Source organism: Pinus tabuliformis, chromosome 7 (genome assembly GCF_031772625.1).
Source record: "Pinus tabuliformis cultivar Carrire ecotype Pingquan chromosome 7, CPIR1, whole genome shotgun sequence".
NCBI lineage: Eukaryota > Viridiplantae > Streptophyta > Pinopsida > Pinales > Pinaceae > Pinus > Pinus tabuliformis.
Window position 1 is genome coordinate 976725549 of NC_142293.1, and position 72089 is coordinate 976797637.

The 72089-nt window shown below is 36.8% G+C and overlaps 1 protein-coding gene and 1 pseudogene across 1 annotated transcript; one reads left to right on the plus strand and one right to left on the minus strand.

The window, feature by feature from the left end:
• The first annotated feature begins 4328 nt into the window (after nt 1-4328).
• On the plus strand, nt 4329-8592 carry LOC149250874 (uncharacterized). Its single transcript, XM_089453775.1, has 3 exons — nt 4329-5297; nt 5418-6006; nt 6413-8592. The coding sequence occupies exons 1-3, from the start codon at nt 4329-4331 to the stop codon at nt 8590-8592; spliced, it is 3738 nt and encodes a 1245-aa protein (XP_089309901.1).
• Nucleotides 8593-24343: 15751 nt separating this feature from the next.
• On the minus strand, nt 24344-24854 carry LOC149250875 (large ribosomal subunit protein eL33y pseudogene; annotated as a pseudogene).
• Between the last annotated feature and the right edge of the window lie 47235 nt (nt 24855-72089).

Genomic DNA, 72089 nt, shown 5'->3' on the forward strand with positions numbered 1-72089 from the left:
TAAAAAAGATGTATCTCAAAAATAAACTACTACTTGAAAAGAGAAAGTACAAGAATCTTCAATTAAGTGTATTCAGTGTCATCTTAGAAAGCTAATAAGAACCATGTTCCAAGAAAATAAGGAAGCTTTAAGTGAATTACACATAATGAAAAATAAAACATAAATGAACATATGACAACGAAAGAAAGGAAAGTATGTTACCAAGAAGCATCAAGGCTGTTCTACGAGATAAATCAATGTAGAACAAGTCAACCCAATAACATTAAAATTAAAACACCAAAAATAGATGACAAAGCAATGCCAACACTCTGATTAGCTTCAATCTCATGCACCCAACAATAGGTGCAGCAAATTTTTAATCAAAATTTGGTAAAAAAATAATTTAAACGGGGTTTAAATACTTGATTAAGATATATAAAAAATTTATCAGTTTCAATTTAATTTATTCATTTACTAGTTTCAATTTCATTTTTCAATTTCAATTTCATTTAGTGAGATCAATTATGAGTTCGATTCTTGAGACTAATAACCAGGTACCACTTTTAGCCAGGTTCTCTTTTCCTCTGGTTCAACATGGAACTTTAAGGTGGTCTATGCAAGTTTTTACTGGGTTTACCTTCTATGGTTCCCAACCCAAATTCTGGTGGTGCTTCAACCAAGGGGGGTTTAATTTTTTTCAAACTAAGTGGAAATTTATTACTAAGGCTCTTAATACACATCAACACAATTATTGATAGTCTATCCATTATAAGTTTTGGAAAATTTTTCAACATATTTTTCTCTAGAATCAGATTTCTTGAAATCACTTCATAGCCCTAGTTTTTCAGGTGTCTGAATTCATAAAAAAATCAAAAATCCATTTTTAAATTAAAAAATAAAAATTTGTTGAATTGGCAAGGGAAAAAAAACCAAAACACTAAAATTCTATTAATATCCATTTAGTAAAATAGTTAATATAAACATAACCAAAAATAACGAAAATCATGGTAGAGATGTCATTTGGGCCAGAGACACTGGGCCAAGAATAGAAAAAAAAATCACTGGAATTCCCCTTAAACTTATAATCACGTGCCTCTCATGGAGACACAAATTGGAGAGAAATGTTAGAATGAATTCAATTCGAAAGTTGAAAGAAATAAATCATCGGGGAAAAGCATTACATTATGAAAAAATAAGAAAACGATAGTAATCTGTTTGACAGTAGTTTGTTTGGATTTGTGTTAGCTATGCTGTTGGCTATGCACTAGTTATTTTCACTCCATGGTGCCAAAGGGCCAGGCCAATCCTTTATCCAAACTACCTTTTCATGACTTAGATGGAAAAAATGGAAGTTACTCTTTCTTGATTTTCATTGCATTCAAATATCAAGCAGATAGGGCAGAGCAACAATTCAGTTCTCTTCATAAGGTTGTCATTATAAAGAGAATAAGGTATGAGAAGATTTCTTCCATACTTAGAGAGAACATGAAGGGGACCTGCCAACGTCGGGAGATCAGTTTCAAGTCATGACAGGCTAGGTTTTGGTCGATGAATGGACCAGTGAACTATTATTAGCCTTAGTAAGCTCCATGCACCAAAAATATTTTATTAATATCCATGTAGTAAAATAGTTGATATAAACATAACCAGAAATAATGGAAATCATGGCAGAGACGTCATTTGGGTCAAAGACACTGGGCCAAGAACAGTCAAATTACTCACTAGTATTCCCCAGGGGGGTTTAATGTTTTTCAAACAATAGAGAACAATCTAATCTGGTTACAGGATAAACAAAGAACAATCTAAACTGGTCCGAGAGACTTACCTGGTCTACATAAGGAGGGTGGACGAGGAGGCTAAGAAAGTTACCAGCGATGAGTGCAACCAACCAATTCCTCTAGCGCCAAGCTGCAAAAAAACTAAAAAATTCATTAAAAATTCCAATAAAACCTGTAAATAAAAAATTTTAATTACAAAAAACTTGAATTAACTTACTTCACAACGCCCGACAAGGCTTCGACTTAAACCAAGCTCAAAGTGCTCAGCAAGTCTTCAAATCAAATCAACATACCTCCTAGCGCTGGACAACACAATTAAAAATCAATAGACCTCACAATGCTTGACAACACAATGATAGATTAACAGTGTCGAAAACTCCGCGGCAGGGCCTGGCCCGTCGTATATATAAAACATTTTTTCTCGGTCGAATCAATTATCTGGCGGAATTATTGGTTTGGTCGAGTTAGTTTTTTGTCGATTTTTTTAACTCTGGTAAAATTTTCGTTTAACGACGGACGTTAGTCTAAAGGTAAAAAAGTTCAATCGAATGTTAGTAAAATAGTTCGACCAAAAAAAAAATGTTCAACCGAAAAATTGCAAATGTGAAATTTTCGGAGGCATTTATCACAAAAGTGTAATCCAACGTAACGTTTTCACCCATATAACCTAAATTTAAATATAACATAACTCATATATATAAAATTATAAAATAATATTTAACATACCTATATATAACTATGACCTAACACGTATTGAACATATAGATTACGAAAAAAACAAAAGAGAGACTACGGCTCTGCAGCGATTAGGGTTCTGAGAAAAGCTTCGACGGCGCAGACGGCACAACACTGGATCCATTCACAGACTGGACCAAATCACCTGTTGCGTAACAGCGTTGCAGGGTACTAGAGTAGCACAATGGAATCTCCTTAGGGGAGGGCGTCAGAGCCCTCCCCATTGCAGCACGGTCCTGAGCAGGCATTTGTCTTTGGATCGATTGACAAGGAGATACTGAACAAAGAGAACAGGCATCAGCATGGAAACAAGGAGACAGGAGGTCGGAAGGACAAAGCCAGCGTCACACAAGACAGAGAGGAAAAACCAGAAGAAGTTCTGAAGGTTTCCTCGACAACATGTAAGCCTATAGCTAAAGAACGGCCACGAATAGAGTTACCTGGACACAAGATTGACAAGCGAATCGAATTCATGAGGGATCATGCCCTTATTGGGAAGTTTATAGGGTTCTAGCCGACAGAAAGAGCCTTATACGGATGGATTGCGGCGAAGTGGAAGCCCAAAGGAGATGTTACTCTGCAGCTAGGGCCGAAAGGCTTTTTCACAGCAATTTTCTTCTGTCTTGAGGACAAATACAGAATTTTGGGAGCAGGGCCCTACTTCTTCAACTCAGCGGGTCTGTATTTGAGGGAGTGGATACCAAGATTCAACCCGGATAAGGAAGATCTCACTTGGGCGCCAGTTTGGATCAGAATGTACGCACTTCCAGATGAATATTGGGACGAGGACATTCTCAAAGATATAGGAAATGGACTGGGGGAGTACATCAGGGCTGCAGAAGAAACAAAAATGCGCAGATACACTTCTTATGCTCGCATCTGCGTCTTCATGCGCCTGAACGAAGCCTTGCCAGAATCGGTAAGTCTCTCTCACCGTGATGAAGAATGGATTCAACCTCTGGACTATGAGCATGTACCCTTTCGTTGCAGGAAATGCCATGCTCTTGGGCATCTATTCCGGGACTGTCCTCTGAATACCAAAGCCACTTCTCCTGACCCCTCTGAAACCCTAACCCAGGACGGCTTCACCAAAGCCCCTAGCCGAAGGCGCGCGCACAAGAAACCCTCAAATGGGAATAAACCCCAGCAAAATAATACCCATGGCCCAGCTACTAAGAACAGTTTCGAAATCCTTGCTCAGACCTCTGATGAGCAACCCCCGATCTCCGAGTCTAACCCTGCCCCTCCTTCCTCCTCCTCCCATCCCCCCCTACAGCCTCCCCCTCCAAATGCCAAACCCCCATCATCATCACAGATAACCCCACAGGAGGACTGAAAGAGTCGGCAGGGAAATACAAGGATATGGAAGTCGATGGAAAGCTAGACCCCCCTCCAAGCTCAGAGATTAATATGGAAGGAAGCAGTCAAGTGCAACAGATGGAAGAAGAACCAGAAAGCATAGATCTGAACGGCCTAGACATTCTAGAACTAGAACTAGCATGCAAAAAGAAAGCATATGACAGTATACCCGAAACCCAACTTAGCAAGCTGGAAGTGGTCATTTCGAGAGCCTATCAACAACATCAACTAGGTATACAGCCAGGAAGCCATTGGGATGGAAGCCTCCCCCCAAAAGACACCAAAAAGAGAGGAAGAAGAACGGATCTACAGAGAACGATCGAGATTGGGAAAATCCTGGTAGACTCAGGCAGGTATGCTAAATTGACGAAGTACTATAAACCCTCCGCTAATAGTTGAACCATGAAGCTAGTATCATGGAACCTAAGAGGGCTCAATAGCCCTAGGAAACTCAGAATGTTAAAAAACATGATTAAAATGGAAAAGCCGCAACTATGCTTTTTCCAGGAAACCAAATGTAATAGCTCTACTTTAGGCAGCATTCTCTCCAAAGCCTGGCCAGGATGTCGATCGGTAGCGGTAGATGCCTCTGGAGCTTCAGGAGGGCTTGCTATTGCATGGAACACACAAGCGTTAAATCTCTCAGATTTTCACGCTTCTCATCACCTCATCCAGGCAGCCTTCCACATTCTAGGCACGAACATTCATGGAAACCTATCAAATGTATATTTCCCGCAGGATACAGGAAGCAAAATTGCGCTTCTGGACACCATAGAAGCTTTGAACAACAACAGGAGGCACCCGCTCTGGATTATTGGAGGGGATTTTAACATGATTACCAAGCTAGAGGAGAAGATCGGGGGGAGAAATAGAATGGAACAAGAAAATGCCCATTTCAAGGACTTCATTCAGAACACCTCCCTCATAGATATGCCTTTTTGTAATGGCACTTTTACATGGAGCAATCGCAGAGCAGGAAAGCATCAAATTGCATCCAAACTGGATCGCTTCCTCATATCAGATAACGCGGTTCACCTTGGAGGAGACATTTCAGCTGCAATTCTTCCGCATACCGGTTCGGATCATTGGCCGATTGCCCTTCAATGGCAAAGACCAGGTGACTTGACCAGGAGACCCTTCCGCTTCGAAGAGTTCTGGCTCTCGCACCCCACGTTTAAAGACTTTGTCAAAACTACATGGACTTCCTTTATCCCACCAGAAGGGTCCAAGATGTATAAGTTCCAACAGAAGCTCAGGTTTCTAAAAAATCACCTAAAGCGCTGGAATAGGGAGACCTTTGGAGACATCTTTAAAGCGCAACAAGATCTAAACCGGGAATTGACGGACCTCCAACAAAAGATAACCACAGAGGGGCACACTGAGGTGACTCTGGAACAGGAACGACGCATCCACAGACAACTTGAGGAAAGGCGGAAGCAGGAGGAAGTATATTGGAAGCAAAAATCCAGAATCAGATGGTTGAAGGAAGGCGAGCGAAACACTAAATTCTTCCACAGAACCACTATTCAAAGAAGAATGCACAACAACATACCTTTCATTCAAAAGCAAGGGGGGGTAAAAGTAGAAAAGCATGAGGAAATTGAGGAGGAATTCCTTAATCACTTCAATCATGTCCTTCAAGAGCCTGAAGGAGACAGGCGACAGGCAATTGAAAGAATAACCAACAATGTGCCAAGGCTCATTACGGAGGAACATAATGAGCTTCTCCTTCGCCCAATTCAGCCTCAGGAGGTGGACGAGGCAATGTCCCAGCTTAAGGAAGGAAAAGCCCCTGGACCGGATGGATTCACCACTACGTTCTTTCACACCTTCTGGGAGATGATAAAACTGGAAGTCTGGCAAATTGTAGAAGAGTCGAGAGCTCTCCATTGGCTGCTACCCTCTCTCAACTCCACCTTCATTGCCCTCATCCCCAAAGAGGAGGATTCAATCACCCCTGACAAATACAGGTCGATTTCTCTTTGTAATGTCATTTACAAAGTCATATCCAAAGTTATCGCAAACCGGTTAAAGCCCCTGTTGCCTCTGCTCATATCTCCGGAACAGTCGGGGTACGTGGAAGGGAGACAGATCATGGATGGCATTCTCCTCACGCACGAGATAATACACTCCCTCAAGCAATCAAAGCAGGCAGGTATGCTTCTTAAGCTGGATCTCTCTAAGGCTTTTGATAAACTCAGCTAGACTTACATTCAACAAATGCTAATAGCCTTTGGTTTTTGTTCTATGTGGATTCGCTGGATCAAGAGTCTAACCACCTCCAAACAATTCTCCATCCTTGTGAATGGAATCCCCTCGCACCCCTTCAAACCATCTAGAGGAATCAGGCAAGGGGACCCCCTATCCCCCTTCCTCTTTGTTCTAATGGCTGAAGGACTTGGCCGCCCTCCACTCTCACCAGCTCAAAGGCCTCTCAGTTCACAACACCCCTTCTACCTCTCATCAGCAGTTTGTTGATGACACCATGCTATTTGGCTACCCCTCTGTCCAGGAAGCCTCCTGCTTCAAATCCCTGCTCAATGATTTCTCCGAAGCTTCAGGCACCAGTGTCAATTGTTCCAAATCGCAGATTTTTTTCTTTCACACGCCTCCATCTGTTAAGACAGCGGTTGCTCGTATCCTAGGATTTCCCACTGCCTCACTCCCCTCCAAATACCTCAGAGCCCCCCTCACTGCTTCAGCCATAAAGCATTCCTCCTGGCGAACTCTCATTGAGAAGCTTGAATCCCGTCTTAACCTTTGGACGCACAGAACTTTGAATCTGGCCAGTCGGGTAGTGCTCATTAAGTCTGTCCTTCAGGAAATGCCCCTTTATCTATTCTCAATCCTAGCAGCGCCGAAGTGGGTATTAAAAAGAATCAGGAATCTTCAACGTGGCTTCCTATGGGGCAGCTCGGCAACTAACCGTAAATGGGCTCTAGTTAAATGGACCACAGTCTGCATGCCCAAAGACAAAGGGGGCATTGGGCTGAGAGACCCAGAGCATAGCAACTCCATTATGAGCGCCAAAATATGGTGGCAGTGGATCACTAACCCAGAAAAACCTTGGGTAAAAATCTGGACAGCCAAATATGCCAATAACAGACCTCAGGAAGAGCTCATCAGGTTCACCCCCAATGAAAAAGGTTCGCTAATATGGAATGCGGCCAAACAACACTTCCAGTTAATTCAGCAGCACAGTTTCTGGGAAGTAAGGGACGGCAGAACGGCGAGATTCTGGACAGATGCATGGAGCCAGATGCCAAAGCTCACCCACGTTCTTCATCCACCTCCGGAATTCAATAGGCAGGAGCAGCAGCAAGAAAAGATCCGACATTTTTGGATGCAGGAAACGGAGCACGGATTCAGGAAATGGAAACAGGGTAATCAGCTAATCAATAACACAAACCTTCGGGAAACTGAGGAGTTGGAGAAGGAGCTATGGAAAAGAAGCATTAGACACGACGAAGGCAATGACATCCTAAGATGGGGATACCGACCAAAGGGTGCCTTTACCACTTCAGAGGCCTACAAGATCGTATGCAATATCACTACCCCTTCTGATCCAATCTGGAGAAAAATATGGGGTCTTGGATCCTGGCCCAAAGTCTCTTATTTCCTATGGTTGGTAGGCCACAAAAGAATCCTCACCTGGGACAAACTAAGGAGAAGAAACTTTCATGGTCCATCCATTTGTCTTAACTGCAATCAAAATGAGGAAACTCTCCAACACCTCCTGGACACCTGCCCCCTAGCCAATCAGCTATGGGAAAAGGCGAGCTTTAGATGTCAAAAAAGATGCAGAATAGAGAATGACATAACCAACTCCTTAAGACACTGGCCACAGAATCCTTATAAAAGCGAGCTTCTCAACTGTTTGTGGAACATGATCCCAGGGCTCATCCTCTGGAGCATCTGGAAGGAAAGGAACAAACGCATATTCAAAAACCAGCGCTCATCGATCGAAGACATATGGAATAGGCTCTGTGGGAACCTCAAAGAAATGCTGCTGCTCCGATCCTGGACACAGGAGGATCTTCCTTCTCTAAACAATGAGAAAGGCATTCTAGACAACTGGAAACTGCATCTACCTCAGGAACAACACAAGATCGGCCCCTCCAAAAGTAGCATCATAAACAAAGGCACATGGACCGCTCCCCCTAAGCATTCTTATAAGCTCAATTTCGATGGTGCCTCCAAAGGCAACCCTGGAATGGCTGGCTTTGGAGGAATTCTGAGGAACCATGAAGGCACTCCCTTGCAGATATACTTTGGAAACATAGGGTGGGATACCAACAACTCAGCTGAGCTAGAGGGACTCTGGCAAGGGCTCCTTCTCGCTTGGAATCTCAACCTTCAACCCCTGATCATGGAAGGAGACTCCCAGATCCTCATAAACATGGCCAAGCGCCTCCAGAATGGCTCTCAAGCAAGGAAAATCGCCGCCAGCTGGAGGCTCGAAGCAAGACTAGAGGCCATCGAACAAGCTCTCCGCAGCAACAGGGCCATTTCCTTCAATCATACAAAAAGGGAAGGCAACAAGGTCGCAGACCTCCTGGCCAACATAGGAGTAGAAAATGAGAATACCCTCCTCACAGGAAACACGACTATTATACCAAATAATGTCCAGGCTCAGGAATACGCTAGACTGGTCAAAAGCGATGCTGCTTCCCCGGATGCGGGTGACACGACGTGTGGAAGTGAGGAGCCACATGAAAGCCATGTGCTGCCTCAAGCTTAAGGCAGGCATTCAATGCGAGGATCGCCGCCAAGGAATATATGTATGGGTGATCATGGACGACAATTCAATGCTCTGTCCGGGTTATTGGTGCGACTGCAGCGAGCAGTTATGGCGAACAGGACTCGAGGAGGCGATGAAGAGTTTAAGAAAGGTGGCGGGTTGGATCGTCATGTGCTGGTTCACGCTCAGTATTTGGTATTTGGTGTTCAGGCTCTTGCCTGGTCTATGGTTTTCAGAGCATCAGCTCTTGCCATCCCTCTGTCTGTTGAGCGCTGTTTCAAGTCTGAAAGGCTGGTTGGGTGGCGTTTCAAGTCCTCCTACTCCGCTTTGTTCCATACCCCCGGTGCTTTTGCAAAGATGGTTAGGCCTCGACAGTGCCTGCTCAGCCGTCGAGGCTCTGCCCGGGGAGGGTCTTCACGTCCTCCAATCGAAAATCCCCAATCCCACTGCTGTCGATGCCTTTGCCATCGAATTGCTGAGGCCAACCCCCTCCAAGCAAGCCAATTCATGGACTCCAGAAGCCCAGATTCTGACCCGGCACCTCTGCCTGCTTTCGGTTCTGCCATTTTCTCCTTCAGCAGCTCTCTGGAAAAACCCCGTATCAATGCCCACGTCTCGGTTCTCTTCCTTGAAGAACCTCAGGATGATGGCGAGGAACATCTCAGCAAGGGGAAGCACCCGGGCGGGAGCTCAAAGGATGTCGAGGAGACGCCAGCGGCTGCTCCAGAGCACGCCTCCAACCTACCTCAGACTCAGGCGGCGTCATCACCCACGGGGGACAATGACGACATGGATTCCTTTCCTACTGCAGAGGAAAGGGAAAAATATGGCTGGTGCAGGGTGGTCGAGGAGAAGCCGGACGATTAGCCGTCCATCCGCTCAGCATCACATTCTCAGGCGCTGCTCAGGTCCTATTTTGATTTTCTGTGTTTGTCATGTTGGCTTACTGTATGTTCTTGCTATGTTTGTTCGGCCCGAAAGGGATCTTGCTGAAGGTTTTTTGATGCCCCTGCGAGGGATGAACACTTTTGGTCCAGAGCCCCTGCGCGGGATGTTAAGTATGATCTGGCTGCACTTCTGTGGTTTAAAGCCCCTGCGTGGGTTGTTTTGCTCAGTCGCGGTGCCCCTGCGTGGGCTGCTCTTTCTGATAACTCTCATTCCAAAGTGCCACAGTTGGCCTTTGGCAAAATGACTCTGTGATTGTAACTGTTTTTCTTGTTCCTGTATATAATAGAATAGAATAGTTTTAACGAGAAAAAAAAAACTATGACCTAACACATACACACACACACATATATATAACATAAAGTTATAACATATCTATATATATATATATATATATATATATATATATATATAGTTCTTTAACTATTTAACATAATGTCCTCTTCATAATAACATAATATGAGTGATGCTCAATAACTTTTTAAGACTCGTGCTTATCTATAAAATGTAATTTTCCTTAAAATTTCCCCTACTCATATTTGTAAAATTATTTTAATTTAATGATATGACAACTATATATCTCTTAGTTCTCACCCTTTTTAAATTTATTACTAGAGTAATGATTTTGTAACTTACACTTCCTATATTAACAACAAGTTTTATTTAATTATTTATTTAGCTATATTTAACTTACACTTATTGTATTTAACTATATAACATAACATAACATAACATAACATAACATAACAATACCATATATATATGTGTATATGTGTGTTCAAATTTCAACAATGCATCATTGATACATGCATTAAATCCATGATGAAAAGTGTATTTAAAGTGAATAAAATAATTTTAACTCTCTTTTAATTTGTACCATAGTGTTTCATTATGTAGTGTGTTGTACCAAAAACATTATCTTCATGTGCTTGCACCTAGTATATGTTATGTGTCAAAGTCAAACATTATAAAAACTTGTCTCATGGGGTATTTGGTTGTCACAAAATTTTATTAGTTTTACAAATAGGTTTATTTTATTTTTTTACATATATTTACATATTTATGTTCTTTTAATAAAATGCATTATTTAGAAATGGAAAAATTTGTGAAGTTATATTTGATCACCTCTTTCGATTGTGTTTACATGGAACTCAATACTTTGGTGAATAAATTATAAAAAAAAAGACTCTAAAGTTTAGGACTTCAGGCTAGATTATTCTACTTGAGTTTAAAAATGGTTTTCTTATCAACATTCTTTCCAAGTCAACATTTTTACTTGGATTAGTTTATATATGTATTATAGGCAATATGAAGAGACATCTCCTACACGCCCCCCAACCGCAGGTTATCAGAGTGTGGGGGGATTTGCTATACATGGTTGGACTCATTATAGATCATGTAGCCCAACCAAGGTGCATGTTCCACTCATAAGTCCTAACTCTGACACTAGTTAGATTATAAGAGGCAATGTTTTTGTCTCTGAGGATGATCCTGTTACAGATAGTGGACCTTCTTCACCAGTTGCAGGTACGTCTCTTGTATTTTTAAATCTCTTTAAACTTTATGTGTTTAAGTCTTAAAATTTTCTTTAATTTTTAAATCGTCTATAATTGACGTGCTTGAATTTAATGTATATGTTAGTATGCTTCTAGTTTGTTATATATGTTAACTTATGTTTATGATTTGTAGACCCTCAATAGGGCGAATCTAAGGATCACAATCCAACGTCGATCCCTCCATGGAATGACGTTATAACCAATATCATAGTTGAGGATGTTAGGGCCCCACAAACATGGATCACACAAAATATCTACTAGTTCACCTACTAGGTGTAGTTTGTATTTGATGCTAAATTACATCAATAGGTTGATCGAGACATATCAAAGGGCGAGCCCACAGACATTCCATACATAGGATTAGGATGTTGGAGGTTAGATTCCCGCATACTTGGGAGGTGGTGAAAGATGCCATTAAGGACATTGATGTTTGTGGGGAGTTGTTCGACATCTCTCTCGACTGTCATGCTAGACATGCTAGTCCAATTCTGCTCAAATATTATAAGAATGTTGATACAACCCATTTTTTTATGATCATTTCATTGGAGCTTCGTATCAGTCCCCCCACCATAACTAGGTTCAAATTTACTTTGCAAAGCATATATATGCAAAGTTCGTGCTACATATGAGGTTGGATTACACCAAGACCAGATTTGAGTTTTATGGACTTGGATTTTGATGTAGCTATGATCGTGTCAGGGCTTGTAGGGACCATACACATGTAGCACCACCTTTGAGGTTATTTCCACGACTGTATTGAAGCATGGTATTGTTGATGAAGCTAGAGTAGTCATCTCAACTCAGTGTTGGGACTAGGAATACCATTTTAGATAACATGCAGAGGATATTGGCCATTACACATGTCGCATTACATAAAGAGATGAGCAGACCACCTTTGTTGCCTCGTGACCCACTAGTTCCATTATATTATGATTCATATATTGAGAGTCTAGGGCATGACAAACTTTTTTCATAAGCACCTACGCATCATGATACCATCAGTAACACTTGGAGGGTGCACAACCCACATGTCACAGACCACGCACATATATACATCACTTTTGACTCTAATCATCAAATTATACATTATTTATACTAATAAGTTCTTATCATATTGTAACTATATTAATAATTTTATGCTACTATGCATACACAACCCAACTACATGGATGAGCTTTTAAGGTCATCTGAGGGGGCAGTTAATCAGCAAGAGAAACCTCCTCCAATGCATGCTTCTATGGCTCAATCTCTTCCACCTCCACCTCATAAGACTCATGTGGAGGTGAGTCACTATGTGCAGCCACATGGAGCAAAAATTGAGGGAATTTTTTATATTTCTAATATTTCAACATTTTTTTAAGTTACATGTATGCATACTAATTAATTTGTAGACTAGTTATAATGTATTTGCAATTGTGTACATAGGCCCAAATTTAGAGTGGTGCCAATGTCACAATTATGTGGATGCATGAGTGGGATGTTGGGTATGGAGGCATTGATGATGCGGTTCCATCGCTGAAAGCCCCAATCTTTGAGCCACAGGAAGGGGAGCACCAAAACCAGATTAATCAGAACCCCATCACACCTGACTTTCATTTGCACTCGAGTGAGCCACATGCAGGGGAGCGTCAAACCTAGATGGATCAAACCCCCATCCCACTTAACTTCCATTTGCACTTGAATGAGCCACAGGTTGGTGACTAATTAAATGAAAAGTTCAAAATCATTTATTTCCAGATTTCTTATTTTGTACAACTAATATTCTAATTAATTTGAATTTGAATGTGTTATATTGCAGTACCGGATTATGGATGCTTACTTTGTGTAGAGGAACTCATATAAGAGTTCTAGAAGTGATACTTTCTAGCGTGCATCATAGATAATTTGTATATTTTCAATATCATTTCATAGGGAACATTCACATGTGATACAAACTTTGTATATTTTCATACATTGACAGTTTATGGATGCATGGAAATTATTTTTTTATGGATGCTTATTATTTTATTTTATAGATGTTCATGTAATGTAATTTGTATATATTTTCATATGGACAGTTTATTGATACATTCATTATTTTAGTTTATGGACATTTATTAATATTGTTTATGGATGTTCATTAAATTTTAGTTTATGGATATATTAATTATTCTGCTAATTTAAAAAAAAAAATCTATAGTATAACTTTTATTAGAAAAGGTAACAATTTTGATTTCTTGTTTCATAGACTAAGAAAATAAGTACAATCTTAGACAATGGTGGAAGTCATTTTGATACTTAAAATGAACTAAAATATATCAGAGTTCAATTAAAAAACTCAAATAGAATTGAAATAAGTTTTAAAATCAATTTTAAAAGATATCTTCAACCAATAAACAACAAATAAGTTTTATTCAATTTCATTTTTTTTGGGTCGTCTACAAGAGCTTAGTCATAACATGATATAAGTCACATGTATTGGAATTTAATATAACAAAAAATAATGTATGATATGTTTCTAGATAATTTTATATAATTTTACGAACTTTCTTAAATTTACTTGACCATCCAAATATTTCATTCAATTCCTATCTTAAGGTCTTTAATTAAGAACATTCAAGAAGTGAAATTTTACAAAATAACAATTTTGATTTCTAGTTTCATAGACTAAGAAAATAAGTACAATAATATTATGATTCAATTCACTTTGATACTTAAAATGAACTAAAATATATCATGTACATCAATTTAATATTGAAGTTGTAAAAAGTGTGTTTTTGTGCAATCAATGTATCTTAATTTAAAGAATTAATGATATGTTTCTATAATTTTATATGTAATTTTATGAACTTTCTTAAATTTACTTGGCTATCTAAGTATTTCAATCATTTACTTATCTTAAGACCTTTAATTAAGACCTTCAAGAAGTAAAATTCTACAAAATTTAAATTTTTTGAATCTTTCTAGCTTCATAGACTAACAAAGTACAATCTCACTATGATGAGAGTCACTTTGATACTTAAAATGAATTAAAATATATCATGTATCAATTTAATATTGAGCATGGAAAGAATTACAAATGTGTTGTCATGTTTTTTTCCCATAAGGAAAAAGTCGTAATTTCTATTAATAATAGGAAATTACATTTTGTAGATGCTGGTCGCATATTTATATGAGGTCATCGACCTGTCTGTATATACAAACAAAATAAACTGTAAGATCTGGATCTCCACGCAGGGAGTCGTATAGTTGATCTGTCTATTTAATACCACAGTTTTTACAAAAAATTCTCTGTTCGATGAGTACCGCTATAGGCCGTGCATAAACTTAGAAAATATATAATAAAGTCCATATGTCTAATTGTCAAAATTGTCAAAAAATGGCACTGTTTTTTTGTCGGATCATTGACCCGTTCTGTTGAGGTCGTCAAAAGGCCTGTGATAATATTGATGGAAAGTTCCATCAATCTGCTCCTGTATCAGCCATTGTTCTAGATGGCTGTGCGCCGCTTCTTTGGAAAGTTGGTCCGCTTCTGTGTTCTGTTCCCTGTATATATGACGACAAGCAAAGGATTCAAAAGATGATATCAGTCTTTTAGCTTCGTCCAGTATATGTCTCAAAGAATATGCATGACATTGAGATGCAGAATTTATCCAATTGCAAACAATCTGTGAGTCTCCAAACAGTTGCAGGTGTCTGCAGTGCTTTTGATGTGCAAAATGTATGATATGTTTTGCGGTGCATAATTCAGTGAAGTTGTTGGTGCCGTTGTCATATTTGATCTGAATTTTGAAGCAGTGCGATTCATTTATGTGTAGTACAGCTCCTCCGCCACAGCCCGCATCCTGTGCGGAACCATCGAAGAAAGCCCAGGGCTTTGTCTTATCGATAGCAATGGGATTTAAGGAGCGAGGTGGGGGGTTGGGAGCAGCATCTGGTATAAGATTGTAATCTGCGATGATATGGTGCAGTATAGTAGGCCAGTGGGGAGCTTTATTGTTGAATATGATATGGTTCCGTGCAATCCAAATGGCTCTACATACTAAGAGAGGCATGTTGTTAGCTTTCCCTGTGTGTGCTCGTATCCAAGAGCACCAAGCCTCTTGTATGTTCTCTCCCTGCCATGTAGTGAGGAAAGTAATGTGTGATGTTAAATTGTGCCAGAATTCTCTGGTTACTGTGCAGTGAAGGAATAGGTGATCCGTGCTTTCTTCTTCGTTGCAGCAAAGGTGGCATCTGAAAGGCCCGTGAAAAGATCTTTTCAGTAGATTTTTGCCGGTGGGGATCTTGTCCCATATAATGTTCCACATTAATAAACGGCAGCGGGGGGCAGCTTGTAGCTTCCATAGATTTTTCCAGTGAGGGAGAATATTCGGGGGCATGTGAGGCTCCATTAATTTCAGGTATCCCATTTTGGGGGAATACAATGTGTGTTGTCATGTTAGCTTGTAGAAGGTGTCTTTTAATGCAATCATCATATGTTAAATTACAATGATTTTAAAAGATGTCAAGATGTTAACTACAAATAAGTTTTATTCAATTTTATTTCTTTTGGGGTTATCTACAAGAGCTTAATAGTCATAACATGATATATGTGTGTATGTGTGTGTGTGTTACACTTTTTATAATCCAATATGAAGCATGTGTGTAACTCTTTCCATGCTTTATATCAATCTTACACGTGGCATTTATTAATAACATAAAAATATTTCAATGTTGTTCATAACATAGATAGTTGAATTTCAATTAGAAGTAAAACGATATTATATCAACTTGGTTATTAGATATTAAAATGGATTTTCTAGAACCCATTATGATGTATATGTAGAAGATTTCTTCCATGCTCAACATGAATACTATACATGACATTAAATCTTTTTTTATCAAAAATTTTAAATTAAATCTAAATCTACATCTCTCTTGATTCTAAATTTTAATTAAATTTTAGATACATGGAGTATACATAAGGATTTTATCCCTAAAAGTAAAACCTCCTTGAAATTTGGAAAACTTTAGAAACTTAAGCACCTTAATGAAACTAAAGCTTATATAACATATATACACCATTATGAATTCACCCTATACTAGAGTGAAACATTTGTCTATTTAAAATTACAAATTTGTACCAGTATTCAGTTGTCACATTTCTAAATTACAAAATTCATATGTTGATCTCTTATACTAGATTAGATTACACTTGAATGCTATAGACTCAGCTTCAGAGCTTTCCATTTGCATCATCTACTCATCTGACCAATGGCTCATAGGAATGAAAGTATCCATAATATGTTCATGGTTTGACTATGTCATCTTCCATCTCCTTGGTTCAACTTTCTTTGTTTTGATTTCTATGAGATTGATCTGAGATGATATGACTAGATGACTGTATTGACAAGATATATATTCAAGAATAAAATCTCTATAAATGATGTGATCAACCTGTTTTCTAAGCTTTTCAAAAAAATGGAAGTCACCAATTTGGTATGTGAATTTTCCATATTCATATTGTCGCATCAGCATGATTTTCACATAAGTGCATTGCATCAAATAGTAGGCCATGTCCTCTTTGTTTCTTGAGGGGGGAAGTGGCAACAAAAACATCGCCTACAACCAAACAACAAAATATGTATTAGTTAAATACGTTCAAGATTTCAATTAATAAATGAAATTGTTAATGATACCCATGCCATATACCTTCCCTTATAAGATCAAAGGCTTGATCATGATCAACTGAAATTATGGCCTCTTTATTGTGTATCCCTTGCCACATCGTAATTGGATGGGTTCCCTTTGGATTAATAGGGGTGTATTTCCATCCTCTCACATACCCGTGTTTTCACAGTGATCAAGTATACATCCATCAACACCAATGAAAAACTCACAAAAATACGCGAGTTTTCTTGTCTCGATGGAAAATATTTCCCCCATGTCTTTGCTCCACAGTGAGTGTAATTCCCTTGTTCCTTCTACAGTATTACAATGCCAAGGAATGGATCTATTTACATCGCCAATTTCAAAATTTTATAAAAATCTACGCATAGGCCTAATAGATTTCTGAATTTCATGTTGTAAATGGAATCTGTACTAGTTGACCACATCTAGTGATGATTTGAGTCGATCTACATCATGACTCATTTTGTACCTCCTAAGGGCTCGCATCACACAAGTACCTACACCATCATGTTCATCCTTTCAATGTCATATTTCAAAATAGCTCTAAGTATGTTGAATTTTTCCTTCTTGTGTATTTGACGCAACCAATAAAAACTGCGTGTTGACTTAAACTACCCTGCACAACCATCTGACTATATCCAATTCTTTTTTGAATGATATGCCCTTTTTTTAATGATATTCTATTTTTTTTAATGATTCATAAATTAGGTTAAAGCAATGTTGCATGAACAATGTGGCATGCTCATGATCATCGTTGATGTAAAAGTGACACTCCTTAATCACATCATGTTACTCGTCATTCCTATCCCTACCATCAACATTAAATTGTGCATGTTCGTACAGAACATGTAAAAATATGGAAACTTGGTCTAAGTGATAGTACTCACTCTAGATCTTTGTCTGAGGATAAAATGTGTAATTCTCAGCAAAGTCTACCACTAATAAGATTCTGGTTAGTTGGAATAATTCGCGAGAATGCCTAAATTCAAAAGCTTGCATCTTGGTCCTGCGCGACTGTTTAATTTATTTATAGATATGGTTCTAAAACATTGCCATGAATTGTGAAATAGGGATCTCATCCTCAGTAGTGGATCCTCCTAGGCACCATAGTTGAAGAAGATGGTTGATTTCCCATGGAATACTCATATCACTTCCATGTGACAGTGACATATGACATCCAAAACTAGTTGGGATTAATAGGAAAGTTCTTAAGGAACAATGTCAAATCACCACATTCATTGCATCTTATCCCACCTATACATATTTTATTTTAAAACAACTCTTCTAGCTCCCTTATACATAATATTGATGAAACAAAATCACGCACTGTAGGGGGAGGAGGGTTGCTGACACAATTCTTCTAGTAAAATTCCCAGAAAGTTTCATAATGAAGTTGAAATTCGACATGATATCAACAACAACTCGAGTCACAAATTGTATTAGGGATAATAAACCATGGTTTCAATTTCTTAAACATCCTTATGGATATCTTCACATGGTGATTGCTTTCCTGAAATTCCTTAAGTAGTGCAACTTCTATCATTTCTACAATGTGCTTAGTGTGATATACATACTCGCCTTTAGCTATCAGATGTCGTATGAAAAGATTTCAATATGGAATAGCATGGGAATGACTCCCTAAAAACTCTACCACAAGTGATCTCATTTATGTTGTAATCTTGCCTTGGTAGGGTTACCTGGTGATAAGAGCCTAACAAGAAGATTCATCATTTTCAATTACTATAACACTGAATTTGGTATGCTTGTGCGATGTTTTTCTTGAGGCATGGAGCAATTTTGACATTGTTGCCAACCTTTGTTGTCTTTATGTACTCAGTACAACAATAGCAGTTGTAATTTCACTATAAGCAACTTGAACATCAGGTTTTATTGATTTTCCAAACATATTGAATTCCTTTGATATATTTTCAGTTACATTCATACGTGTCTTCCTGCTTTTAGCATATTGGACACCCAAGTGCTTTGATCAATGTAAACTTTGAAACGGGAACTATAAACTCAAAACGGGAACTTTGGCCAAAAAACCCCCAAAAAACATCAAAAACAGTGCTAAAAACTAAAAGTGTGTATACTGGAACGATGATTTTATTTTTTAAGGGTCAATTTTGAACATGTTTTAAAAATGGCAGTGACTACAAAATTTACTACGAAATTTTCGTGCAAAATATAGCTTCAAAACGAGAAAGGGTCAATTTTCAAACTTTTTAAAAAATGCTAGTAAAACCAAATTTTTATGTGCCAAACAAAGTTGTTTATGAGGAAAAAAACGCATTCATGTTTTTGGTAGAATATCATTTTTCTTTCCTAAGTATAAATTCAACATGTTTTCAACCATTACATGCCATGGTTATTACACCTAAACATAGATGGACAAATTTACCATATCACATCAAGCACATTTTCTGATTATCCTTATTTTAATTTTGAGCATGACAAATTCATAGGAGGCCAGGATTTCGCTAAAAAGAGGAATTTGAGTTAGATTAAAGTGAATCTCCTCTAATGACCCTCACTAAACTAATCACCCTCTCCATAAAATATGTTCACAAAAAGTTCACAAGGAACCCTAGAAGCAAGTTTCATTTGTTCTAAAGCAACTCAGTTACACCTCAAGAACCTTGTTACTCCCTCATAAATGTGTTCCCGAGAAATGAAGGTAGCATAACTTCATTTGCTATCAATAAATCCCAGACCTAGATGCCAGAGGATTTCTCTCAAGAATGAAATAATTGGAAAAAACAAGCAAGTTCCCAGAAGATAACTCTAGTGTCAATCAGAATCCTAATAATGCATCATCAGTGAAATCATACCCCACATGTAGGGAGAATACGATGAGCTACCTACAACCACTCGATTTACTTTGATTAGAGTATCTAACGCCATAATAATAATCTATTCTAATTTCTTTCCAAACCTTTAAAGGAAGGTCACTATCACTGTCATCTTATGAACCACTATAATAACTTTGATGGCATTTTAAATATAGTTACATGGTATTTTGTGTTTGTCTTATTTTGTTGCAGGTAACTCATGAGGAGAACATGGACGCTAATACCACAATGGGAAACACAACCAAAATGAGCAAACTAAGTTTGGACCTCCATTAACATAAATTACCACTGAGAAAGGATTACATTTATCAAATTCACTGCGAATACCTTAACAACGGCATAAAAACATCTCCCTTGGCAACAATTCTAAAAGGTCAATTAGGTCAAGAATTTACATCCAATATAAGGAGACACCCCTATTAATATGGTTATTTAGTGCGTTGCTTCCCCCACTATTATCAATTAGATGTTACCCATCCTCATATCTAAATAAAAGAAAAGGGAGAAATAAAATAAATGAAAAGCACCCCAATGGGGGAGGTAACGAGGGATATAAAAACCTTTTATGGGGCTATGAACATCTAGTTGGTAGTAAATGCTTAGTATTTCATTGTGGTGATTACATTGTAGACATAGAAACTCATTAATATTGGAAGAATACTTTTAGAAATTCTTGAGTCATATTTAAGGAGTCTATTACCTCGAGATCTATACAAACCCATTGGATCAAAAACCAAACCTAAAGTGAAAGTAACAAAATTTATTTTTTTTAAAGTAAATGACCTTTATGGATAAATTAATATAATAAAGAAGTATTTCTTAATCCTCGAAATAAAAATATTTCAATGTTAAACGAACATATCTAATCTCTTGTGAATTCCTAATAAAATTAACTAAAAATATATTATTTTACCATAACTATAACCTTATTGTTAAAGCATTTCAAATATTTTAGACTCATCTATTGTCTTTCCATGAATTCACTAGAAAGCACACTTGGATTTTGCTTTTAAAAACTACTCCTATTTCCATTCCTTTATGCTTAACATGGTAATTTTAAAAGTCTTCTTAATCAAGGTGAAAACAATAATCTCAATCAATTTTCATGTAAATATCTTAGATAAAGATGAATTGACTAGAAAACACACTTGGATTTTGCTTTTAAAAACTACTCCTATTTCCATTCCCTTATACTTAATTATTTTAAAAATCTTCTCAATCAAGGTAAAAACCTAATCTCGATCAATTTTCATCTAAATATCTTAGACACGGATAACACCAAACTTAACGACCCCTTGTTTGAATGATAATGAACTAAAATAACACTGTTGATAGACCATATGAAAGCTCGAACTTTCTATATTATCTTCACCATAGTACCTTAAATATTGAGCTCATAATTTTATCAATGTTACCTCCAACTAATGTCTAATGTCTAATATTATTAGACAGGGACAATGAATTTTAGTTACAACTTACATTGAAAGTCCATGTAACCCCATGGGGACAAAAAAAAATCACCGAGAATATGTGTCGGTTTATATATTGGTCTTGAAAATGCCCGAGGGATATAAAACACGTACCTCACTGATAAATTAGAGAAAATCAACTCGGGACATTATTCAAAAAAAAAATCGCCACCTGAGACATCTTATACATCTGGAAACAGAAATCGAGTAATTATGGATGCGCAGTGGCGGGTATTAGTTAGCTCTTCAACAATTGCGGCAGTACTCTTCGCAATAGCATTACTCATCTACTTAATCAAAGAAGTTTGCCGTGATATTTTTTCGCCGCCTTGGAGGATCATCTTCGTCCATGAATTGAATGATGATGACCAGCGAAGTCTCGACCTCTCTGATGAACAAATAGCCGCACTGCAATCTTTCAAGTACTCAGCAGAAGGGAGATCGGAAGAGGCAGAGGAGGAGTGTTGCAGCATTTGTTTGTGTAGAATGCAGGAAAATGAAGAAAAGTAATCGAATTAGAATCGACATGAAATTGAGAGCCATGGATCTGCGACATCCTTGCCAGCCAAGCTGGCAGATAGTATGAATGCACCTCGACCCTGGTCCAAAACCCCTCAACCGCTGCTGCAACAAGTCGAATACATCACGCGTTCGAATCTCAGAACAGTCTACCCACAGGCAGAGCAGAGGTGCTAGGCAGAGCGCCAAAGCAGAGCATACCATAATATTTAACCATAATCATGGAGCCTTAGTCCTCTTTTAGCACTCGCTGGTTTATTTTAGGGTGGGAAGAATTCTTCCATGCTACACTCACTGGTTTATTTAAGGGTTGGCAGAAAGGTTTTACTGGAAAAAGTTGTGAAACCTTTATTTTCAGGAGAATCTTGAACTTGAAAGAAATAGAAACTGAAAATGAGAAATAACTGTAGTTTGAGGAAATACAGTGCTTTACATAGATGTCATATTAAAGATATTGAACTTTTATATACAGCTAGTGCTACAAAGGTTACTAAAATTGATAAGGGTTTGGCATATGTCAACGTTTGCCATCTTCAATGAGAAACACTTTTACAGAAATACTACTTTTTTGAAAATTGAAAATATCATATACCTAATCTCCATATGCATGCCTTTGTAGTAATGGAAAGAGTATCTCTGTAAAGCATTGGCAAGAGTATCTCTGTAAAACATCTTCAGGTTGGACTATTTAATGCAAGTCATGGATGAGGTGGAGGAGTTGGAGGATGATAGAAAATCCTGTATTGCACTGGTTTCTTGGCTGGCCAGCTTGAACTAGGTGGGGGATTAGAGATCCCATAATCACTTTTCACATAATCTTCTGCAACTAAAGAGTCATCTTTGTTTTCACTGTGCTAATCCTCCAAGTTTCTTCTATTGCTGCTTCTTTTGATACTACTACTTGCATCCCTACTCATGTCAAAATTATCTTTCTATGGTGCATGTTCAAGAACAAAAAGTTTATAATTTTCAAAAAAGAGGCAGTGACATAATCACATGATTTCCATGAACATACTTGAAACAAAACATTTCAATTACATAAAGAAAGTTGCATGCAAAAAGAACCCATTGAGAGTGCTGAAACTTACCATTATTGCTTCTTCTCCACTGTCCAGACCAATCCAGTAAAGAGTTTCTTCATGACCCGCACAAATAATAAGAATTTTACATCATAGCAAACCAAACTCACCAATGAAACTTCATAAATTAAGTTATATTAAAAAAAAAAAAAAACTGAATTAAGCAATCCATGACAGGCTGCAAGAATGGGCTGAGAAAAATAAGTAGAAATAAAACACAAACCATGAGGATGGGTTCTGGATAATTCCCACATAATGTTATATGTGCAGAAGTTTAGTAGTAATGGCAATACACAGGCCCACTTCATTCTGTGTTTAGTCCTCCTTGTGCTCACTCTATATGTAAAACTAATTGGATTCGAATAGCTGGGCTATTATTGATGTCATTAGTAGCCACTGATGTGATATTTTCTCCAGTGAAGGCTCCATGGAGAGGAGAGTCTACTGAGAGTCGGTTACATGGCCATGTTGTTGTTGTTGTGTGAGGATTGGAAAGAAAAGAGAGCAACGGTGGGGGGCATGTAATATCCTTCAATTGCATTAATAAGGTGGCAGTATTTGTGTTTAAATCTTTTTGGGTTTTTCAGCCCATTCACTGCCTCCCTTTTAATGTTCACAGACTCGGATCTCATAATGATATGCTATGATCTCCCTATGATCTATTACAAATTTATTGGCATTATCAAATTATTCCAGATAGGTCAACCTGGACTTGTGGAGGGTATTCTGGAAACCAATATTTGGGTAGCGTAAGAGAAGCCATGGTTAGCAACCTTTCTGACCATGTCGAAGATCTCCGGCATGTCCCATCATCGAATGGCTCATCTGAAGGCTGGTAAGTGGATAAGACGTGCAAGTACACACATTCAATGTTATTCAAATGCCAAGGATTTCAAATGCTTCAGCACTTCCTAGATTTCAAATTGAAAAGTTGCGTGGGAAATTTCTGCAACAGTGTTAAAAAGGGTTGCAATGACTGGATTTCATTTTCGTCACGGTATTGATGGGCTTAGCCTCTCTGGAACTAGCATCGACTTCACCCCCTACTGCAATAACACCCAAGGCGACCCCAGTTCAATTCCCAGCAGTGCCATCACCACAGATCTTTCGCAAGATTAGGATTTCTCCGCTTAATATCGTATTGGATGCCCAGTAAGCATTGTTTGGGGAAATTTGTAGCAGATGGAGTGATTATGAGAATCACAGGGTGGTGGGGTGATTCTCAGAATTGCCCCGCCACTACCCTGCCACCGGTGATGGTAGCGGCGGGGCGATTCTCCAACGATTCTCAGAATCACCCCAGCTGCTACGAATCGCCCCAAACAATGCTTACTGGGCATCCAATATGATATTAAGCGGATTTTAGAGGGAATTTTGATGTTAATTAATTTTGGCAGGAACAAACAAAATAGTTTTTCAGTAAAATTTCAGTTTTGATATATTTTAATGAACTGAACATTTTAAAGAGTAGTACATAACATGTGCAGATGTCTACACCAAATGACTATCAGTACTCATATTGTCAAAATCATGATTTCATAGTTCTAATTTAGGTAAAAATAAAATAACAAAAGACACAAATATTCTAGGAAAAAAAGGTAAATTTGCATCACATGTTCCTGTGAAGGAAAAATGTTCTCATAAATCAACGGCTTCATCAACAATAGGCCTATCATATCGAAACAAAACTAAAATATGAAACATCTGAGAGTTTGTAGGCCAAGTAGTGACAACAACCTCATAAGCTGCTGGGGTACATAAATACTCTCACTCTCCCTCCCATGGACTTTGGTGGTAAATTTGTTCTAAATTTTGCCCTAACAGCATCACTGTTACCATGCGGCCTTGTTACTTTGCCCCAAATACACCTGTAATTAGTTCCCCCCCCTCTTGGTTTTCGCCTTGTAAATATAGGCCATCCTTTTGCCCAGATACAAATCCACTTCCTCTGGTGTATTGACTCCTTCAATTTGAATCAGAGAAGTATTTGGGTACTGGTTTGATTTTGACATTTTGTAGCCAAGGATGATCCCTCAAACATACACCCTGATATGCTCTCCTTGGCATCCCTTCACCATGTTGATCAAAACGGCTCGGAACACCTCGACTGTCTATACGCCCCAAGGTGAACGGATGGACTGTTGCGCAAACTCTTCTTCCAGTTGCTGCTGCTCCTCTTCCTCCACCTCGCCCCGGTATAGCCAACATTAAAATGCATGGAACAAAAAAAATAGTTACTAGTGCATGGGTGCATGTATCAAATATGGCAGAAGAAAAAGTGAAAAATCCAACTCAGCCGTTTCTTCTCAATGAACATGTAGGTCCCTATTTCTTTTTTTCTTTTGTTTTTTTGGAATAATTAACTCCGACTAATATATAAATGAATAATCAATCCATAAATGTCTTTCTTTCTTTCTTTTGTTTTTTTGATTAATTAACTCTGACTAAGATATAAATAAATAATCAATCCATAAACGTTGATTATATTACATTTTTGATTATTTTTAACAATCTTCATGGTATTCCTTCTCAACAAAAACCATAGTATTCCTTCTCAATGAAAACCAGACTAAGGTTAACCAATAAGGTTTCATATCAAATTTGGTTTGATATGTGATCTATCTCCTCTCCTCAGAATTATAACCTATCCAAATCTCTTATTCATGATGCATAGATTAGGCTTCTATGCCAGGTTTGCAAGCAATTATAAAAAACTACAATATGTTTAGTATTTATGACTTTTCTTTTTCACCCATGGATCTGCCACATCTATTTGTTTTCTTCCCATCCTTTTTTCATTGGGTATGACACAATATTTGCCAATCTTCCATTGTCAGATATTTTTTGATGCTAAATAATCTTGGCAAGCGAAAAAGAGTGGTTATTGGTGTGTATTGTGAAAGAAAAAGAGACAATCTAACACGGTTTACCTCTTATCCATGTTTTAGATGAACACATAGGTTTCTTTCTTTTTTCCAAAATAATGAACTCCGAATAAGATAGAAATGTAGGTGTCTTTTTCTTTTGCTAAAATAATTAACGTATGATGAGATAGAAACAAATAAAGAATTATGAATTGGGATCACAAATTTCAAGATTTGAGTAAAGTCAAATGTTCATTTTTACATTCTCTTGTATGTTTGTTTTGATTAGGTCTATGAATCAAATTGATTTTCAATAGGTTTGTTTTGAGTATGTGAGGTTTCTAGTGTCTTATTAATTCAAGTGGAAGAGATCTTTCTTACATATCATTAGATTATGAAGTGACATTGGACATAATTAAGCTTTAGGCCATACCCTTTTAGAAACAACAACCCAAACTAAATGATTAGTTATTAGACCTTTTTATTTAGTCGATCTAAACTAGAAGATTATAAAAAAAATTCCTTTCATTGCTCCTCATAAACCAAGATAGATTGATTCATCCCTCCTTTTTAGTGTACAAAGAGGAGTGCTTGATTTTTACTAAAAAAGATGGGGTGTTGATGTATCTATATATGGATGCTCAGGTTTTTATATTAAAAATTTTCTCCAGTGCTTGATTTGTAGTCAAAGAGATGCAGTGATAATGTATCTAGATATGGGTGTTGAGTTTTTTATATTGAAATTTTCTCTTTGTTTCAATTAGAATTAGAAGGGTTTGTTCTTTTTGTTTTCCTTATAATAAACTATTTTTCTCAATTTAAATTGGATTATTTTTATTAACGTTTCTTTTCAATGTAAGTTTGAGGTGCAAGTTACTTATTTTATTTTTAGACTATGATATTTAACACATAGTGACCTATGCTTAATAAACTAAAATTAGGAAGGTTTAATAACTTGCTTAGTTTTTTTATGGTTTTGGTGTAGCTTGTTTGTAGAGAGACTAGAGATTTGTCCCTTAGGCAATAACATTCTCTTGCATCTTTGAAATCTTATTTATTGGTTCTATGTGCTTGCATTACCATCTTTTCTTAGATGGTACTTGAAATAGTTATTCAAGGAAATTTCTAAACATTTTAGCCTTTCATGATAAAATGTTCATTTTTACATTCTCTTTTATGTTTGTTTTGATTAGCTCTATTGAATCAAATTGGTTTTCAATAGGTTTGTTTTGAGTATGTGAGGTTTCTATTGTCTTATTAATTCAAGTGGAAGAGATCTTTCTTACATATCATTAGATTATGAAGTGACATTGGACATAATTAAGCTTTGGGCCATACCCTTTTAGAAACAACAACCCAAACTAAATGATTAGTTATAAAGAATTATAAATTTCACAAATATAGTAAACCAATATTAAGTGTGATTTATGACCTAAATGAGCTTTGGAGGGTAAACTTTGAAATGCCACAGAACTGAAATTAGAGGTCAATAGAGTGTGTGAGGTCCAATTATTGGATAGAGTTCTTGAGAAAATGCTCCTATAACATTATAGTTAAACATGAGGCATCTTAGGTCAAGTGCCTAATGGTTAAGAGCATGTGTTTCCTCCTAAGAGGTCATAGGTTCAAAAACCAGAAGGGGTTAGAGTAGGTATGCCTTCGTAGACAATAATCAAATTGTTGCGTGGAGGTGGGTCTCTTGTCCCACAAACAAGGGGGTTTCATACACCAATTTGGTGTTTGGCTTGGCTATGACCTTAAAATTGGATAATAATAATAATTAGGATATAGATTGTTAGAAATTCATAATTTATAAGGGTGAAAGCATGGAGCTGGGTTACACTTTTTGGCAAGAGATGGCACGTTTGGGTGAAAAAAATGATTGCTCAATTGATCCCTTTTTAAGCGCTCGATCGATCCGTTTGAGCACTTAAACAATGTAACCCAATGTTATTTAGGAGCTTGTTTTAGCCATGTCTTTGTGGCAGTCAAATGAAGGAGATTGGGTTTTGGATTTATTTTCTGGCTTAGGTAAGTTTTATTATATGGAATTGAATTTCAATATGTTATTTATTAATTTATATGTCATTGTACTAATTTATTTCATTATTTCTTTTGTGCTTGATAATTAGGTACAACACTATCATGTTGCCTTCAAAAAGGAAGAAATTGCATTGCAATTGAAAAAGATCCAATACAGTGCAATTTCATTCAGCAAAGAATTAATGTTTCTTCCAGATGCAATGCAAGAAATTGGGTTGAAGAAAGGGGACTTTAGTGAATCATGTGTGGCAAAAAAGGCAAAGGAACCCCAACCACCATTACATGGAATGTTTGGAAAGATATACATTGGGAGATTCGCACACATCAAAGATCCATTAGAAGAGGAAAATGAGCAAAAAGAAGCAGAAAATATTGTGGAAGAAGACAATGTTGAAACCCTAGAGGACGAAGAGTTTGGATTACGTGACATTGTTGATTAAATTTAAGTTATGCTTGGAAATCAAGCTTTTCAATGTTTTGACTTTGACATTTTATTAGAAGAATAAACACTAAATTAAGGTTGTTATGCGTTCAATATTTCTAAGATGTGATTTTCGCATTAATTTTTAAGTTAATAATTATTTTTTGAAAAAAAAAGTGACTATTATTATTTTTTTGACATGAAATTCATAAAAAAAAAACTATTATTTAACCATTTTTAATTAAAATTTTCGTATAAAAATTTTGATTTTGACATGTCAATTATAGCAAAAAATTATCAAAACGTGTAGTTTTTTAGTTATATTTATGTTAAAAATGGTTATTTTTATGTCCATTGTTAAAAAATATTTTTTTTTTAGAGACAATTATTTCATGTGGATTGAAAAATTAATTAAGGATGTATAAATATGTAGAATATCGAAAATTCAAAATATCAACCTTCTAATTTAAAAATGCAAAACAATAAAAACCTCACTACAAAAAAATTAAAATTAAAATAAAAAACAAGAAAATATGAAGGAAACAACCACTTCAAAAATTATTAAATTTACAAAATAATTATTTACATTTCATACATTAGAAAATTTAAAGTCAAAAAACATGTCTTTTAAAAAAGGGTCTGATGCAGAATACCCACTTTTTTAAATCAGCATGAAAATCACTACCATTCTAAAACGTAATGTACATAAAAAAAAATTAAAGTCCCAAAAACTATGCTCTAAAAAAAACATGTGTGTTCTACATCGCCCCTTTTCAAAATCAGGTCACTTTTTTGCTATCTATATGAAACGGGTAACAATGTCAGTTCCCGTTTCAAAGTTTACATTGATTTTGTGGCATGTTTTAGTTTCTTATGTTTGATCAACCCATGTAGTATCTAAGCTTGTGAAATAACTGATTTTTTCTCAAATATTGTTGAATGATATTATTGACATGCTCTCTAACAGTGTGAGTAGGGATTGGATGCCCAAGGTTCTCTATTTTGTTTTCATCCAGATTTTCTATAAACCTACCACCACTTTCCAAACCACTGCAGCTCCCTGCTATCCTATCAACTTGAGAGGGAACAACCTATTCTTCTAGTGGTTTATCAACTTGATAGGGCACATCTTCTTCTTTTAGTGGTTGATTAGATTGATATGGAACATCTTGTTCCCCTGGTGACAATTGATTAGCTTGATATTGCACAGGTTGTTCCTCTAGTGGTTGATTAGCTTTATAGGGCACATATTGTTCATCATGTGGTTGATCAACTTGATAGGACACATCTTGTTCCTCATGTGGTTAATCAATTTCCATCCCCGCATATCTGAATAGAAAATATATTTGTAAGTCAAGTAAATCACCATCATAAGAAAAATGAATAGTAGATCTACACATGTTTATTTAAGAAATCACCATAGGTGGAAGTTCATGATATGATTGGTTGGATATTCCCCTTGTTTTCCCTTGAATTTAGGGATATTATATGGTAACGTGGTTGGAATGGGGGCATTATTGATTACAAGAAATGCCATCATTTGTGAGTTTCGTCAAATCTGGGAGATTTAAAGAAGTGAAAAATGGTATCTTGTTGGTGTTAGCCATGATATAATGACCTTGTGTGTTGGTGTTGGTATTGGTATTGGTGTACCCTTTGGGGTAGTATTGGTTGGGGTTCCTTGTGGGGTAGTATTTGTTTGGGTACCCTACAAGGTATTATTGGTCAGGGTGTCCTGTGGGGTGGGGTTAGTTGGAGTACCATGCCGGGTAGTGTTTTTATTGTCCTGAGGTTTGGTAGTGGGGGTGCCTTGAGAGGAGCTAGATATCAATAAGGTGGCTCCAATAATGGATGTGCCAAAAAAGGTGGCATGGTCTTGTCTTCTCTGCCAGAATGGTGAGAGACTAGGAATTCCTCCCGATAATGGTTGGAGATCTTGTAGGTGTCTAGAGTGACGAGAAACCCTTGGGTCCCCTATGGTTCCCCAGTAAGTTTGTGTGAAAATATGGTGAATGGAATTTTCTTTAGGAAAACCAAATCAAGTACATATGTAAGACAAAGCAAAAAATAAATGGTTAATTTTTCCTTTAATTCTAATGAGTGAAACAATATAAAAAATAATGGCAGAAGTGTCCTCAAACACACAATAATCAGAAAAGAAATTACACAATAATTTTGCAAGAGTTTACACATACACTGTAACTCAATTGCAATCAGGAGAATGAGCTATATATAAGCTTAATTTCCTAATCTATTCTAGTTATGGACTACTTATTAAATTAACAAGTGTCAATTTACAATAAATGCAATTCTAACCAATCTACTAACCCTACTCCTAAATTGGAGCCTAAGATACGACATTATTCTAGAAGTCATATCTTTTACAACAATATTCTATTTCTAAGTGTCTCTAATATTTAATTAAATATTCTAAATAAATAAATATTCTATCCTAACTTTGTGAACTATGAATTTTATATTTTGGATCATCTAAAATTCCCCCCTACGATCCAAATATAGATTACAATAGATACCAAGTTCATCTATGAACTTAGTAAATTTGATTATGCCAAGTGGTTTTGTGAAAATATCGGAGACCTGATCTTCTGAAGGACAATAAACTGACTTGATGACGTCCTTGGCAATGAGCGATCTAATGTGATGATACTTGGTGTCCACATGTTTTTTTTTGGAATGAAAAACTGGATCCTTGGCAAGATTTATGGTTGACTGGCTGTTGATGAATAATGATGTAGCTTCTGCTTGAGGAATGCCCAAATCCTGCAAAACTTTGCACAACCAAACAATTTCACATGCTGATTTCCATGTTAATATGTATTCTGCTTCAGCTGAAGAAGTGGCCACTGTAGCTTGTTTCTTGCAAATCCAAGATACTACAACTGACCCCATGTTCATTAAATAACTGGAGGTTGATGCTCGATCATCAATATTGCCAGCAAAGCTGGCATCTGAAAATCCACCAAGTACAAAGTTTTTTGTCTTTTTGTAAAGAAGACCAAAATCTTTGGTTCCTTGGATATATCGTAGAACCCTTTTGGCTGAATTCCAGTGGATGTCTTGTGGTTCCTGCATAAAACATGAAAGAATATTAACTGCATAAGATAGATCTGGTCGAGTTGTTGTCAGATAAATTAGGTTGCCAATCAACTGTCTATAAGTAGCGTTGTTCAACTTTTCCCCCCTTCAAGTTTTGTTCCATCGGGGTAAGAACGGGCTTGCAATCCTGCATTCCAAATCGTTGAAGAACTTCTGCTGCATACTTATTCTGAGAAATGAAAATATGATGTGGACGTTGGAATACTTTAACTCCAAGATAGCAGTGAAGTAGTCCCAAATCTGTCATCTTAAATCCTGCATGTAACTCCTTTTTCACATGTATAATATGATCATCATTGTTTCCAGTAATGATCAAATCATCTACATAAATAACAAGAATCACCAGATGTTCACCCTGTTGACGTACATACAAAGTATCATCAGATTCACTTCATCGAAATCCAACTTTCTGAAGGTATTCATACATTTTGGCATACCAAGCTTGTGGAGCTTGTTTTAACCCATATAAAGCCTTAATCAGATTACAAACTTTATTTTCTTGCCCTTCAATTTAAATACCTGGTGGTTGTGTCATATATACATCTTCTTGTAAATCTCCATTGAGGAAAACACTCTTTACATCCATCTAATGAACTTTCCATCATTTTTTTGTTGCTAATGTGAGTGTTAAGTGGATGGTGTTTCATTTTGCTGTAGGAGAAAAATTCTCCTCATTATCAATGACTTCCTGCTATGCAAAACCTTTAGCCACAAGTCTAGCTTTGTACTTGTCGATTTTTCCATTTTGGTTGTACTTAATTCTGTAAACCCATTTGCATCCGATGGGTTTAACACTTTGAGGACAATCAACAAGTTTCCAAGTATTGTTGTCTTGAACTGCCTTATATTCTTCAACCATAGCTTGTTGCCATTCTTTATATTTTACTGCCTCTTTGTACGTGGAGGGTTCAGTAAAAGCATTCGTGATTAAGGAAAAATTTCCTTCATTCCTAGTGGACCCCCTTGTTCTTGTTTTATTTTTCTCATCGAGCCTTACATCTTTCAAAAGTTGAACAACCCATTTTGGAAATTGATGTTCACTTGTTTAAGATTCTGAAAAGTAGCCATCACTATAAAGAGGATTAATGTAAACAGAGGTACGTTGATCAACTGCAGATTCTGGGGGTGGAGAATCATTTTCAGAAGAACTACTGCTACTAGGAGATTCTGATGAACTGCTAGAAGACCCAGACTGTGAAGTAGATGGACTGGATGAATCATCTTCAGAGGAAGGAAAATCAAGTTCATACCAATTTTGTGAATTTGGTTGAATTTTAATGTTTCCTTTCCTTTTATCTCCTTTTGTTTCCAATTTTTGAAGATGATGTTCTATTTCTTCAACACTCTTACTCTCAGTTTCATCAAAAATTACATCTCTGATGACAATAAATTTCCCATTTAATAGAAGCCTGTACCCTTTCTTCTCATCCAAATATCCAATAATTGTGCATTTCAAACTTCATGAGTCAAGCTTATTCCGTTTTTCTTTCGGAACTAAGGCACAACACATGGAACCAAAAACTCTAAGGTGTTTAACTTTAGGTGTAAAACCAAACCATGCTTCATAAGCTGTGATTCCATCCAAAGAAGCAGTGGGCAACCTGTTCCTTAAATAAACAGCTGTATGGATTGCTTCTGCCCAATAAATAGGACTTAAATTTTTAAAAGTTAACATAGATCTCGCCATTCCTAACAAAGTGCGACTCATTCTTTCTACTACTCCATTTTGCTGTGGAGTGTAGACATTTGTAAGATGTCGTTTGATCCCATTATCTCCACAATAACTTTGAAATTCATTTGAAGTGAATTCTCCTCCACTGTTAATTCTAAGAGTGCCAATATTTTCTTTGACTTCATTTTCAACAAGTTGATGAAAAGTTTTAAACTTTTCAAATGCCTCTAACTTATGCTTCAAGAAGTGAACCCATGTCATTCTGTTGAAATCATCAATAAAGAGTAAGAAATATTTTCAACCTCCTAGAGAGGCTTGCAAGGGTCCACAAATGTCATAGTATACTAATTGCAAGTGCTTGTTTGCTCACCATGAGCTTGTCGAGAAAGGTTCTCGACTTTGTTTTCCATAAATGCAAGCTTCACATCTTGAATTTTCTTTCTCGAAGGTAGGAAGTCCCTGAACCATTCCTTGTTTTTGCAGTTGAGAGAGATTGTCAAAGTTTAGATGTCCATATCTCACATGCCATAATTTGATAGGTAAAAGGTGTGTGCTGGCTACCCCTGCAAAGTCAAAATTCCTTGGAATAACTGTTCCTTTCATTTGTAACAGTTTTCCATCTTCATATCCTGTCATCACTATTTTCATGTTCTGTTTTATTGAATTAATTTTAACTAGGCCATCCTCCAAAACCACCTGATGTCTAGCTTGTCGGATCGATACTAAAGACAACAAATTCTTTTTAAAGGTGGGTACATACCATACATTCGAAACCAATCTTTCTCCAATGTCAGGAAGATAAAATTTAACAATACCTTTACCATAAGGAGTATGTTTTGTATCATCAGCAAGAAAGATTGAACTAAGGTGGCATGGTTGGTAGTTCCAAAAGAAGTCTTGTCGAAAAGTCATGTGTTGAGTTGCTCCTGTATCTAAAATCCATGCATCTTCATAATCACATTAAAGAAAGGTGGAAACTAATGCTGCTGATTTTGATCTTTGACTTGATGTGAAGACATATTCTGAACCATCATTATCTTGATCAGTGGCAAATTGAGCTGTGTTTTGATGGAACTTTGGAATTTTATCAATGGAAGTTCTACAATCTTCTGCAAAATGGCCCAATTTGTTACATCTTCTGTAGAAAATTTGATTCAAGTCTCTGCCTTTTCTTTGATATTGTCCTCTGCCTCTGCTTTGACCTCTGTTTTGAGTTGGCCCTCTACCTTGTCTTTGACCTCTTCCTTGACTATTTCCTCTGCCTTGAAAGTTTCCTATGTTTTGAAAGTTTCCTTTACCTTGATTGTTTCCTCTTCCTTGAAAGTTTCCTCTATTTTGGATTCTTCCATGACCTTGTCCACTATGTGCTACTGGATATGGATTGAAATGTCTTATTCCTCTAGAATTCTTAGTTGATGATTTACTTGTGTTGGCTTCTGTGAAGAAGACATCTTCCCCTTGTTTCTTATTCCCAAAAGTTTTGTCGTGTTGAGCTAACATCTCACTTAGCTCATCAAACTTTAATTTATCTAACTTCCCAGTCATTTGTAGAGTTTCCAAAAAATGTGTGTAAGAAGAAGGAAATCCAGCAATTAGAATTGTGGTCATGAAACTATCATCTACTGGTGGAAATCCAGCTTTTACTATTTCTTACTTAATATTTTTAAGCCTGGAGATATACTGAAGGAAATGTCCTCCTTCAATTATTTTTTGTTGAAGCAACTTAAGTTGTAGATCAACCTTTTTTTATTCAGGTTGTGTATCAAATAGATCTTTGAAAGTATGCAAAGAATACCATGCATCTGGTGCGTTTTCAATATGAATATACATCTCATCATTAACTAAAGACTTTATAAGAGCTAGTGCCTTGACATTTTTAACTTCCCATTTTGCAAGTGAAGCTACATATGTGGGTTTATTTGGCTTAATGTCTCCATCACATATGTCTTGCCACAGTTCATTATATATTAGAGTGCTTTCAATGAGACGTTTCCATGTTTTGTATGATTTTACTCCTTCAAGCTTATCAGAATCAGAGAACAGATTAATTAACTTCGACATTGTAGTTTTGAAGCTTTGCACCAAAAGAATCAAGCACAAGAAAAAGATGAGCAACACGTCACACGAAACACACCATGCAAAAACGATCTATCGAGGCTTGGCCTTGACCCTCGTATAGTCGTTGAAGGAGAAAAATGACTGAGCTTTGCACTTGGCTCTAGTCAATTTCTCTTAAGAATTTACAATGAAAACTTTCAAAAGTTTGACTGATTTACAATCCCCTTGCAAAATTGTGTGCAAGAAATATTTTAACCCCCCTTCAAAGTAAAAAATTACTTTGAGTTACAATGTCACTCTTATCTCTCCAAAATAAAAAATGAAAAATTACCAAAGATAGAATCTCCTTATTACTCCAAGAATTACAAAATTTTACCACTTCACAGAACTTACAAATGATCCTTTCACACCTTATTACTCCTAAAAATAATATTACAAATAACAATACATTCCTCCAACCATGGTACCATAGCAAAAATTACCATTACATGCGAGTTCAATTTGAATCAAATTGCAGATATGCTAGAAACCATATATATATATATATATATATATTGCATTTAATGTAAAAAAGGCACACTATCCAGGTACTACGTCTAGCTCAGCACTGCGTCCTTCTCCTAGAAATGTGTGTCGCCTCTCACAAAAAATCCCTTTTTCTGGTTACGCAATGCTACCAAGCTTCCACTCCCTAAGAAACAATGTTGCTGCTTCACGCTGGCTTCTTCTGCTGCGTGCTTCACGTTGGCTTTTTCTACTACGTGCTTCACATTGGCTTCATTCATTCCCCCCATTCTTCACGCTACATAGTGTATTTTTCAATCGATTTGGAAGGATCCTTTTACTGCAAGCCTGGTAATCAGAGCCAAAATGTCTCATGGCTCCAAAAAATTTCTGTGTAAACAAAAAGGAGGCAACAGTCCCTTAGGAAATTTATATGTTTTAAATGACCAATCCCATACTGATCATATTAAATTAGAAAGCCCATCTGAAGTTGCGAGGGTCCGGAGAATCTATGATGCTATGGATGAAAATGGCGACGGGAAGTTCACAATCGTGGAGCTCTATGTCTTCTTAAACAAGCTCGGATTAGACATGTCTGATGAAGATGTAGAATCCGTTGTTTGCCCAATATACCAACGAGGATGGTAGTCTCAAATTCGAGCAATTTATTTCATTATACAAATCGCCTAATCATCTGATGGAAGCATTCAAAGTGTTTAATATCAAAAATGATGGGTAAATATCTTCTGAGGAATTGCAACAGATTCTTCACAATCTCGGATTGGGTGCAATCATCTGCTGATCAATTTAATGGAGTTTTCCAAAAACTTGTAGAGCTAGAATCTCCTCCTCACATCAGCTGCATTATTGAAGCTCCGATACCACAATAATGGTAGAAGTGTCCTCAAACACACACTTTTATTAATCAGAAAAGAAATTACATAATAATTTTGCAAGAGTTTACACACACACTCTAACTCAATTTCAATCGGGAGAATGAGCTATATGTAAGCTTAATTTCCTATCCTATTCTAGTTATGGACTACTTATTAAATTAACAAGTGTCCATTTACAATAAATGCAATTCTAACCAATCTACTAACTCTACTCCTAAATTGGAGCCTAAGATACGACATTATTCTAGAAGTCATATCTTTTACAACAATATTCTATTTCTAAGTGTCTCCAATATTTAATTAAATATTCTATCCTAACTTTATGAACTATGAATTTTGTATTTTGGATCATCTAACAAAAAAGGGTTTTGTAAGGTTTTGTGTATGATAAAAATTCCTAAAAAGAGCTAACGTCCTTCTACTCAAGTAGTAACTGGGCCTTGTGAATATTTTAGAATAGGGTATTGGGTCCATATGATGAATATCATTGGTGATGCTTCCAGCCACCGAAAAACCAACCAAGGTATGGAGAGGGTTATAGTGGTCTGATGTACTAATTCTATGTCCCGAAAGAGCTGGCAACGGTTCCAATAGCCTGACCAAAATCACCCCAGGTGGCTTGTGCTCCCTGACCCTCTACCTATAGGGAAATATGCCTTAATATTTGGCCACTAAGTTACCTACATCCAGTGGGAATAAGTGAATTTCAACTTTTGGTTGTCCGTTTTGGACCTAGAATCCCTACCAAGTGTCGGGAGACAACAAGGAGGTTCGTGATAATCTTCCAGCTAAGCCTTACCCCTTCGCAAGTTTCTTATAATTACCGTATTTTTCATTTTATGATGAAGGATTTTAAGCTCCCTAGAAGACAACTTTTATGTTTCAACATGAAAGCAACCATGACGGCTTATGTGCTACCTACCCCCATGATCCTAACCTAAACTATAAACTATCTTGTGGTCCTTCTAGGTAATTTAATGTATTCAAGTTAAGGTTGATTTTAGAGAGTATTTGCTTCACTTAGGGTGTGAAAAGAATGTAAGCTCAAAGAAATTAACTATAAATATTCCAAAATAGGATACCCTTTATACCGAGTTTAAGTGAGTTTAGTGTGTGGAGTGAAGGTGTGTGCAAGCAAAATTGTGAACATAGAAAATGTGAATTGCAATGATGTGGATATGTGATGATCCTTTACAATTCCCTTAATTATAGTATGTAATTTTTTTCCTTGCAAGAAAATAAAAGACGTCTGGATAGTGGACCACTTACTCTTTCTTAATTATTCTATACGGTCCCCACAGGTTTGCCAAAAAGGTGCAAGGGGGGGAGTTTCTACTTTATTTCTTTACTAACACCAACTTCTAGTCCCAAAATAAAATGAAATAGTGGCTTTGGTTAGAAAACAAGTAAAAAAAATATGTGGATTTAGGGCCACTTACTTTCCTTCTAATTAAGCTAGGTGTGGTGTGAATTTAAATGAGAAAAACAAGTAAAAACGATATGTATATTAGTACCACTTACTTTCCTCCTAGTTTTAAGTTATGTATGTGCGTGAAATTTCAAAGTAAAAGATAATAAATTACTCTACTTCTAATGGTTAATAAAGTAAATTGGTTAGTAGTGATGGTGTGTGTAAGGTGAATAGTGCACATACAAAGTGTTTGAATTTCAAGCATGTGGATATGCGGTTCACTATCCTTTAATACAATTCCCCTAATTACACCATGTGATGTTTTTTTCCTAGCAAAAGAAAATATGTGTGGATAGTGGGCCACTTACTTTTCTAAGCTATGCTATGTGAACATATAGGGAGATGGAAAATTAGTTCTTTGGGAAAAATTATACTACCATTACCAACTAAATTGAATTATGTAACTTGATTTAATTAAATCTTCCAAAATAATCATTCAAATATATGTATATTTACCTAAATTAATATGCCTTTGCTTAATATTTACTAAACGTATACATGTTGGTTCTTGGAACAAATGAGAGTCACATGAAACCATTATAGATCAAACATATGAAAAAATAAATTTCATCAAACCAAGCTATTGAAATAACTAAAATTTGCTATTTATGCATAAATCATGATTTAACTTCAAGGAATGCAACAATTGAGAACATGCAATAGAGGAACCCCCATGTAAAGGATAAGAAATTTGCAAACTAGTTGAAGGTATGCAATTTGTAAAACATTTGCACTTAAATTTATATTTTATGTTTTAAATATGGTCCTATGTTAACAATGAAAAATTAATTAATTTATATATAAATTTAAATGACAAAAAAAATAAATTATCTTTTATGTTAAATATGACTATGTTAGGAAAAAAAACTGATTAATTATATATAAATTTTAATGATATATTATAGTTTTTAAGTGTTTGAAAAATGTCATTTGAAATTTGTCTTATATAGTTATAATGTGTGGTTATATATTTCTATAAAAGGTTAATAAAATACAATGTTGAATTCTTTTAAGTAATTTATTTTTGTAATCTTTCCAATATCACAATTCAAAATTGTTAATATATTTTAATCTTCTTTATACAAAAATGTTGTATTTAATAAATTATTTCAAGAAAATGTATCATAGTACTAAAAAAAATTGGAATTGCTATATTCATTTAATAATATAAAAAAATTCCCCGATGGGGGAGTACATATAGATCACCACTTGTAAAGTGGGTCAAGTAGGAAGCCTGACCAACCTCCATGCACTCCATTAATATTCCATGAAGAACCGACCACGCCTTAATTTCCTGTAGGCAAAGCCCCTACTTGCATGCATTGTTGATAAATACCCAAGAAACAGAGGGAAATTCTCCAGTTCTATGTTTCAGGCGATGAATTGGGAGGGTGTAGAGGGTAGTGGTACTTAGTATTCGAACGTCCTGTCTAGGTCAAGGTAGTGGGTGCGCAGAGCGATAGTTATATGAGATAGCCCGGGGTGGTGTAGCACTAAGGCCAGGGACTGTCCATGCGATCCTGACACGAGAGATAATGTTGAGTCTCTTTTTCTTTCTGCCTAGAACCTCTACTCGAGGGATGAAGAGTTAGTGTTGGTGATGGAGAAGGCGCCTAGTCCTCGCGGTAAGCTAGTTTTTACCCCCTGCAATTTGCGTTTCAAGTGTTGGAGTGCTCAACTATGAAATTGGGCTTTTCTTGGGCTACAAGCTTTTTAGGGTGCTACTCCTTTCAACACTCAAATAAAATGGGTGGTCCATAGCCGCAATGCAACCTTCGCTAATCACGATGGCAAGTTTAAGAGCATATTGTCAGATCGGTGGTGGGAATTCTTTGTGTCCAGGGGTTGGGGTGTTTTTATTGGCCAATTGTGGGTGTGGAGGAAATCCCCATGCTTAGGCATGCCCTTGGACTGCAATCTCGTGTCATCCACCATGATTCTTGTGTTTGGTTGTATACCATGGTGTTATATATCTCGACGGTGGTTTTTCTACAGGTTTGATTATTACGTCCTACAAGGTTCTTGTGGTTCCTGTTTTCCATCCTCTCCCTTCCTCTGTAAGCCTCGACTCGACATCATACCATGTCAAAGGGGATGCCCTCGCCGGGGGGGGGGGGAGGCAATCACCACTAGACTGAGTGACCGAACCCGAGAAATCAGTTGCCCATAGACACATCTAAAACCAAGGAAATGGAGGAGGTAACTGATATCTCTCCTGTCCATTCCCAAGGCCATGTGATGGCTCCAACCATCCTTGAGTCCATTGCGGCCCAACTGTACAACGTCCAGGTGAACATGGGCATTTTGAAGGAGCATAGATATGAGGATAGTAACAAGCTAGTATCCTACATTAATGACATCCAATATAGTCAAAACAAAATTATGGAACAACTGGACAGTCTTTGACGCCAACATCAATGCACCAATGACCACCTCTACAACCTAGAAGCGAGGGTGGAGCATATTTATTTTCACATACATGAACACGTGGGGTACTTTTTTGCTCCTCCTGTCATTCCTCCCAACCCACCTCCTTAATACGTTGCCTCCTATTCAGGGTTCTCTTTTGTTTTGTCTATGTATGCCAAGGCTAAGAGGCATATCAAAAATAAATAATGGCGTTGTTTTTCTATGTTTTCCTCTAGGTCCCAATCTCAACAAGTCTGGTTGAAATAAGGGAAAGGGGCCTTTTGAGATGAATTGTGTGCTCAACATATTTTTGATAACCTAATGAAAGCATATTGATTGACAAAAAAAAAAATAAAGTAAAAAATTAAATATTAAATTTATAAATATATATTTTTTAATATTTTAGATTTTTTAATATATCTAACTCGATCTCTCCATTTACCAAGTGAAGCATTTGACCCTTTTTAGAATTAGTTCTTCTTAGCAATACATTTCCATTTCTTTAAGAGACTATATATATCCTAAACTAAAAGTGATCTATACAACAAGGATGGTATTATATTTTTGTTCATATATCTCATTCACCAAACATTTGAATTAAAATCCAATGCCAACTAAAAGGAATTGTGATAAGAGAAGGAAAAGAAAAATTATTTAAAAATAATAGGTGTTAAGAATAAAATTTGAAAAATTGGAGAGTAAATTGCCAATATTCCTATTTCCTAAGTAATCTAATCCCACAAGCAATAATATCTCTTCACTCTCCCCACAATGCCTATTTAAAAAATGAAAAAACTTAACCATTTGGGCATATGATTGAAGGGTGTGTGACAAAGATGATCTATTGTTAGATATAACCCCAAAATTTTACTAGTGAGTGTAGGTTTGAAGCTTTGTTTGGTTTCACAACAAGTCACATTTACCAAGTGAAGCATTTCACCTTTTTCAAAATTAGTTCTTCTTAGAAACAATTTTTCATTTCTTCAAAAGACTATATAAATCCCAAACTAAATGTGATCCCTACTGTAACAAGGATGGTATTATATTTTTGTTCATATTCTCATTTACCAAACATTTCAATTAAAATCCAATGGCAAGTAAAGGGGATTGTGAGAAGAGAATGAAATAGATTCAAGTGATTAAAGAAAAAGGTGTTAGGAATGAAATTAGAAGAAATGGGGAGTTTACTAAATAAGCCAAAGAGAGTGGCTCAAAAATGAGAAGAGGATGAAGATCTAGAAAAGTTGATAAAGAAGATATTGTTTAAAAAATTACAAGGTTGTTGAACTAAACACTAATAGAAATTAAAGTTTAAATTCTTATATAGGGAGTTTAAATACATATTTCATAGGGAACTATTACCAACTTAATGATATGGAGAATATTTTGTATTTGAGAGAATGGGATATTCTTAAAAAATCATTCAAGTGATTACCAAATTGAAGGGTCAAAGTTTATTTCATGAGAGAAAAAAAAAATTCTATATTTATAAATTTATACAAATTTAATTATATAAGATAATTTGTGACTAAGAAACTGTTATCACCCCAAGAAACTCTCCTAGGTTGTATCTCAGAGATGCTCAGGAACATTACAAACTCAACAAAGTGTTGGACATGGATGAATGTAAGGAATGATGCATATTCAAGCCAGATAACCACTTCTACTATGCTTAACCCCAGACATGGGTGAACTCCCCCAGACTACAAGGCTTTAGAACACCAATTACTCACAGTTTGAGAATTAGGTGAACATGGAGAATACTGACCACACCAGCAGATGCAAAATACCATGTGATGGCCGGCTGTAACCAGTAGAGAGGTCTGCAAATCTATTTCTTAATGCACAGATAGGATGACAGCTCTCTGGCACTAAGTAAACAAAAACCTGCATAACACATTCAATGATACATACTAGATTCTAACATAGAGGTGGGATGACAGCCCCTCTAATGCTAAACATCAAGAGCACATGAAAAATGCATAACAGGCACAACCTGGAACATAATAGAAGTGGAAAAGTGAGAAATTAACAGCAAAAGAAGCTTGTATTAGCTGAAAATGAAGACCAGACGCTGCAGGTATCAGAGTAGTTACAGTCTCTAGAAGTTGAACCTTACATCAAAACTACAACCATCAACCTTCATTCAATCTTGTTTCTGGGTATATATAGAGGTTGATTACAAAAATGCTCTGCTATGCTATGCGTGGAGGGGTCATAACTGACCATCAACCACATTAACTATCTAAAATGGGCCTCTGCTACGATCTGTTGCTTCAATGAGTGAATTTGACATTCTTTGGTGCTCGGTTGTCCTTCCTGAACAGGTGACGTGTTGTACAGAAGAAGTTCCATAACCGATAAATGCTTTAACTGCTCAGGGCTGTCCTTTTCTTCTCGGCCATTCTTCCTTGTTAATTGCAGTTATTGTAGAATAATTGCACAGGGTACTGGGTAGATGATTGCTTCATCCTTCGGGTGTACAAAATGGTTATGGACGCGACAACTGCATGGTGGGTGAATGATCTGGTCAGCAGAGCAGGATCGGCCGTTGGATTGCGCAGATCGATGGTGGATATGGTTTTGCAGGAGGAATCAGGCAGCAGGGGGAGCGGGTGGTCGCGAGCCCTTAGATTTGGGCGTGGCAGATCCAACGATTATCGTGCGAGAAAGGTGCATGGGGGTTTAACACGTGGGGAAGGTATGACGGGCGGTAAGCAGTATATATCGCACCGCTTTCGGAGGTGGGCAGTATCCATATATGGGCTCGCGATCCAATATAACTACGACGCGTGGCAGATGGGATCGACGGCAAACCACTTTCCCCGCTGGCTAACGTGCGTGCGGTTTATTGGAGTGGGAGGCGCGAATGCCATCGGATCTTATGGTAAACGATCGGATGACAGTGTGTTAAAAGCACGTGTTTTGACTGATGTGACAGGGGAGGACCTCGCGGGTAGCGCTTCTTGTGAAGGCGTGCGGTTATACGGGTTAAACCTTAGCGCTGGGGGGCTTGGCCGAAAAGGGGCTTACACAAGGTTTTGGGAGAAAAGACAGAAATGACGGGATTAAGGGAGAATAAGGAGAATGAAGGGAAAGCAAGGAATGGACTGATGTGAGCTTTCTTCAAGCACAAAACACACGGCCAACCTGCTTTTATCCATCGAATGTTGTGGAATATAACAGAGCTAACACTGGCTCCTTCTGGGGATGAGATCCTCCCTGTGAGGTCTCAATAACTTGTACATCAATGCCTTTTTGATGAAAAACATATTAGCAAAATTTCCTAGTGTTCCATTGGGCATGGAGTCTGACTGAACCTACACTAAGACTGCTAAAACAAAATATTTACAACCTTTAAGGCCAAAAGACCTTAAATCACATAGATTTTCAGAAAATGCCCATTAACTGGGCCATCAAAAACTATTTCTCCTCCCATACTTTTCAGTATGAAGGTGTTGTTCCCTTGAATCTGAGAAATGATAAAAGGCCCTGTCCAGAAAGCATCAAATTTCCCATGGTTTCCTTTCTTTTCTTTTAGTGCATCCCATTTAAGGACCAAATCTCCAACCTGAAAATTATCTGCCTTTGTCCTTCTGTCAAAAGCATCCTTGATCTTTTTCTGATGTGCTACGGCCTTTTCAACCAGCTGTTCTCTAATCTGATGTACCTCTGCTAAATCAATGATCCTTTTTGCCATGTATTCTTCCTCATTTTGCTCTTCTTGAAGGAATTTTGCCACAGGGAGAGTTAACTGAATTGGGAATACAGCTTCAGTGCCATATACCAGCTTGAAAGGCGAATTCCCTGTGGATCTCTTGGTGGTCACTCTATCAGCCCACAATGCATACTTGAGCTTAGAATCCCAATTCTTTTTATTGTCCTCCAGCAGCTTCTTAATTATCCTTATCAGGCTTTTATTTGAAGATTCTGCTAGACCATTGCCTTGAGGATAATATGAGGTGGAATGAACCAGTTTAATACCCATTGAATTGCACATATCCACCAATTCTTTTGCTCTGAAGGCTGCTGCATTATCTGTGACCAATTTATGTGGACAACCAAATCTGGTAAATATATTCTCTGTCAAAAACTCCATGACCACATTATGATCAGCCTTCCTCGTAGGGATTTCTTCAATCCACTTAGTAAAATAATCAGTGGCTACTAATATCCATCTGTGTTGGCCACTGGAATGTGGATTTATTTCTCCAATGAAATCCAAGCCCCACTGCTGAAAAGGTCCCTTTGCATGTATTGATTTCAAGGGCAAGGACTTCAATTGTTGTTTTCCTTCAAATCTTTGGCACCTGTCACAAGATTTAACAAATGAAAATACATCAGAAAATAAAGTGGGCCAATAATACCCAACCCCAAGGATCTTGTGGGCAGTGGTTTTCCAATAATGATGCCCTCCACACATGCTGGAATGAAACTGCTGCACAACTTCTATTGACTGTTCTTTGTCCAGACACCTCAAAAGCACTCCATATGGATCCCTCCAATAGAGAATATTTTCATGGATACAATATTTTTCTGTCCTAAGTTTAATAGTTCTAGCTTGACTTGTGCTTGAGCCTAGAGAGATTTCTAGCTTCAGCAAGAATTTGACTATTTCAAAATACCAATCACAAGAAGCTAGATTTTCTTCCACTGACTGCTTTCTCTTTGGTTCAGCTGCTTCCTCTTCTTCATCTGTCTGACGAATTTATGCAATTGTGCATAGGAAATCAATATCCAATGATCTACAATTTTCTTCAGCTAACAACCTGGCAAGACCCTGACCTCTGACAAGTTTGGTGGGCTTCAGTTCTATATTAAATTCAATCGACTTTGCAATCCATTTAGCCCTTCTTCCATCAGCATCAGGTTGTGTTATGAAATCTTTTATTGCAACAGAGGGTACATATACAATAATATTGGAATGCGGAATGTAAACTCTGAAAGCTTTCAAAGATTTGATAAGGGCATATGCTTGTTTTTCAATAATGTCATACCTCAGTTCAGCATCCCTTAAGTTTTTGTTGAAAAATGCCACCAGATGCTCTGAACCTTCTTCATCTGCTTGCAATAAGACTGCTGCAAGGGTGTCTTCAGAGGCAAATGAAAATATATGAAACTCCTTGTTGTAGTCTGGACTGCTTAGAGTGGGAGCTTCCATAATGGCTTTTTTAGACTCAAATGATTTTCTTGTTGCATCAGTCCATCTGACCTTTGACCCTTTCTTCAACATGGAGGTAATATGCTTCAGTAATTCTGCAAAATTTGGTATAAACCTCCTCACAAAATTTATTTTTCCCAGAAAGGATTGGATATCTTTCTTTAATCTCAGGATAGACAAGGTCTGTATTTCTCTTACTCTTTCTGGGTCAATTCGGACACCTGCAGCAGAAACAATATGCCCCAGCTGCTTGCCTTCTTCTAAAGAAAATTGTGATTTTTTAGGATTGACTGAAACCCCAAACCTTCTGCACTTCAGGAACACTTTTTTCAAATGCTGCAAATGATCTTGTTGGCTGCTAGAGTATACTGATATATCATCTAGGTAGATAAGGACAAATTTATCCTTCTCTCCCACAAATTCTATATCCATAGCTCTCTGAAAGGTTGCTCCAGCATTCATCAACCAAAAAGGCATCTTGGCATACATAAAAGTGCCCCAAGGAGTGGTGAATGCAGTCTTCTCTTGATAATCTGGATGCACAACAATATGATTAAAGATTGAAAACCCATCCAAGAAAGACATTACTTTGGCTCCTGAGACTTTTTGCAGTAGATGCTCCATCTTGGGTAGAGGATAATTGTCTTTCTTGGAGCATTTTTTTTAAGTTTCTGAAATCAACACACAGTCTGATTTCTCCACTTTTCTTCCTCACTACCACCAAGTTGGCTACCCATTTTGAATATCTGAGAGGGACTATGATTTTGGCAGCCAACAACTTTTTAATTTCTTTTTCAATCAGAGGAAGAAGCATAGGATTTATTAGTCTCAGCTTTTGTTTGAAAGGTATGGTGTCTTTATCCAGAGGGATTTTATGCTGAATAATCTTTTTATCATAGGTTTTCAGGTCAGTATATTCCCAGGCAAACACATCAGCAAATTGCTTCATTAAATTGTAGTATTCAACACTTTGGTCAGCAGACAGGTGAGTGGACAGATTTATGTATCTAGGATAACCTGGACTCCCTATATCATGCATACAGACTACAGATTGGTATTCTTTTTGGGCAGCCTTGTAAGGCACATCATTTTGGTCAAACAGTCTTTCTAGAGGAATTAGACCCTTTGGAATATGATTACTAGGAAGCTGGACAATGCTTTCTTTGCCAATTTTATTTCTAAGCTGGGATTGAGGGCTTTCTTGCAAGGCTTCATTTTCTTGGTCAATTTTCATTTCGGAAAACTCATCAATGACTTGTAGAAACCTATTTATTTCATTATCATGATCAAAAACTTTCCAGTGTTGGACATTATCAGGCAAGCATGGCCTATACTTCATTTGGACTTCATAAACTAGTTTGGGAGGCATGGGAGGGATAAACATCCTAGCAGACACAACAAGGGAAACAACAAGATGATTTTTGGCTCTAGGGATATATCAAATACAGAAATAATCAAAGGAATCTTTGAGTCTCCATACCTCATCTCTGTATGCTTTCAGCCTTGGATGCTTTTCTTGAAATGTTCTATTTACTTTCTAAATGATAAGATCAGCATCTCCAAACACCTTTATGTTTCTGATTCCTCTGTCTTTAGCTGCGTTAAGGCCCAATAGCAGAGCCTCATATTCTGCTATGTTATTAGTGACTTGAAAAGCCAGATTAAAGGACAGTTGTGTTCTTTTTTGTTCTGGAGATATCAGCACCACCCCTGCTCCTGCAGTCTCCCTGGAACATGCTCCATCAAAGAACATCTCCCAAACCTGACTTCCTTGCTCTTCCTTGGCCTGATTTGTTGGTTTCCTGAGCTGCATTTAGGCCTTATGGGATTCTTCTATTTGGAGGATACATGCTCCAAAATCAGTGTCCACAGCATATATGGGATGATTAGTAGGATTCTTCTCATCACTGGTGATGTATGCCAACTATGCTTCCCAATACAATCTCCTGCTTTCTCCTCCAAAAACTGGGACAGTGGAATAGGATAGATCATTCTGTAATGTCCTACCTAGTCTCTTAATCCACCCTCTGGAAAACAGCATGCCAAACTTAGGAGGGACATCTGCTACCACAATATCCATCATCATACTCTTCATGGGCAGCTGAGTTAAGGTAATGGCCAGGTCTTTGATTAATCCTAGGTATTTCACTTTCCTTGAATCAAAAGAGAATAAATCATGATATGGTCTAGTGATATCAAGGCCTAACTCTTCCATGACAGCTTTAGGCATCATATTATGGCTGGCCCCTGTGTCTAGCAGGCAATTGTGGAGGATTTTTTCATGAATAGTCAAGGAGACATAACAGGATGGAGAATTATTATCAGTAGGTTCAATCATGGGGCTAAGCACAATAGCAATCTTGTCATCTTGCAAATTGGCAGAGTCAGTAGAGGTTTGTGTGGTTTCCAGCTCAAGAGCTTCAAGGATAGGCTTTCTAAACACTTCACTCTTTACCAACTCTACCAGAGGCACAAATATTTTTAATTTCTGAACTTCTGACTCAAAGCTGAAAGAGGAAGATGACTTATCAAACCTCTTACCTCTTGAACTGGAGCTTTGAGGATGACTGGATCAGCTGCTGGTCTTCTCTGCCTGATATTCTGTGACTCTGTTTGGACAACATTTCTTTGGGCAGGATTCTCCTTGACATTTTTTGCATTTTACCTCAAATTATATCTTTGTTGCTCCTCAGTTTGTAGAACAACCTCTCTGTCCCACTCCTGACTCTCTTGTTCCTGCAGCAATGATTCCTCATATGCATCCAATGTCAAAAATGCAGCATTGCCCTTATCTTCCATGCAATGAATTTCATCCTCATCTTCAAATTGTTCCTCCTCCATGACTACATTCTGAAAAGGAGCTTTAACCTTTTGTTCTTCATTTGGTACTTTTCCCCTCTGAATGATTTGCAACTGTTCATTTGTTCTTCTGAATGGATTTCGATTTCTTGGAGCAAATGTGTTCTGCTGCATTGTCTTTCCTAAATTCTGCTCAACCTTCAACTTATATATTTCAGCAGCCAATGACTCTATCATCTTAGTCATTTTATCTAATTTAGGCTCTTAAGATGAGGCAGAGGAAGAAGAAGCATCACCTCTCTATCTCCTTCTATCAGCATGTGTTTTGAGCTTTTCTACAGCCATAATGTTAGATTCCACTTCTAGTGTTGCATCCTGCATGTCAACTAGAGTGGCACATCTTCTCTCTCTCAACCATAGGCAAAAATCAGAGTCAAAGGAATTGGCATAAGTGAGTTTGGTAGAGGTGGGGGTGGGCTTTACCTCAGCTGGTATCTTACTATACATACGATTGAATCTTTTATTAAAATCAGGCAATGATTCCCCATTTTCCCTCTTTAGGTTACCAAACTTAGTATGGTAATACAACAAGTCTTTTCTATCTCCCCATTGCTTCAAAAATGCATCATCCAATGCTTCAATATCTGTTATGGATCTATGGGGCAATTCTCTGAACCACTTCCTAGCCTCACCATCAAGGTTCTGGACAAAATCTCTCATCCACGCATCATCTTCATTGATATCTAGGTTATCTGCATAACTATAAAAAGCTTCAAGATGTTCTTCAGTTGTTACCCCCTCTATACCAGTAGTGAATTTGGGTATATATTTCTGATACTCTCCTGCAGGCATAGCATTCAAAGGAGTAGGCAAGACCAGGGGTCCATACCTAGCAGCAATAATTATTTCCATCTTCGTGGGAGCTTGTTGGCCTGCCATGATTGGGATATGTGGAAGGATGCTGGTAGATTGAGTAATTTGAAGCAATGAGATAGATGGCAGATACAAAGGGATGTTCTGGACTGTATGGGAAGCTTTCTTTGCATTGAGATTCAAAGGGGAACTAACTGAACAAGGGGATGTATTAATCTCTAAAGGAATTTCCTTACTAACAGTGTTGGACTCTAAATCTTCAAACTGTATATCTTCAGCTATAAGTTTACCTTTCAGAGATGCATGAGTTTTCTTAGGCTTACCTAATCCTCATGCCCCTTTCTGTGATGTTTTCTTCGGTTTAACAATCCTCTCAGGGTCAGGCGCTGGAACAACTAGTGATTTCTGAGGATTTCTTCGAGTATGCCTCACAAACTAAGCCAGAACTATATTGTGGAGTCGCCAAAGGTTGTTCTTCCTCCAGTGGAGTCGCCATATAGATGATTACAACCAGAATGTGTCCAAACCTCGTCTATCATCAAATCTTGGAACTGTGTCGTTCGCCCAAGGAAGCTGAGCTTCAATCTCCTCTCCCTGGCAATGGCACCAATTAATGTTATCACCCCAAGAAACTCTCCTAGGTTGTATCTCAGAGATGCTTGGGAACATTACAAACTCAACAAAGTGTTGGAAATGGATTAATGGAAGGAATGATGCATATTCAAGCCAGATAACCACTTCTACTATGCTTAACCCCAGACATGGGTGAAGACCCCTAGACTATAAGGCTTTAGACCACCAATTACTCACAGTTTGAGGATTAGGTGAACATGGAGAATACTGACCACACCAGCAGATGCACAAGACCATGTGATGGCTAGCTGCAACCAATAGAGAGGTCTGCAAATCTATTTCTTAATGCATAGATAGGATGATAGCTCTTTGGCACTAAGTAAACAGAAACCTGCATAACACATTCAATGATACATACTAGATTATAACACAGAGGTGGGATGACAGCCCCTCTAATGCTAAACATCAAGAGCACATGAAAAATGCATAACAGACACAACCTGGAACATAATAGAAGTGGAAAAGTTAGCAATTAACAACAAAAGAAGCTTGTATTAGCTGACAATGAAGACCAGACGCTGTAGGTATCACAGTAGTTATAGTCTTCAGAAGTTGAACCTTACATCAAAACTACAACCATCAACCTTCATTCAATCTTGTTTTTGGGTATATATAGAGGTTGATTACAAAAATGCTCTGCTATACTATGTGTGGAGGGGTCATAACTGACCACCAACCACATTAACTATCTAAAATGTGCCTCTGCTACGATCTGTTGCTTCAATGAGTGAATTTGACATTCTCTGGTGCTCGGTTGTCCTTCCTGAATAGGTGGAGTGTTGTATAGAAGAAGTTCCATAACTGATAAATGCTTTAACTGCTCGAGGTTGTCCTTTTCTTCTCGGCCATTTTTCCTTGTTAATTGCAGTTGTTGTAGAATAATTGCACAAGGTACTGGGTAGTTGATCGCTTCATCCTTCGGGTGTACAAACTGGTTATGGACACGAAGACTGCATGGTGGGTGAATGATCTGGTCAGCGGAGCAGGATCGGCGGTCGAATCGCACAGATCGACGGTGGATATGGTTTTGTAGGAGGAATTAGGCGGCAGCGGCAGCGGGCGTTCGCGAGCCGTTAGATTTGGACGTGGCAGATCCAACGGTTATCACGCGGGAAAGGTGCATGGGGGTTTAACACGCAGGGAAGGTACAACGAGAAGTAAGCGGTATATATCGCACTGCTTTTGGAGGTGGGTGGTATCCATATATGGGCTCACGATCCAATATAACTGTGATGCATGGCGGATGGGATTGGCAGCAAACCACTTTCCCCGCTGGCTAACGTGCGTGTGGTTTACGGGAGCGGGAGGCGTGAATGTTGTTGGATCTCATGGTAAACGATCGGACAACGGGTGTTAAAAGCACGTGTTTTGACTGATTTGATAGGGGAGGACCTTGCGGGTAGCGCTTTTTGCGAAGGCGCGTGGTTATACGGGTTAAACCTTAGCGCTGAGGGGCTTGGCCGAAAAGGGTATTACACAAGGTTTTGGGAGAAAAGACAGAAATGATGGGGTTAAGGGAGAATAAGGAGAATGAAGGGAAAGCAAGGAATGGACTGATGTGAGCTTTCTTCAAGCACAAAACACACAGCCAACCTACTTTTATCCATTGAATGTTGTGGAATATAATAGAGCTAACAGAAATCATACAATACATCAATACAAACTCTATGAGACAAGAAGGAACCTATTCAACTAGTTTTTAAGTATGTTAATATTTGAAAGCCTACTATACAATATCAAATTAGTTGGAAACGTTTATCTTCATTAGAAGCACCATATCATTTAGCGTTTTAAAACATGTAACTAAAATTACCATAAAACAATAGTAAGAAGAACTTTCTTAAAAGAACAACTTATCATAACTACAAAGAATTTCACAATTCCAAACAAAAAGTGGAAGAAATGTGGGATGAGAAATATGAGAAGACCAATGAAATTGTTGATAAGGAAATTAAAAGAAATCAAGAGATAGAGGTTTTAGTGGATTTATAGAATAAGGAAGATGCTTCAAGGTCTTATCAACCATGGATGCACATTGTTATCATTTGTGGTGAAGAGGGGCACAATTGATTTGAGTTTTTGTTTTTTTGGAGGATGTACAAGGGAATTTTGGCACAACAATTGAGTAGGGCACAAGGAGGGGTAAGAGGATTTTAAAAAGTATATGTTTTTTCAACGAGCCTTTTTTATGCTCATGTAAAGAAGGATATCCAATGTCTTTTATGTTTCAATTATTTTGATCAATTCTTGACAAAGTTTAAAATAAGGTTCCTCTTTTTTACTTTTGAAACATACTATGCAATATATTTCACGATTACATGTTGAGAAACAACTAGATGAATTTAATCGATATTAAATTGCCACTGCCTAAGAAGATTAACATTACTAACATTTCTAACAGACTATCAATAAGTGCATTCTAATTTATTTCTTTTTAATTTATTATTTATGAATTTAATATTTATTAACCACATTAACCTTCCATGAATCTTTATAGTGATATGCAATAATACACTCCTTTTTGTGCAAGTACGAATCTAAACTACACTTCGTATATTTTTAAAAAACATGCTCTCTTTAAAAAGTCCTCATAACCTTCATATGAGGATTGAAAGAAGAAACTTGTGAGGTTTTCAAAGATAGGGATCATCATTTAGGATTCAAGGAACTGTTAAATTTTATTGATCCGAATTGGATCATTATATTTTTTTTCATCCATTTCATTGCATTTGGAGTGGAAAAAGTGGAGGAATCAACTCATGAGACCGTTTTTTTACTAGCGAGACCCAGTTTGGAAAAACAGGGTCTGAAACCTTTTGGGAGCATTTTGAGGCATAAAATGATGTTATTTTGGTGGAAAACTTTGCCTCTTTATCGAAACAACTTTTCATGATATTCTACAGACAAATACCTTTCCAACGGTGCAAGAAGCTCATCAATCGATATCTGTATGCAAAAGTTATGTCCCTCAGAATTTGACCTTCTTGTTTTCACAACCTATAGTTCGGAAGGATGTCGAGTCAACCCCCATTAATCATGGAAAATGGGCTAGCCACATGTTTGTGATTTAAAAGACTCTAGAAGAGTCTATTTTGTAACTCTAGCTAAGAGTTGATGTAGTCAAACTTAACCATTAGCAGGCTATCGAGATGTGTTGTAACCAGGCCACTAGGAGGAAGAGCCATTCCATTCTTTTGTGAGAATTGTTTCCATGGGTGAGAAAAGATAGCCAGGAGAGATAGGAGGTAGAGAACACAGAGAGGATCTATGCACTGTAGTAGGCCATGGGCCACAAGCATTACTTCTTTGTACCTGCAGCCATATTTCTAGACAAAGAAAGAGAGTGAAGCGACCTTACCTTCCAGCTGGGTTTTCTCTCGAAAGGGTTTCCCATAGAGCATATATCGTGTCTTATGTGTGTCTGAGCTTACTTTTTCATTCTCTACTTTTCCGCATAATTTATATTCGCATGCAGGCCCTAATTACAGTTAATCCACAGATCTTAAAGTTTAATAATTTGTAATATTGTGAAATTTAAGTATTTTAACATATTATTATCAGATTTGTTGTTATGAATTGTCGAGTGGAATATCCACAATAGTTTACGGATCAGTGATATATGATGATGGATGTCACAAAAATTTAATTTTGTTATATGTTTAACAAAGAATGTCTTCTTAACATGCATATTGGAAGGAGGGATACTCTTGCTCCTTCTAGATCTTGACACATTTGATCTCTTTTAACTCCTACAAAGACATCAAGCATCAATGAAACTAATGTTTATAGGTTTTTCAGAACCTATGTGACAACCATTTTTGCTAATCTCTCTTGTAAATAAATTACCATGAATTTTAATTCATGTAAATAATATATGTAAATGTAATGATTTTCTTTGGTTAAATCACATCCTTAGTTTTTGTGGGTTATCCTAAACCATTACAATTCAAAGGTGGTTCATAATTTTCATTAATTCAAGTGGTTTCAAAAAATTCCAATAAACCATGGTTTCAAGTGGTTTTCAATAATTTGCATGGTTTCAAGTGGTTTTATTTAGTTGTTATTACATCTCAAATTTTAACTACATGGTATTACTTTGAATCCTTATTTTATCTTAGTTTTATTGTTTCATTCTCCATTTTTTTCTTGTTTCCAATCATATTTCCTAATGCATAAAATATGGAGTAGGTAATATGAGAAGTGAGACAACTTGAATTACTCGTATTTACATGAATTTGTTGAATTGCATGATCTTGTTGTCCTCTCAATGTCTATCGTCTTTTTCTCATATATATATATATATATATATATATCGCTTTTTCTCTATGCTTGGCACTTTCTCTCCTTTTCGAGATTCAAATCTCGAATTTCCCATGTTTGTTGTGAATTCTTGTGTAATTTCCAAGTTCCAGTATTTTTCTATGAATGAATGTTTGTTGTTATTTTTGCATGCATTCAAAATTGTCTTTTTCTCATATATATATATATATATATATATATATATATATATATATATATATATATATATATATATATATATATATATATATCGCTTTTTCTCTATGCTTGGCACTTTCTCTCCTTTTCGAGATTCAAATCTCGAATTTCCCATGTTTGTTGTGAATTCTTGTGTAATTTCCAAGTTCTAGTATTTTTCTATGAATGAATGTTTGTTGTTATTTTTGCATGCATTCAAAATTGTCTTTTTTTTTGGGTTAACAGCAAGAGCTCGATTGAGATTATATCAATATCTCAGTCCGTAGCATTTAACATCAATGCTATAAATAAAATTTGGTTTGTGGTTAATTTTCAAATGGATCGATCGAACTTATAGCTAGATTGAGCCGTTTGTTAACCATGTTAATGACTCGATCGATGGTTTCTTTAACCCTCGATAGAACTATTTGAATTTAGAACTCAAGTGCTCAATCAAGTTGTTGAGGTCCTAAAAATCACAGTTTTAGCACCCCTTTTGTAGATTTCTCTACAACACCATTTTGTACCTTGGTAGATTTAGGTCAGAATTTGTCCTTAAGTGGCAGAGTTGATTGTGTTGGATGTGTGAAAGAATCCTCTATCCAAAAGCATATGAGTTTGACACTTTCAAATTCATATGATATTTTTCTTCTAATTTCCTTTAAATATAATGCTTGAAATTTCTTTGAGCAATTTCAAAGGGGTTGAATGAAAAATAAATAATAAAAAAATATATACAATGATTTTTTTTCTTAAAACACCACTATCTTCGTTTACGAGTCCTCTTCAAAAGGGTACCCTTAGTTTTTCAATTTATTTGAATATTTAAAAAATCTTACGTAAACACATGCATCTGCAAAATGCAATTGAAATATTACTTCGCCAACTTTGAAAAATGATAATAAATATAATTTTACATAAGATTTTTTTTTAATACGAATAACTTAGTTCACTCTATGTAGATAATGCTCATATATTATATATATATATATATATATATATATATATATATATGATATATAGATATATAGATATATATCTTACACATTTTAGACCAAGTTATGCTACATGAACACACACATATCTCTTAAGACGTGCAAAAATTTGCAAGGACAAGCATTTCATTTATTGGAAAATTGACGGATTATAAGACTAATTATTTTGCAAAAATTATTACTATAATAGCATAATTCTCCACAAATTGTCATTTTACTGTGAGTTAAAATACACAATGCTTATATGAATTTTGAAGGCTTTAACTTGATAAAAGAGTATAATTATGAATTTTCAACACCAAATTTGGCCCAAAAGTGTAACCGATGTTCATGCATTCTCCCTAATATGGATTCTTCAAACATAAAACAACATTGCTCAATTGTAGCAAATCTGTGATAGTTATAGTCTCAACCACTTAATAAAATATTTACTAAACATTTATAACTATGAGCATAACTGGTAAGACCATCATCACGAAAATGATAGAATCCATAGATGAGCCCTAATAAATGAAGGATTTATAATTTAAAATTTCTAACAAGCAAACATGGCACCAAAATACTCATGAATACAATGATGTGGCTCTATCTCTTGCAACATTTGGAAATTATTTGAAATATAAGCTAGATCAATCTCATAAATATTATGGTAACTAAAACTATTTCATCCTATAGATTGTTTCAATCATACTTTCAAAAATTCTTAAACAAAATCTAGACGAGGGAAGCCATGATTTTGTGTTATGCATCTCTTATTTGTGGATGGAGCATTTAAAAATGAAAATATATTTCAATGGGTTGATTTTTTCATAGAATTCCTATTGTCAAGTAAGTTCCATTAACCAAGACTACAAATGACACCCAACCAACAATAGAGAAGACAAAGGTCCTACAGAAGAATTTTCCAAACAACATTATAATTCAATAATTTGGCACCAAAACCTTAGAATTTTCCAAACAAAAATTATAGGGCAAGGGAGAGCTTGCATGAGGAATTGGAATGTAGAAAAAATACACGGAAAATTAAGAGGAGTTACGTGTACCAAGGCTTCATTTGCAATTCAAATTCCACATCTTTGCAAACACACCTTGACTATGATTTATTAGGTGCAAACTCCTTAAGAAGACTCTGGAATATTTAAATAGATAATAAATAAGGCTCTTGGATCTTTAAATAAAGACAAACTCCTCAAGAAGACTCCTAAATATTTAAATAAATAGGAAATATGATTCTCATATCTTTAAATAGAGACAAATCTCTTGTGACCATTTGTACCAAAATGTGAAGATCATTTTCTCCAAATTAATCCCAATATCATGAAATTGGGGTGAATGAAAGAAAGAAACTCATTTTACACCAAATGGGAAGGGAGAAGTAGCCCATTATTGTAAGTTGGGGCAAATGGAAGGTTGTAGCTCCCAATTTGAGGGGCTAAATTTACTTTTTTCCCTGTCCCTAGAAATAAGGTTGGGCTAACCCCCATACCTAATTTTTTATAAAAATAAATTTGGAGTAATTGATAATAATGCACTATGATACAAAAAAATAGCAGAATAAAAATTTGAAACACTCTAATTTTTTCCAAGGGTTAAATTCCACCCCTAAAGTTTTCCAAGAAGGAGAGACACATTTGGTTTGGCATGAGTTGGGATTCAATGGAAAGGGGTAGTTCGCAACAAGAGTAAAAAAAGGCTAGAGCAATGGTTGTAACTATGAGCATAGATTTACCTTTATTAAAATAAACAATATCCATTGAATGCCATTATGACTTGAGTGTTAAGTATTGGACACTACTCTAAGTGGATCTGTACAATTTTATTGACTCTGATTGATATATCACAATCACCCATCGTATTTAGCTTATTGATATGGCTTATTTCTATAGTCATTGCCCTATCTCTATCTAATACTCATATGTGTTTGATTAACTAAGCGTGATCAACAAAGAGGCCAAGTTAACTTGGATCAAGGGGGGTGGGTTTCTTAGAGCTAGCAGATCGAGTTTTCTCTTGGGATGTGAGGAGAAGCTTTTCTTGTGCGCATAATTTCTTCTATTGGAACACATGTGTGGGCTGAGATCTTTTGTTGTATATTTGCTCGAGAAAATTCTTGCATGTTGTAAAAATATATTTCTTCTAGAGCTAAATAAGAAGCCCAAGGTTTGTTGGTTTTCCCCACAAAGGGTTTCGAGGGTATATCTATATTATTCTCGCTTTCATCTTATTACATGTAATTGGTTTCATGTATTTTTTCCAATGTTAATTATTTGATTAAAACCGTACAATATTTATTATTTTTTTCTAAGTAATATTGTTCTATTAGTATGATACAAAAAGAAGTTACAGAAAGGCTTGACCTCAAAATTGTTGAGCATCAATCATCATCAAAAAATGAATCTGTCTGTTTTGGACTGCCCCAACATAGGGGAAACCAGTCCACTAACCCAGAAAGAAACCACACATGGGGAAGCATTGTTTTTCCAAAAATACAGGAAGATATATTGCATGCCTAGAACCCAAAACAATAACCTAAAAAGACTGCTTAAACTTAGACACATCCACCTGGCAAGTGAGGAAAAAAAAACTAATTGCCACGCGTCAATACTATAGATTCTCAGGGGTTGGTTCCTCTTCGATCCGACACGCGAATTGGTACCAGTCATCATCTGCGTCTGACACGCCATGGCCCTGAGTGGGAGGAGCCTCCTTAGCGCCACCTGTGCCCATCTGCATTTCAGAAATGGCATTCTGTCTGCTTCCCGATGCCTTAGTGTCATTATGTTTTCCATCCTCAGCTGGTGGACCGCCAGCTATAGCCTTGCCATGCAGAGCCTCTCTGCCTTCGTTATGCTGCCTATTGCCGCCATCTCGGCTGCCTGAAGCTTGTCCGCTCTGCTTTTCCTTGTGCCCAGACAGAGGAACTTGCGGCTCAATCTCTTCCGAGAAGGAAATTATCACAGTAGCAGTGATTATGGGCCGATTTAAGGTACTACGGAATCGAAACTAAGTGTTGTGAGGAGCAGGATATAGTGGAAGAGGGAACTCTGCTGAGCGAACAGCTACATCCCTCCCTTCAGTGGCTTGGAAGCTAGCACGACCCTTGCCACTTCTGGTATTTGGGTAGCGGCGAGAAGGAGAGCTGAGAGGATTGAGCGTATCAGTGGAGGAGTCAAGGGAAACGGTGGTAGAGCTAGTCGAAGCCAATGTGCGGATGATGCCTCTGCGGGTTCCACCACGCCTACTGCGCATGCGATGCCTGATGTGTGCCATAGCAGGGTTGAGAATTAGGTTGAAAACAAAGGGATTGAATGAGCTTCGTTGCAGAGAGTGAGTAGGGGAGGTCTAGGCCTGGTCTATGATATAGAGGCTGGAGTGAGAGAAATGAAATCCGTTGCCGAGATCAAGGCATGGAAGCAACCAGCATCGGCTGCCGGTCACAGTGCGGGTGCAAGGTTCTACAACATGCGGAGGGCAGACGCAATGTAGCAAGGGAGGAGATGCATGCTGCTCTGCAGGGGCCATGGCTATGAGGGTGGAGGAGGTGTCTCAACCTTCGAAGTCAATTAATGTCCTTTGCAAGGTGTTATGAATTCGCTTGAGGTTGGCGTTGGGGACGATGCTGGCAGCCATATGGCCATCCTGTCCGTCGGTCGACCACCTAATCATAATAATTACCAAATTAAACACCCGCATCCGAGTGCATTTCTTCTTCATTTGCCCTTTCATTTTGCACCAAATCATTGTAATCCTGCAATTGAGGAGTGGTGGCTATAGTGTTAAGTGTACCTACATGAAGAGTCTTTCCACTATCAACTCCGATATTAGCTAGGAAGTTTGCTACTTTGTTGCCATCCCGACGAATGTGCTTAATGGTAACTGCTCTATTAGTTAATATCCATTGTTCAATCTGCTCCAATTGCTCCGCCAATCTCCAACTGCTGCCAACTCTGTGTGATGGAGTTCCCTGTAATATCTTATTAACCATGTTAATAAGAATCTGAGAATCCCCTTCAATTATAAGTGGGGAGTAACCATGGAGCTGAGCAAGGAGAAGCCCCTGCCATAATCCTTCTAGTTCAGCCGAGTTGTTTTTATCCCAACCAATTGAACCCTTAAAAATTAGGAGAACATTGCCTTTGTGATTCCTGAAGATTCCTCCATATCTTGCTTTTCCTGGATTACCTTTAGATGCTCCGTCAAAGTTGAGTTGTATCATATGTGGTGGAGGGGGAGTCCATCTGTCAGGTGTCGCTCCTGGTGGAGAATTTTTACCTTGGTGTGCCTACTTTTGGTTCCATTGGAGATTCCAATTGACCCATATATTTTGTTCTTGTTGGGTGGAGGGGAAATCGTCGTCATGCCATGTTTGGAGCAACAAGGTTTCTCGAAGGTTTTGACATATATTATTCCATAGAACTTCTATAGGAGAGGATTGGTCCTTGAAGATTCGACTATTTCTTTCTTTCCAGATAGTCCATATGAGGAAACCTGGTATAAGTTTCCATAAAGCATTTAACAGTTTGCTTTTGTATGGACGGGTTGCCCAAGAGCGGATAGTATTGGTGGTATCCTCCTTACTTCGTCCATCTCTTTGACATCTAAAGCTAACTTTTTCCCAAAGTCGGTTTGCCAACGGACATGAGTTTATGAGATGCTCAGTAGTTTCTTCCGCCTGTTTGCAATTTGGGCACATAGAGGGTCCATGAAAGCTCCTTTTCCATAGGTTGTCCCAAGTAAGGATTTTGGTTTGACAAAGCAGCCAGAGGAAGGTGGATATTTTTGGCCAAATTGGGGGATCCCAAACTTTGTTCCAGAGATGATCCTTGACTATGTTGTTCCTTAGAATTATATGATAGGCTTCTTGTGACGTGAAGGTTCCTCTCGTTTCATAACCCCATCTAATGATATCTTTCTTGTTAGAGTAGCAGATTTTCCTATTTGAGAGCTCTGTTTCCAGATTATCTTTGATGGACTGCGTGCCTTGCCTGAGAATGTTGTTCGAGCTTATCCATTGCCTGTAGCCTTGGGTGTGAGTGGGTTTCCAAAGTTGATTTACCTTGATCATTGGTTGCTCTACCCAATCTTGTAGCTGGTGGGGTGTGATTAGGTCCTTCAGTTTGGGTCGTTGCTGCCAAGAATCCTCCCAAAACCTTGCATTATCACCATTCCTGATTTCCCAGAAGCTGTGTTGTTGAATTAGATCTTTATGTTGTTTAGCTGCATTCCAAATTAGGGAACCTAGGCCAACTTCTTTGAGCCGAATTAAGTCATCTATTGGTCTATTATTGGCATATTTTGTTGTCCAGAGGATAGCCCAAGGAGTATGCGGGTGAGAGATCCATTTCCACCAAATGCGTGCTCCCATGATCGCGTTGCTGTGTTGAGGATCACGTAACCCAGTACCTCCGGAACTTTTCGGTAGACAAATTGTGTCCCATTTTACCAATGCCCGTTTTCTCTTTTGTTTCGTATTTCCCCATAAAAAACCTCATTGAAGATTTTTGATTGCTTTGAGAACCCATTTGGGTGCTGCCAGAACTGAAAAGAGGTAAAGTAGCATGGATTGTAATACTGCTTTGATTAAAACTAAACGGCTCACCATGTTGAGTGCTCTGAAGGTCCAAGAGGAGATACGAGCTTCCAGTTTTTCTAAGAGCACAAGCCAAGATGAGTGCTTTAAGGTAGAGGCCATCGTAGGAGCACCTAGGTATTTGGAGGGGAAGACCGCAGTCGAGAAGCCCAGGATTTTAGCAATAGAGGATTGAGTTATTGCAGGGGTGTGAAAGAAAAATATTTGGGATTTAGCTTTATTAATGCAAGCTCCAGAGGCGTTCGAAAAATTAGATAAAATGGATCTTAATTTGAGCGCTTCTTGGACTGAGGGATGACCAAATAACATGTTGTCATCCACGAATTGTTGGTGGGTGAAAGCAGGGGTGTTGGGAAAGGATAGGCCTCTTAATTGATGGGAATGAAGGGCTTCTTTGATGTATCGGCCAAGACCCTCCGCCATAATAACAAACAGAAAGGGGGAGAGGGGGTCACCTTGTTGGATACCTCTGGATGGGTGAAAGGGGGCGGATGGGATCCCATTGACTAGAATAGAAAAGAAGGTAGAAGTAATAAGACTCATTACCCATCTAACCCAAGGGGGGGTGAAGCCAAAGGCAAGCAACATTTTTTGAATATATTTCCAGCTTAAACTATCAAAAGCCTTAGAGAGATCAATTTTTAGGAGCATACCTGCCTTTTTGGACTGCTTTAAAGAGTGAATGATCTCGTGAGTGAGAATAATACCATCCGTGATTTGCCTTCCTTCCATATATCCTGATTGCTTCGGTGAGATAAGTAATGGACGTAAGGGTTTGAGTCATGAGGCAATGACTTTGGAGACGATTTTATATATGACTATGTTCTTCCTTAGGAATGAGGGCGATGAAGGTTGCGTTCAGAGATGGAAGCATCCATCTATTTGCCTTGGATTCCTCAACTACTTGCCATACCTCCTCCTTGATTAGGTCCCAGAAGTTGTGGAAGAAATCAGATGTGAAGCCATCTGGACTAGGTGCTTTTCCTACCTTGAGTTGTCGCATAACTATCTCCACTTCCTGTAAAGATATAGGCCTGAGAAGAATTTGGTTGTGTTCCTCTGTTATGATCTTAGGAATATTCTTGGTGATTTTCTCTATAGCTGGCAGCCGGTCGATCTGAGGTTCCTGGTGCACCATCCGAAAATGGGTGAGAAGTTCCTGTTCTATATCCTCGTGTTTTTCTAGCTGTTCCCCTTGCTGATTCTGGATATGAGTAATGTTGTTATGCATCCTCCTTTGGATAGTAGTGCGATGGAAGAACTTTGTGTTGCGTTCACCCTCTTTAAGCCATCTGATTCGTGACTTTTGCTTCCAAAGTATTTCTGCCTGCTTTTCTCTTTCTGAGATTTGCGTTTGTAGGTGGCTTTCTTGTTTTGCTAGGGCTTTAGATCTTCCTTCAGCAATGATTCTCTGCTGTAATTTTGCCATTTCTTGATCAAGAGCGCCTTGTGCTTGGAAAATATTGCCAAAGGTAAAGTGATTCCATTGTTTGATGTTATTCTTGAGATTTTTGAGTTTTTGCTGGAGCTGATACATTTTTGTGCCTTCTAGTGGTTTGAAATTTTTCCAAACCGTTGTAATCAGGTTGTGAAAGTCTGGATGAGTCAACTAGAAGGCTTTAAAGTGAAAGGGCATGTGTGTATTATTTCCCGGTCTTTGCCATTGAAGCATGATAGGCTAGTGATCTGAGCCCGAAAGCAGTAAGATTAAGGTCGAGAAGTCCCCGCAAAGATGGATTGCATTGTCGGAAAGTAGGAATCTATCCAATCGAGAGGCAATTTGATGAGCATCTACTCGTTTGTTGTTCCATGTGAATATTCCATTGTTGAACGACATATATATGAGCCAGTTGTCTTGGATGAAGTTTTTGAAGTGAGTGCTTTCATTGTACAGCTTGACCCTTCCCTCTCTTTTTTCCTCTAATTTTGTTATCATATTGAAATCTCCTCCTGTTATCCAAAGTGGATGGGATCTTTCAGAGTTGATCTGAGCTAAAGTATTCAGAATGTCTAACTTGTTTATTGCATCCTAGGGGAAGTAGACATTGGTTATGTGTCCATGAACATTTTTCCCTATTATATGGAACATGGCTTGAATAAAGTGCTTACTAGCATGAATGTTAGTAAGTGTTATGGCTCTTTCATCCCATACTATTGCTAGTCCTCCTGATGCTCTTGTGGCATCCACTGTGACTGCTTTGCTGCCTGGCCATGCTTTGGCAAGGATCTGATCCAGCGTTGTAGAGTTACATTTGGTCTCCTGCAAAAAGAATACTTGAGGTTTCTCCTGTTGAAGCATGTTTTTTATCAGTCTATATTTCCTGGGGCTGTTGAGCCCTCTAATGTTCCATGAAATGAGCTTCATGATGCACAGTTGGGTAGGGGATTGTAATACTTTGTAAGCTTGGAATATCTTCCGGATTCCACCAGCATCTCTCCTATGCGGATGGTTCGTTGAAGATCTGTTTTCCTTCCTCGTTTCTTATTATCTTTGAAGATGTTTTTTCCATCCCACTGACCTCCAGTTTGGATACCTAGCGATCTTTGCTTCTGTGCTCTAGAGAGAATGACTTCTAAGTTTTCCAGTTGCCTTTCTGGGATCTTGTCATATTCTTTTTCCTTACAAGCTTGTTCTAGTCCCAGTATATCCAGATCTCCAATGTCGAAGCTCTCCGGCTCCTCTTCCATGTGTTGGGCTTCTTCTCGCTCTACCTCTGTGTCCTCTACAGTCATGGGTTCCTGTTGCATGCTATCTACCTCCATTCCTTGAAAATTCCATTTCGGGGATTCATTGGAATGGGGCGATTTGAGATCTGAGGATTGCAAAGATATTTGGGTTTGCTTTGAGCTTGAGGGAGTGGTTTGGGGGTTCATCTTAGGAATAGTTTCAGGGTGTTCTGTGTTTTCTAAGATGTTAACCTCTGGTTGAAGCAGGGTTTCAAAGCGATTACTGGTTGATGGCATGGATGTATTGGCAACAGGTTTTTTTGCATATGAAGAGGGCTTTTTGTGGGTCTTTTTGCGATTGGAAACTTTGGTAAACCCATCTGAGTCAGGTTTGTCCATTGTGGGCGTGGTCGTGGATTTCAGATTAGAGGGACAGTCACGGAATAAATGGCCAAGGGCATGGCATTTTCTACAACAAAATGGGACATGCTCATAATCTATTAACTGTATCCATTCAAAGTGATCATGATATAAGCTTACCACATCTGGGAGGGATTTGCTGAGGTGCATATATACACATATCCATGCATAGGATTTGTATCGCTTGATTTTTGTCTCCCCTGCAACTTTGATGAATTTTCCCAAACCATTTCCAATATCTTGCAGTGAATCCTTGTCCCAGTATTCCAAAGGGAGGGAGTAGAGGCGTATCCAAACCGGTGCCCAGCTCAGATCTTCCTTGTCCAGATTGAAACACTCTATCCAGTCTCTCAGGTACAGTCCAACTGCATTGAAAAAATATGGTCCGCCATCTAGTACTCTGTTTCGGTCCTCCAAACAGTGGAAGATTGCAGTGAAGAAGCCCTTAGGCCCTAACTGCATAGTAATGTGCCCCTTTGGTTTCCATTTGGCTACTATCCAGCCATGCAATGCTTTCTCTGTGGGCCAGAAGCCTATGAACTTTCCAATCAATGCATGATCCTTCATATACTGGATTTGAGTGTTGATCCGATGACTTGGGAGCTCAATCTTGGGTCTGTCTACTGCTACAGGTTTGCAGGTTGCTGACGTTACTCTGGGTTCTTCATTTTCGTTGGTATTCTTTGGCGCGTTTTCATGCTCTGTTCCTATATCTTCCTGATGGTCCTTCTTGACATTTTCTATATGTCGCAGGACATTTTCCTTGTTAGTGGGGGAGGCTCCATATCCTCCCCCTGAGGGGGTTCCATCACTGGTTGACTATTCCCTGTCGTGTAATAGTTATCCTATGGCTGGAACCCTAATGGCAGAATGGCATTGTTTGTAAAAGTCTACCGTTTGCATAACTGTAACAAACCTTGTATAATATTTATTATTACAAAGCAAAGTAGAAAAAATTATATATTTCAAATATATGATTATTTGTTGAGATAATAAATTTGTAATTAGATTTAAATAATTGAACACATCTAAACATTTTATTGAGAAATTTTTAATTCAATGTAAACCTACAACTTTTGAGTAAAAGAAATTAAAAAAATTAAAAATTTAATCCAATAATTTTTATTCTTGTCATAAGGGTGATTTAACTCTTATCCTATGGTAGGATGATTTAACTCTTATCTAAATCTTATCCTATCTTATAAATGATTTAATTCAGAGGTAAGATATTTTAGTTCTGTAATCTTAATGGAAACAATGAAATCACATTCCTTTAATTAACCTCTTTTTAAAATGTGTTACACATTCTCATAGTTTCACTCAACTATATATCTTTTAAACCAAAATTACCAAAAATTTATTAATAATCAAATTTACAATAAATACGCATCCAAATAATAATTATAATAAAATCTATATAATAACTTGTATTTTTGAAAAACCAAGTATAAATTAGCAATTAAAACTAACTTTTGGATTTAGTAACCATATATAAATTGTTTATAGTATTATGGGAAAGGGTTGAAAATAGTAACCATCTAAACCATTTAGGGATATAACAAGTATTACGGGAGGCTTTAGAAAACTTCTTAGGAATGGCCTTCAACTTGATCTTGGAAAAAAATGGGAAAGGGTTGAAAATAGTAACCATCTAAGCCATCTATGGATATAACAACTATTATGGGAGGCTTAAGAAAACCTCTTAGGAATGACCTTTAAATTGATTTTGAAAAAAAAAAAACTAAAAGATAACCCAAAAAAAATTACAGCTATTAAATATATTCAAATTATTTTTTAATATAACTAAATAATATGTGATTAGTTAAAATATTTACAATATCACTTACATTTTGAGAATTTAATATTTAAAAAATAATATATATTATATTTTGTAGAGTTAAATATCATTTTATTATTGAGTATTTAATATTTAAAAAATAATATATTTAATATTTTGTAAAGCTAAATATCATTTTATTAATTTTATGATTGTAAAAAAAGCATTTATATTATATATATTAAAATTTGTATAAATTAGTTGTAAATTTGGAAAATGATTTATTCATTAAATCACTCGACTTAAGATTTGTTGATTATCATAAGTCAAATTTAATATGTGATATAACTAGCGTAGTCATATAAGTCAAATTTAATATGTGATATAACTAGTGTAGTCATAATTAAAAATTGCTCATAAATATTTATAGACATCGATCTCACTTATTTCATGATACATCACACATTGCTAAAGTTTAAAAAATCATGAAAATCAACAAAATATAACTTTATTATTATTTTTATTATTATAAAAATAATTAAGATATAAATTAAACATATTTACATTTAAAAAAACATGTAAGAAGATTCTCAACCATAGAGATCCACCCAATTTTATTATGAGGATTCTTAAATTTGTAAATAGACTTTATTACAATACCATGGATCAATACCTTGACTTAACAATATCTCATGCTAAAAATGTCATAACTCCTTTCATATGTCACTTGTTCATATGATAATTTTTTAATTAATTAGTTCATTTAAAAGAAAAAAATGGCATAACTACTTTAAACATAAATCTCAATTTTTGATCTATGAATACTAAAGAATATTTAACAATATTCCATGGAAGTTGAATCTCAATCATCCATCTAATAATCATTGATAATTAAATTAAAATTTTGAAAGTCTCATTCTAAAATAGAAATGTCCATAAGCATAATTTATAACTAGAATATTTAATGGAAGTTAAATTCATATCATCTACCTAATAATTATTGATAATTAAATTAAATTTTTAGAAGCTCTATTCCAAAATAAACATACCCAATGAGATAAATTTATTAACTTGGCATTTAAAACAAATGAATCATTTTTCATTTTTGGATTTGTAGCACAACAATATAAGCATTTATTGAAATGTTTTGCATTGGATAAGAAAAAGGTTTAGTAATTTTTTTAAAATTTAAATGTAAATTAATTTTAATATTAAATAAAGAACGTCATTGTTTAGAACGTCATTGTTTAGAACGTCATGTTCACTTACCAGATGTTGTTACTAAAAGTATACATATCTTCATCGAATTGAAGCACCCAATTATCAAGATATTCACTTCAACAATGATTTAAAATCGCTCACACAGTGACTTGTTTGTCTTTGGGAGATTTCACTAGCAATTTCCCAAGGTAAAATAGTATGCCAATTGGATTGTTAAATTGAAAAAAATTTGGTTTCATAATCATACAAATAATATTGATAATTTCCAGAGAATACACAAAATTGATACTTTGAGAATTTGAATCAGGTTAGCTATTAGCAAAAGAATCATGCCTGTATTTTTTATCTTGCTATGTTTTTATTGTAGGCCAACATTTCCATAATCTATGCTTATTACGTAGGTGAATTTTTTTGAGTCATCAATGAATTTCTAATTTAGAAGTGAGAATTCTTGTAATGCAAAGTTTCTCTACTTGTAGAATACCTGATGGAGAATGATCCTTTTGGCCCAATGAAGAACTATGTTCAAGACTTAGAGAAGTGTTATTCAAATGGTGTTCAGTATTGTACGAATGTTACTATCCATCATTCAAAGCAGTTGTTTGAAATATATAGAAATCGAAGATGAAAATCGGTCAACTCTAAAACAATTAGGGATTTGGAGAATTTTCATTCCATTGTTAGTTGACATTTTTCTTAAATTCAACTTATAGTTTTGACTCTTCCAAAGTTGTGAAGCAAAATTTGCATCATGGATATATTTTAGCAAGTGGAAGGACTTGTACAAGGATAAACCACTTGAAACTTTCTTCCATTAAGTTAATATTTTGGAATATCTTTTATCCTTCATTTATAATCACCTTGACATGTCTATGTAAAACATTTTCCACATGTAATATGTAGAATGATGTGTGGTACAAACACCTTGCTCCAACATTGTTACAAAAACCAAGTTGTAAATAACCTTGCCACAAATATCATGCTGCGTAGTTTATCTATCTCATAAGTTTGACATTATCTTGTATTTTTTTTGTTAATACTGGTGTGAGTTCACACATCAATGATGTTATTATAGGGGATTTGGAGAAGCTTGTAGTTATTTATCATGTAAATATGCTACTTTGAAGTAATGGAATAACTTTTCATGGTTGCTTCACCTCGTTTAGCATTTCTCTTTCTAGTATGCAATTAAAATCAGGTTTCCATAACATGCCATATTTTCCACTTATGAAGATACCTCCATTTCATTAGAATCAAGTCCCTCAGACACATTGAGTCACAGGTTGGATCCTTTGGTGGTGCTGCAACATAAAATGACCAATTAATTTTTTTTAAACTTTTCCACAGTACTTTCTCATAACTTGCCCATTTTTTGTCATCTCAGTAGAAGAACTAGTAGTGTTGATCACTGTGAGATGTCTTCAAGAATGGCTTTATATGGGACATCACAAGCATTGTTTGTGCACAACTGTCCCTTTTAAAAGAAACACGTCCCCAGAGACTCCAAGAAGCATATTCACCACATTTTTCGAATATTGAACTTCGATTAGAACTATAATAGTGCCATATTCTCACCAACCAAGCTCACCACATTGCTTAATAATATTACCACAAAATGAGCGTTGCCTAATAATTCACCAGTATTCCACTTGAGAGGAAGTATATATTGGCCTGAAGAAAATTCAAATTTCATTATAATTGAGCAAGGTTCAATTTAAGAATGAGGTTAATTAGTGTATGATAAATTATTGATAATGAAATTATAAGTTAAAAGTTTCAATTTAATCAAGTGCCTCAAGATTAGGGATTATAATAAATGATATATGTCATCCCCACCATACATCTGAATAATTCCAATCCTCCATATGAATATTGAGATAAAATGAATATACAATCTAGTTTTCCTTATAGTTTAGTCAATTTCCAAATATTGTGCTTATTGCTCAAATAGACAATATCTTTCATTCTAGACACCTTATAATAATACAAGACATGGGACAATAAACTTGTACCCTTCTAGACCTTAACACCTATATAAGGCATGAGGAAATAAACTTAAACCTTCTAGACCTTAACACCTACTTTTCAACACATATTATAGTATCCAGATCAAAACCTTTATAATGGATGGTAAACTCTCAAGCCAAATATTGAGAGATTTGCAGCCTATATTTCTATCACTGGAACAATTCCCCTCGATTGTATCTTGTATAGAAATTTTGTGAATGTTTTTCAATTTGGTAGGGCACTGCAGTGCTTTATATTTTCCTTTAATAGAAGTTCTTGTGTATTTCTTTTACTGAAACATTCTTAGAAGTTTATAGCTATTGAAAAAAATCTACAAGGTAATATGTTCATAGTGAAATGGATATATTCTCAACTTACGATTGATTTTCATAGTGAAATGGATACACTCTCTCCTTATAGCTACATTGTGTGTTCTTGCCATAAAATTATGAGCCAAAAAAAAATCCATCATTATACCCAAACTTGCATCCAAATCACAGCAAACGTCATATCCCATAAGATTTTAAGAAAAAAGAGACTAGCGATAAATATTGCTTCAATATTTTCTATTTGCAGTCTAACACTCCCTTAGTTGTTAAAGCACAAACAACTCAAAATTTTATCTGAGAAGAAAATAAGGTCCCTTAATATAGTATAAGGATATATCCTCATATATCACAACAACATAATATTTTGCATGGCCTAAAATTTGATAGCACGGTTTGTTATATATCATTGTCATTGTTCAAATGCTCAAGTCAGTCCCAAAATTATCCTACAAACTATATATCGGTAAACTAATCAATGCTCTGATGATCCCAAGCTATGATAAAAAATCATTAAAATGTGACCAGTATTACTACATCTTTGAAGATTGCAGAGTCATGATCTAAGATACATTACACCTTAGAGCCAAGCAAAAGAGATATTTTCTTCTCTTTATGGTATGAAAAACCCCAAATACTAAGCTCAATAAATATGCCTCTAATACATCTAAGATGTATCCAATTCTTTGAGGTTACCATATGAACTCCCCAATAAGGATGCCAAAGTTCTCACTTGGTTGTTGGAAAGTTTGATGCTTGGATCTAATTTTTTTTATGGCTATATGAAATAGTTCTTCCTTTAGAATTTGTTATTCATGTGGCATAATTGTTTCTTCAACTTCCTGGATAAAAGTTGGTAATGGCACGCATCAATGCTTAAATCCATTGTTGTTGAAAAGGCTATGAAAATTGCATCATCCTCCATGTGGGTAACATGTCTCATTGCCAAATAGACCATAGGATTACTGCACTTTTTTTATCCTTGAATAGTAGAGCCCATCACAAAGCCACAGTAATAGTGGTAAGGCCACATGCTGAAACTAAAGTCTCCACTACTACGATGGGTTGAAGCAGGGGAGTTAGATATAGGTGTGTATGACTTGCCATGACCATTATCTATAAGAAACTTGCCACACTTCTGAGCATTAATAATTGATTTTGTTAGCAGAAGTATGATGTCCATTTGAGCCAAACCACCACCATCTGCCATAAGCTAAAATTTGCACCCCAATCCACCACCACTCCCTCGTTCTCTCCAAGCTTCTAGGTGACCCCATCGTCTCCAACTATCTTCACCCCGGTGTGTTCATCTCTAAGAATGAACTAGGCACCAGAATTTGAGCGGCTTACACAATCAGAGCCAGGTGAAGGAAGAAAGGGTGTGATAATGGATCCAGTTGTTACAGGTGAAGTAGACAAATCATGAATCATTACTAGCCATCCTTTTCATTCCGTCCTATCTCATTCTCAGTATTGAACGTTTTTGAATGGGAAAAACTAGTGTTTCTTGTTGCTACTATCATGTTGCATTAAATCACAGAAAGGAATAATAAAACCTAATCAAACATTGCACTTCCAACATAATCAAACCATTTCCTATCAAAATTGATTGAGAAATTAACATAAATTTTCACCCCAGATCTTTTTTTTTTTTTATAGTTCCCTTCAAACCCACCCTATTCAACTTTGGAGATCTCACAAACACGACTTAGAAAGGTACAAAATTACCAAACTTCTAACACGTATTTTCTTAACAACACACAAGAGTATCATTTAGATCATAGACTTTGAAAATGAGATTTAAGCTAATGTATTTATCTCAGAAACCAGATGCCCTTTGATTTTGGGAATGTGAAATTCAAGGTTCAGACATAACTCCATGTTTATTATACAACCATGTTATTCACATGGGTTGGGTGGTGCAGGAGCATGGCTTGACAGGTGCAAGAACATGGCTTGAGAAGTCCATGCTAGGAAATTCAAAGTTTAATTGCTTGCAATTTTTCTCATTGCAGCCTTGGTGACTTGAGACACTCTATCACTCTCCCAAAAGGATCCAATGGTGTTTGTATGAACTATAAAATCCCAAGCCATTCAATCCACCTCTCTGTCTCTCCTGATTGAATTTTACTAAAATAGATCTATCATGGATTTCAGTTGGGCTGATAAGTTGACAATTGTTCAAAACATTGTCCTAATTTATAACCAATTCACCTATTGACCTCAAATTTTCGATGTTATTCAAAACATTCCACTGATTTGTTTATCCTAGAGGGGTAATGATCTTATATGTCTACAATCTTTATAATTTCACTCTTCCTTTGTGTTTGAATGTGTGTTCATGCATGGAAATGTCAATGATTATGACAAAACATGCAGAAATAAGAAGAGACATTTAATACTAACCATGATGTGGAGCTTCGGTCAGAATTGAACTTGTAGCTGAAAATTGGCTCTTTGATATTTCCTTGAATCTGAAAAACCTGATTATTTGTTTTGATGTACCCATCAAATAAAAATGCATACATAATTTATGGTTGTGCACTATCCAACTTAGATTTTCCAATTGAGACCTATCCACTGTGGAAAACAATGGGTTTCTCATGGGTGCCCTCAAGGTCTAAAGGCACTCTGAATTTCCTCAAAAGCTTCCCCAAAGACACACCACAGGTTGACCCCTGCCTTCCCGCATAACTACAATATCCAAGCATGGTTTCAAGGACCCAAAACAGGAAGAAGACAACTTCTTCAACTCAATCTGCTCAAGATGGAAGGTGGCTGAGATGTTATGGACATCTGGGTCAGATGACCTTGGGAAAATTAGGGGGACTACTACAGTCTGAGGGGGAAGATTGGGAATCCTGATCTCACAAAAGCATGGAGAAGTAGTAGGATGGATGCTTGTTCTAGTAGGCTTGGATGAGACTAGGATCCTCAATGCCAACCCTCCAACCAAAACCTTCACAAATGAGAAAGGATCCATTGTTTTGTTCATCTCTCAATGCATTCCCCACAATACCCTGAT

Excerpts from the sequence above, each read along its gene's own strand:
- LOC149250874 (XM_089453775.1), top strand. The coding sequence starts at position 4,329 with ATGGAAAAGCCGCAACTATGCTTTTTCCAGGAAACCAAATGTAATAGC. Across the intron at positions 5,298-5,417 it reads AAAGGCGGAAGCAGGAGGAA|CAAGGGGGGGTAAAAGTAGA; the intron begins GTATATTGGAAG and ends TTCATTCAAAAG. Across the intron at positions 6,007-6,412 it reads CAAGCAATCAAAGCAGGCAG|GCACCAGTGTCAATTGTTCC; the intron begins GTATGCTTCTTA and ends CCGAAGCTTCAG.